General features: G+C 32.7%; 7 protein-coding genes, 1 long non-coding RNA gene and 2 pseudogenes across 9 annotated transcripts; 7 read left to right on the top strand and 3 right to left on the bottom strand.

Annotated features, from left to right (window-relative positions):
• The first annotated feature begins 16,197 nt into the window (after nucleotides 1-16,197).
• NF-YC10 (nuclear factor Y, subunit C10) lies at nucleotides 16,198-21,754 on the top strand. Its single transcript, XM_068626217.2, has 4 exons — nucleotides 16,198-16,665; nucleotides 16,748-16,832; nucleotides 21,241-21,282; nucleotides 21,368-21,754. The coding sequence occupies exons 1-4, from the start codon at nucleotides 16,363-16,365 to the stop codon at nucleotides 21,448-21,450; spliced, it is 513 nt and encodes a 170-aa protein (XP_068482318.1). The 5' UTR covers nucleotides 16,198-16,362; the 3' UTR covers nucleotides 21,451-21,754.
• Nucleotides 21,755-23,222: 1,468 nt separating this feature from the next.
• Nucleotides 23,223-24,787, top strand: LOC137821558 (fasciclin-like arabinogalactan protein 11). Its single transcript, XM_068626206.1, has one exon. It carries the CDS (start codon nucleotides 23,671-23,673, stop codon nucleotides 24,460-24,462), a length of 792 nt encoding a protein of 263 aa, XP_068482307.1. The 5' UTR covers nucleotides 23,223-23,670; the 3' UTR covers nucleotides 24,463-24,787.
• A 3,203-nt stretch (nucleotides 24,788-27,990) lies between these two features.
• LOC137833259 (fasciclin-like arabinogalactan protein 11) lies at nucleotides 27,991-29,118 on the top strand. Its single transcript, XM_068641620.2, has one exon. It carries the CDS (start codon nucleotides 28,125-28,127, stop codon nucleotides 28,920-28,922), a length of 798 nt encoding a protein of 265 aa, XP_068497721.1. The 5' UTR covers nucleotides 27,991-28,124; the 3' UTR covers nucleotides 28,923-29,118.
• A 1,908-nt stretch (nucleotides 29,119-31,026) lies between these two features.
• On the top strand, nucleotides 31,027-32,201 carry LOC137832458 (fasciclin-like arabinogalactan protein 11). The gene has a single exon (XM_068640631.2). It carries the CDS (start codon nucleotides 31,135-31,137, stop codon nucleotides 31,984-31,986), a length of 852 nt encoding a protein of 283 aa, XP_068496732.1. The 5' UTR covers nucleotides 31,027-31,134; the 3' UTR covers nucleotides 31,987-32,201.
• Nucleotides 32,202-34,196: 1,995 nt separating this feature from the next.
• Nucleotides 34,197-35,296, top strand: LOC137833168 (fasciclin-like arabinogalactan protein 11). Its single transcript, XM_068641531.2, has one exon. It carries the CDS (start codon nucleotides 34,293-34,295, stop codon nucleotides 35,136-35,138), a length of 846 nt encoding a protein of 281 aa, XP_068497632.1. The 5' UTR covers nucleotides 34,197-34,292; the 3' UTR covers nucleotides 35,139-35,296.
• A 3,181-nt stretch (nucleotides 35,297-38,477) lies between these two features.
• On the top strand, nucleotides 38,478-39,604 carry LOC137833274 (fasciclin-like arabinogalactan protein 11). Its single transcript, XM_068641634.2, has one exon. It carries the CDS (start codon nucleotides 38,558-38,560, stop codon nucleotides 39,431-39,433), a length of 876 nt encoding a protein of 291 aa, XP_068497735.2. The 5' UTR covers nucleotides 38,478-38,557; the 3' UTR covers nucleotides 39,434-39,604.
• A 4,292-nt stretch (nucleotides 39,605-43,896) lies between these two features.
• Nucleotides 43,897-46,809, bottom strand: LOC150023024 (uncharacterized). The gene is made up of 8 exons (XM_090297289.1): nucleotides 46,805-46,809; nucleotides 46,466-46,598; nucleotides 45,479-46,321; nucleotides 45,062-45,208; nucleotides 44,470-44,478; nucleotides 44,268-44,384; nucleotides 44,113-44,193; nucleotides 43,897-43,968 (listed from the first exon to the last, which is right to left on the bottom strand). Exons 1-8 carry the CDS (start codon nucleotides 46,807-46,809, stop codon nucleotides 43,897-43,899), a joined length of 1,407 nt encoding a protein of 468 aa, XP_090153415.1.
• Nucleotides 46,810-55,115: 8,306 nt separating this feature from the next.
• On the bottom strand, nucleotides 55,116-56,864 carry LOC137810238 (fasciclin-like arabinogalactan protein 11 pseudogene; annotated as a pseudogene).
• Nucleotides 56,865-59,660: 2,796 nt separating this feature from the next.
• LOC137810248 (uncharacterized) lies at nucleotides 59,661-61,366 on the top strand. Its single transcript, XR_011080859.2, has 3 exons — nucleotides 59,661-59,935; nucleotides 60,017-60,064; nucleotides 61,178-61,366. It is a non-coding gene; the product is annotated as an uncharacterized LOC137810248 (long non-coding RNA).
• Nucleotides 61,367-65,283: 3,917 nt separating this feature from the next.
• On the bottom strand, nucleotides 65,284-66,412 carry LOC150023023 (fasciclin-like arabinogalactan protein 11 pseudogene; annotated as a pseudogene). Its single transcript, XR_016517767.1, has one exon. The product of XR_016517767.1 is annotated as a fasciclin-like arabinogalactan protein 11 pseudogene (transcript).
• Between the last annotated feature and the right edge of the window lie 2,440 nt (nucleotides 66,413-68,852).

Below are 68,852 nucleotides of genomic sequence, written 5' to 3'. Positions count from 1 at the left end.
TTTTTCTTTCGTTGGATCAACAAATCAAAAAATAATAACTACTTATCATATTTTAACAAATATGAATGACTTATCATATTTTAACAAATAAATTCCAAATACTTACTTAAACCTTAAGAGACAAAGTATGTGTAAACTAAGCTTGCTAAGTGAAGGGATTGGACCAAAAGTCCCACCCAATTAAATATGATAATTCTATATAAACACATAGGTCATTTCTAGATCAAGGGTTCAACTTATTCAAGTTTATTCATTATATCATTATTTACCAAAATATAAAATTAAAAAAATACCTAAATATATTTCACTTTTAGTTTAAAAACCAACAAATTAACTTGTTCACCCAAGAAATAAGTATTTCAACTAGTTGATTAAAAAGAAAGTGGAGAAACATGATTGAATTATGATAGCATGGCAATGATAGTGGACACTCCTCCTTCCATGAAAATATTGATGATAGGAGTCAGCCATTATCAATGTGGTCACATTCATAGCCACAATTATTGAACCTAAACCGACAAGGAAACATAAAAATTAGGTTTTATTTTGAGCTTCCACTTGTTCCTACCTAATTAAGATTGTTCATACTCAGATAATGTATTTGCCTTGTTTCACTTATAGCTCCTCAATGTGCCTAGTGCATTTCTAGAACAATGAATGTTATAAAAGTAAGTTGGAGATATAACTAATAAATGCATTTGTGACACTAACACCAATAAATGCAAACCCAACAAATGTTAGGTAAAACCATTTCTCTATGTCATCAATTTCAATTTCCATATATTTTGACTATTGCATGTTTCAACATTTGGGTTATGAGTTACAACAATAGTAACCTAATCTACATTCTTTATGGACAAGATAAAATAAGTAGGAACAAGTGGAGTTATAAGTATTGTGATGTATATATTTTTTAGATTAAGGATAGAAACTAAAAAAGTAAATAAAAAATAGAAAATAAAGTTATATGAAAAAAAGTAACATTATTATTATTAAGAATTTGTTATTTACTAATTTATTATACTTTAACTATTTATTTTAAAAATTAAAATATGAATATTAATAAAATCCCGAAATATGTAGACTAAAAAAATCAGCCCTCTAACTATGAGTATCTCAATAGGAGAATATCTAAGTTCATTGACAAAAAATTTCATAATCCTTATTATGTTACCGTACCTTATCATGCACACTTATCATATAATATATTAAATTACATATAATTATAAGAAATATTTATTATGATATTCAAATATTGCATAACATGTTTATGTACAAATCTATAAGATTTAAATATAATATACAATAAATATTAACTATAATAATAGTAATATAGCATAATATATATAATATAATATACTCATGTATTAATTTATGTAATATTTTTTTTATTATATATTATTCTTATTAAAAAAAAGTGTTGGTCTTCTAAAGTGAAAGAACGTGGTTTGTCTTGTATATTGAGTTATGACTTTGAAATATTATCGTCAAGTTTGTCAAAGATGGTAAATGGAGATATAGATGTAAAATATTTCTCAACGTTCAAGTCATTAATAGTATAGAGAATTATAAGAATATAAGTGAGTATAAGAATTGAGTGATGTGAAATTAATGTGTATTCTTAAATATTTTTTGGGCTTGAGCTGAGGTATTCAGAAAATTAAATGAGATACATGAATGGTTATTGAATATTTGTTATTCACTACAAGAAAAATCCATTTTAGTTGTCAACAAGAGTGGAGGCTATAAAAAAAAAAGCCACTAGCATGAGTGAAGTATACTAAAGTTGGATACAGAAATAAATGTCAAATTTTGAATCCACAATGGAGATCTTTAACTCACACTAAAAATTATTAAAATAATAATAATAAGTTAACATTTAGAATGAGGACACATAGTAGATGCAATAATGAAAAAAATTAAGTGACAAAATAATATTGAGTTTAGAATGAGACACAAAGTGAATGCGAGTTAAAAATTATTAAAATAATAATAATAAGTTAGTGTCTATAATGGGGACACAAAGTAGATGTAATAAAAAAATAAGTTGCAAAAATGATATTGCGATGAGAATGATGACACAAAGTAGATGCAAGTTAATATTTATATTACATTTAGCGTAGATCTAGGTGGCATTAATGTGACGTGAACGTTTATTGTCACCTTAGCCCACACTAAGTTATTTAATGAGAAAATTAAAAATAAAACATTAAAACATTTTTGTTTCACATTTTCATTTTCTCACACTTTCAATTTCTCATTTATATCTCACTTTCAAACTCATTTTTGTCTTCTATGAACATGTCTTTCCATATCAAAAGGTTCAAGATACTAGCAATGAAACTAACAGTCCTAACATTCATGATCAAGCTATTCTTGCACCTTGTGGTAATGCTTAAAATAACAATAATAATAATTGTGAATCAGACATTAAGGTTCTAGAAGAAGTTTTTTCCCATATAGACCAAAACTTCAACAAAAATTGTGACACAAAATAAAATTCTGAATCAGATCAACCTATCCAAATGAGTACCAAAATAAAAAGACCATTTGAGCATCTAAAAGATTATATTGTAATCTTAATGTTTCCAATAGATCTTCAAGAGTTAAATATCCTTTGAATTTTGTTTTGTCTTATAAAATATTATCACATCTTTTGTTATGTCTCTTTCTTCACATGATGAGCCAAACACTTACTATGAAGTTGTGAAACATGACTATTGGAGAAAAACTATACAAAGTGAGATATACGCTTTGGAGTCAAATCAAACATGGGAAATTGCTCTTATGCCTAAGGACAAAACAACCATAGGTTGAAAATGAATATTCAAAATAAAATATATGGCTAATATAGTTAAAAGGTATAAAGAAAGGCTAGTAGCAAAGGGATACACACAAACAGAAGACATTGACTACTTTGATACTTTCTCTTCGGTAGCAAAGATGACCACTATAAGGTTGCTTCTTTCTCTAGCTTTTATCTATAATTGGAAATTGAAAAAATTAGGCATAAGAAATGCCTTTTTACACGGAGAGTTGAAAGAATGTATACATAATTCCTCCTCTTGGATTGACTTCTATTCAATCAGGACAAGTTTGTTAATTAAAAAAGGCTTTATATGGAATTACGCAAGCCAACAAGGAGTGGTTTGCCAAACTGTCATCCTTTTCGCTTTTTGTGGGATATATTTAATCTATGAATGATAATTCCTTGTTAATTAATTCTTCTGAAGGATCTTTTACAACATTGTTGATGTATGTGAATGATATAATATTGGTAGGAAATGATAAAAAGGAGATTGAGCAAATCAAACAAGCCTTAAATCAGACATTTAAGATTAAGGATCTTGGGGATTTAAGATATTTTCTTGGTCTTGAAATAGTAAGAAGTAAGAAAGGGATAGTGATGAATCCAATGAAATATGCATTGAAATTGTTAACAAATGTAGGTCCTTTAGCTTGCAAACTTGCACTTACTCCAATTGATAATCATGCAAATGTTCAAGCCTATAAAAGATTGATTAGAATACTTATGTATCTCACTTATACTCGACCTGACATAACCTTTTATGTGCAACAAATTTCTCAATTTCTTGCTAAACCTGCAATTGCTCACTATAATGCAACAATTAGAATTCTCAAATATATTAAAGGAGCTCCGGGTCTTGTTTATTTTTCTCTTCCAACATTTCTGCTCATTTAAAAGCCTTTTGTAATAGTGATTGGAGTACCTGTTGTTGAAGATGGTTGCTGCCCCTTCAAGACACGTGTTTGATGAAGACTTATATGTGCTTTTCATGTGCATTTTACTTTGCTTTAAGTGTGTCTTAGGTAGTGCTTAGAGGTTGTTTAAGAGTGGACTTTTTGCTGAGTAACTCACCTCATAACCACTGGCCATGTGATAAGAACAAGCATAAGGTTTCTTAAACCGTTTTTCACATGTTTTACAAAAAACACGTTTACTGCATAAAAATAAATCTGTTCTTTTCTAAATAAACAGATTCTTTTTTAATCTGATGCCTTGGCTAAGTCTTGTGAAAATTAGATTTTGTGCATCATGTATTTTGACTAAGTCTTCCACCTTTCAAAACGACTGAGTTTTAAATAGTTAAACTGTTTCTCTTTTCGTTTTGAAAAAATAAATCTATTCATCTGTAAATGAATTGATTCCTTTTGTCTCTGGTGCCATGTCTAGCTTAAACGTTTTTCAGTTTTATCTCAGCACCAGAATGGTTGACTAAGTCTCCTCTCTTAACAGATTCTCTAACTGCTTTTTGAAAATAAATCTGTTCATTGTATTTTCAATTTGTTCATTTTATAACAGCTTTAACTGTTTTTCAAAATTCTGTTATAAGTTGGTTTTCTATAAAATGAAAACTTGTTTCTGAGTTTAAACATCGTTCATACATTTGTAAAAACAAGTTTTACAGCAGAGAATTAAGAGTTTACAAAGTATTAGCATTTGTTCTTCAAAGATTTCGAAAATCACAAAGTGCTTGTTCTTGGTTTGGTTCCAAAAGCTTGGTGTGAGGTGCTGCTACTGTTCTAGCAATCTTGCCTACTGGTTTAAGGCAGATCTTTGTATCCTCAATCAGGTGTAGTCGTTTCACTTTTCATTTCTTGTAATAGTTTGGTTGAACACTCTTCTTGATAGGTTTTCTTGAAGAGTGTGTGAGCTGAAATATGTTTTTTCAGCAAGAGTACCTAAGTTCTTGTAGGTTTCAAGAACAGTGGGAATTGTGTTTGTTTGTATTGTGATTTAGTGAATTTCACCTTGGTTTAGGTGAAGACTGGATGTAGCTCAGTTGAGTGATGCCTTGTGTTCATTCTCTCTCAATCTCTGCAATTAAGTTTCTGCATAATTGATAAAACAGCAAAAAAATAAATATGTTCAATTAAAAATAAATATGTTCTTTCTGGGCACGGTTCATATTGTTCTTAATTTATGGAAAACTGGTTGATTTCAATAAGAACACTTATAATCTGTTAAAAGCCATTAGAACAGGTTGATTGTAATAAATCACTCAATAAACTGTCAAGCCATTAATTGAACCTTAATCACTTGTTTGAAATTGAAGGTTGTTGTTTTGGTGATTCACTGTTTTTCGTTCTTATATCAGTGTGTGTGCATCTGAAAAATCCATCTGCATAATCTTGTGATTAACCTTGCCGTATAAAAGTTTTTCAAACACACAAACAGTGTCAAAATAAATCTGTTCATTTCCATTTAAATCAATTTATTTTTTGGAAACTGTGTTAAACACTGTTTCTGCGAGAAGCTTTTGAAAGGTCAATTCACCCCCCCTCTTGAACTTTGATACTATTAAATCCAGCAATAGGTATCAAGAGCTAGGACTTGTATTTTAATCAAGTTTGTTTGTAATAATGTCTGAGTTTAATGTGCTTTTTGCTGAAGGATCTGCTGTTAATAGACCACCTATGTTCAATGGAATGAATTATGCATTTTGGAAAGTTAGAATGAGAATTTTCATGGAATCTATTGATGCATTAATTTGGGAAGCTGTGGTCCATGGACCTTATGTGCCAATGCAGGTTGTCAAGGATGAAGATGTGGTAAAGCCAAGATCTGAATGGAATGAGACTGAAAGGGGGAAGGCTCAACATGATCTTGTGGCCAAGAACATCATAACCTCTGCATTAACAATGGATGAGTTCTTCAGGATATCCCAATGTAAGTCAGCTAAGGAGATGTGGGAAGTCTTAGAAGTCACTCATGAGGGTACTGAAGATGTGAAGAGGTCATGAAAACATTCTCTCATCCAAGAATATGAACTGTTTAGAATGCAACCCGAGGAGAGCATTGCTGATGTACAGAAAAGGTTCACTCATATTGTGAATCACCTCACTGGTTTGGGAAAAGAATTTGACAGAGAGGAACTCAACATAAAGATATTGAAGTGCCTCGACAGAAGCTGGCAACCAAAGGTGACTGCCATATCTGAAAGCCGTGATCTGTCAAAGCTGGGAAATGCTGCACTATTTGGAAAGCTAATGGAGCATGAGCTAGAGCTCAAGAGACTCAAAGAGCAGGAAACAACAGAGAGAAAACCCAAAGGTCTTGCACTGAAAGCAACTGAACAGAGTGAGATCAAGGAGGAAAAAGAAGATGTTGAAGATGATGACACAATCAGTCTTCTTACAAAAAGATTAAGCAAATTCCTGAGGAAGAAAAGCAGAGATAGGAACCAGCAGAAAAAAAGGTATCCTAAACCCAATGATTCAAATTCCTCTAAATATACTTGCTTTGGCTGTGGCAAAATAGGGCACATCAAAACAGATTGTCCAGATAATCAAGCAAAGGACAAATCTGCCAGCAAGAGAATTGAAAGGAACAAGGGAAGAAGAGCTTACATCTCATGGGAAGAAAATGAAGTATCTTCAACTAGCAGCTCTTCAACTGAGAATGAAGAAAACAATCTGTGCTTGATGATGAAGGATGAGGAGTCAATCTCTGATTCAGTAAGTGATTTTTCTGTGGATTCTGATAACTATGATCGTTTGCTTGCTGCTTTCAAGGAAACACATGATGAAGCAAATAGGCTAGCTGTAATATGCAATAAGCTGCAAAAGGTAAATAATGTGTTTGCACCTAAAGTAAAAACACTTAAGGAAGAATTGCATAAAGCCAAAACAGATTTGGTAAACCTTGAACTAACATGCTTGCATGCCTTTATTAAAACCTGTGAAAACTGCAAAAAATTAGAAAAACAAGTGGAGTATTTGCTGAAAACCCTTTCCTATTTCACCAAGGGAAGAGAAAACCTTGAGTCTCTCCTTGGCTCACAGAATACTGTTTTCAATAAGAATGGTCTTGGTTATACCCCTGGAAATGTAACCAATGTCAAAAAGCTTTCAAGTTTTTTTGTTCCAGCAAAATCAAGTTTTTCAGCTTTTAACAGTGGCAAAAAGGCATCTCATGTAACCTGTTTTTACTGCATGAAATCTGGTCATACATCTAGGTCTTGCATTGCTAGAAAGCATCTTGTTCCTAAGAACTTAGCAAAATGGCTACCAAAGAGAAGGTTTTAATTTGTGTTGTACCCTATACTAAAAAGGGTACCATTTGTATCATTTTTACTCTGTTTTGCAGATGAACAATAAGAAGAATCAATGGTACTTGGATAGTGGTTGCTCCAGGCATATGACTGGAGATCTTACAAAATTTACTAGCTTGAAGCTCAAAGCAGAAGGACATGTAACCTATGGTGATAATAACCGAGGGAGGATTTTGGGCAGAGGCACTGTTGGAACAGGGAACTCAACAACCATTGAGAATGTGCTTTATGTAGAAGGACTCAAGCATAGTCTTCTCAGCATAAGACAACTTTGTGACAAAGGATACAAGGTGAACTTTGAGTCAAAAGGCTGCACAATCTTAAGTAATTCATCTAGTAAAGTACTATTTACTGGTAAGAGAGTGAATAACATATATCTGCTGAATATCATGGAAACTAACTCTTCAAATGAGTGTTTGCTGTCTAGAAGTGATGAGTCTTGGCTGTGGCACAGGAGGTTAGCTCACATACACACAAATCACTTGAATAAACTGAAATCTAAAGATTTAGTTTCTGGTTTACCTAACATTAAATTTCAGGACAACAGGCTTTGTGATGCTTGTGTGAAAGGTAAACAAATCAAATCCTCTTTCAAGTTAAAGGATATTGTCTCTACAAAAAATCCATTGAATGTGTTACATATGGACTTATTTGGACCATCTAGAGTTGCTAGCTTGACTGGAAATTTGTATGCTTTAGTTGTTGTGGATGACTATTCTAGATTTACATGGACTTTATTTCTTGCACATAAACATGATGCTTACATTGCCTTTAAGAAATTAGCAAAGATTCTGCAAAATGAAAATGGTTGCTGCATAAAATCAATTCGAAATGATCATGGGGGAGAGTTTCAGAATGCTAGATTTGAGAGGTTCTGTGAGAAGCATGGGATAACTCATACCTTTTCAGCCCCTAGGACACCCCAACAAAATGGTGTAGTTGAAAGGAAAAATAGGTCATTAGAGGAACTAGCTAGAACCATGTTAAATGAATCTAAGCTCCCTAAGTATTTTTGGGCAGATGCAGTCTACTGCAGCTTATGTGTTGAATAGAACCTTAATAAGACCTATTCTTATAAGGGCAGAAAACCTAGTGCGAGCCACCTTAGGGTATTTGGGTGTAAATGCTTTGTATTGAATAATGGCAAAGAAAATCTTGGTAAGTTTGATGCTAAATCTGATGAAGGTGTGCATATTGGTTATGCTCTGAATGGTCATGCATATAGAGTCTTCAATAAAAGGTTGCTCATAGTAGAAGAATCAATGCATGTTGTTTTTTATGGATCTGATCATAGCATATCTAAAACTGCTGTTGATGACCTTGACAGTAATGAATTTAAATCTGTTTTAAATCAAAATGAATCGATTCATTTTGATACTGCTGATACACATGCTATACAAGAATCTACTGCAGCTGCAGGTTTGCCAAAAGAGTGGAAAACTCCAAGAGACTTAACCCTTGATAATGTCATTGGGAACATTGAGAAAGGAGTGTCAACTAGAAAATCTTTGAACAATTTCTGTGAAGCAATGACCTTTGTATCTCAAGTTGAACCAAAGAATCTGAATGAAGCTCTCAAGGACAACAACTGGATTTTAGCCATGCAAGAGGAACTGAATCAATTTGCTCTTAATGAGGTATGGACTCTTGTTCCTAGAATACCTGAGATGAATATAATTGGGACAAAATGGGTATTCAGAAACAAAATGGATGAGCACGGGGTGATTACCAGAAATAAGGCTAGGCTAGTAGCTAAAGGGTACAATCAAGAAGAAGGGATAGACTATGACGAGACCTATGCACCAGTGGCTCAGTTAGAAGCTGTTAGATTGCTGCTTGCCTTCTCTTGCATCAAAGGGTTTAAGCTATTTCAAATGGATGTGAAGAGTGCCTTCTTGAATGGTTATATAAATGAAGAGGTATTTGTTTCACAACCACCAGGTTTTGAAGACCATCAGCATCCAAAATACGTGTTCAAACTCAAAAAGGCTCTTTATGGACTCAAGCAAGCTCCTAGGCAATGGTATGAGAAGCTAAGTGATTTTCTCATCTCTCAAGGCTATGACAGAGGCACATCAGATAAGACCTTGTTCATTAAGAAGAAAGGAGATGACACAATCCTAGTACACGTATATGTGGATGACATCATTTTTGGATCAAACAATGGAGAATTGTGTGAAGCTTTCGTGAAAGTCATGAAGAGTGAATTTGAAATGTCAATGATGGGTGAGTTGAACTATTTTCTAGGCTTGCAGGTCAAACAACTCAAGAATGGCATTTTCTTAAGTCAAGCTAAGTATTGTAAGGATCTGCTGAAGAAATTTGAAATGGACAAGTGTAAACCAATCAGCACACCCTTCTCAACAAGCTGTCATTTGGATCATGATGAAGCTGGAATTTCTGTTGATGAAACCAAATACAGAGGACTCATAGGATCACTACTGTATCTCACTGCCAGCAGGCCAGACATAATGTTTGCAGTGTGCATGTGTGCAAGATTTCAATCTGCTCCTAAAGAATCACACTACAATGCTACCAAAAGAATTTTGAAGTATTTACAAGAATCTAAAGAAGTTGGCTTGTGGTATCCAAGTAACATTTCATTAAGCTTAACTGGATATTCTGATTCAGATTTTGCAGGTTGCAAAATTGATAGGAAGAGCACAAGTGGAACCTGTCATTTGCTTGGATCAAGCTTGATCTCATGGCAATGAAAAAAGCAGGCTTATGTAGCTCTATCCACTGCTGAAGCAGAATACATTGCAACAGGGAGTTGATGTGCTCAAACCATATGGCTAAACAACAATTGAATGATTTTGGTATCGTACTTAACCATATACCTCTGCTGTGTGATAATACAAGTGCAATCAACTTAACCAAAAATTCTGTCATGCATTCAAGAACCAAACACATTGAAATTAGGCATCATTTTCTAAGGGAACACATATCTAATGGAACATGTGAGATTAAGTTCATTGGTATTGATTTACAACTTGCTGATCTGTTCACAAAACCATCGGCTAAAGATAGGTTTAATTTTCTGCTTAATGAATTGGGTATTACAAATGTCAATTGTACCTAGCAGTGAAAAATTAAATCTGTTTATTCGCAATTGAATGTGTTTATTTTCTGCACTGATATGCATTGATGACTAGGAAAGAGAAATTTTGATCTTTGACTGCTTGACTGACTTAGTGGGCATTAACCTCTGTACCTTTGACGGTTTTGGTCATGGTTATGTAACCGATTTGATGGTTTGGGTGCTCAATAAAGGTATGAGTGTGTGCATTGTGACCTTAAATATTTGCTGCATATTTTCAAAGATTCTCTGCATAAATTCAGAGCATAAAATCTTCATGCATATCCACTCATAACTTCCGTATCAACCCATTCATTTTACTATAAATCTGTGTGAATATCTACTACCCACATTGGCTACCTATTCTCTGATCTCACCATTTGAAATAAGAGAAAAATTATGGTTCAACCATGGCTTCTTCTTCAAGACAAAAACTGAAAAATAAGGGCAAGCAAACCGCCTTTCAAGGCGTGCTAGAAGGTTGGTTCGCTGGAAATGAAGAAGGCATCAATGCCTACATTCACTAGACAAGCAGAAAACAGATTAACATACCCAAAGTGCTGGATTTCAATTGGTTGAAATCTGAAAAACTGGCAGAAACAAGGGCTGTGTTGAAGCACCAGAAACTGAAAAAGCTGCTGGAATTAACGGGTAAGGTATATCCTAACTTGGTTAAGGTGTTTTACACTAACCTCACATTGGATGGAAAGAATGTCATCTCTTATGTGAAAGGGATCAAGATGAAGATCACAAGTGAGGTGTGGAATTCTATGGCTGGAATAAAGTATGCTGGACTAAAAGTAGGAAAGGGAAACACCAGTGGAATTCAAGAATTCAACAAGCTACAATATTATAAAAGTTGTATGAGGAATCCTACAGAGAGTATAAGCAGGTTCCATGCAGGGCATTTGAACCTCACTCCATGCCTTGTTGCCTACATCATAGCATGACAACTTATCCCAATAGGTACAAACCATGTTGTTTTACATGAAGAGGATTTAATCCTTCTATATTGCATCATGAACAAGATTAAGGTAAATTGGGTTTTCATTATCAATGAACACATGATGAAATCGAAAAGGTTGGCTGATTACCGCTTTCCCTATGCTATACTTATTTCCAAATTGATTGATTACTTTGGTGTTGATGTTACAAATGAGAGAAACGACCCTATCAAGGTTGTAAGTGAGATTGATAATTCAACTCTCACCAAAATGGGATTTCACAAAATTGAGGACAAGTGGGTGGTTCTCAAAGGGAAGGACCCTCAAGCAGAACATGAAGCATCAAACCTCAACAGTGAGGATGAGCATGAAGCTGTTCCCATGGAGGATGACTCACCTGCTACCCAATCTGTGCATGAGGAAGTTGCTACAAATGCCATAGTTGCCTATCAATCTCCAGAATACCGAGGAGAACCAATGTCTATGTTTGAAAGGCAAGTGTTGTATCGCCTTGATGTAATGACTACAGAACAAAGGGCATACTTTGAAACTACTTAAGCAAGGTTTCAACACCTTGATGATCAGATTGAAGGGGTTCAGGCACAACTTGTAGAGCTTTACTACAAGGATCAGTAGTCTTCTGTTTTTTATGCTTTCTTTATCAGTTTTCAAATCTCTGTAATGATGAACAAGTTGTCTTTATCTTTTGGACTATTATGGTTATGCTTTTGGTTTTTTTTCCCTATGATTACATGTTGTTTGATGAATCCAAAGGGGGAGAAAAATAGCTCACCATGCTAGGTGAAGCTAGTTGAAACAGGGAGTTAATTCTGCACCTTAAAACCATTTCTCATGCTATGCAATGTTTCTGTTTTTTCTGGTTTAGTATGTGGTGCAGTGCAGGTTCTTAAAGCAACAAGAGCTATGGGGATTTGTCTCCATCAAACAGGGGGAGATTGTTGAAGATGGTTGCTGCCCCTTCAAGACATGTGTTTGATGAAGACTTATATGTGCTTTTCATGTGTATTTTACTTTGCTTTAAGTGTGTCTTAGGTAGTGCTTAGAGGTTGTTTAAGAGTGAGCTTTTTGCTGAGTAACTCACCTCATAACCACTGGCCATGTGATAAGAACAAGCATAAGGTTTCTTAAACCGTTTTTCACATGTTTTACAAAAAACACGTTTACTGCATAAAAATAAATCTGTTCTTTTCTAAATAAACAGATTCTTTTTTAATCTGATGCCTTGGCTAAGTCTTGTGAAAATTAGATTTTGTGCATCATGTATTTTGACTAAGTCTTCCACCTTTCAAAACGACTGAGTTTTAAATAGTTAAACTGTTTCTCTTTTCGTTTTGAAAAAATAAATCTATTCATCTGTAAATGAATTGATTCCTTTTGTCTCTGGTGCCATGTCTAGCTTAAACGTTTTTCAGTTTTATCTCAGCACCAGAATGGTTGACTAAGTCTCCTCTCTTAACAGATTCTCTAACTGCTTTTTGAAAATAAATCTGTTCATTGTATTTTCAATCTGTTCATTTTATAACAGCTTTAACTGTTTTTCAAAATTCTGTTATAAGTTGGTTTTCTATAAAATGAAAACTTGTTTCTGAGTTTAAACATCGTTCATACATTTGTAAAAACAAGTTTTACAGCAGAGAATTAAGAGTTTACAAAGTATTAGCATTTGTTCTTCAAAGATTTCGAAAATCACAAAGTGCTTGTTCTTGGTTTGGTTCCAAAAGCTTGGTGTGAGGTGCTGCTACTGTTCTAGCAATCTTGCCTACTGGTTTAAGGCAGATCTTTGTATCCTCAATCAGGTGTAGTCGTTTCACTTTTCATTTCTTGTAATAGTTTGGTTGAACACTCTTCTTGATAGGTTTTCTTGAAGAGTGTGTGAGCTGAAATATGTTTTTTCAGCAAGAGTACCTAAGTTCTTGTAGGTTTCAAGAACAGTGGGAATTGTGTTTGTTTGTATTGTGATTTAGTGAATTTCACCTTGGTTTAGGTGAAGACTGGATGTAGCTCAGTTGAGTGATGCCTTGTGTTCATTCTCTCTCAATCTCTGCAATTAAGTTTCTGCATAATTGATAAAACAGCAAAAAAATAAATATGTTCAATTAAAAATAAATATGTTCTTTCTGGGCACGGTTCATATTGTTCTTAATTTATGGAAAACTGGTTGATTTCAATAAGAACACTTATAATCTGTTAAAAGCCATTAGAACAGGTTGATTGTAATAAATCACTCAATAAACTGTCAAGCCATTAATTGAACCTTAATCACTTGTTTGAAATTGAAGGTTGTTGTTTTGGTGATTCACTGTTTTTCGTTCTTATATCAGTGTGTGCATCTGAAAAATCCATCTGCATAATCTCGTGATTAACCTTGCTGTATAAAAGTTTTTCAAACACACAAACAGTGTCAAAATAAATCTTTTCATTTCCATTTAAATCAATTTATTTTTTGGAAACTGTGTTAAACACTGTTTCTGCGAGAAGCTTTTGAAAGGTCAATTCACCCCCCCTCTTGAACTTTGACACTATTAAACCCAACACATGTAGTGATTCAAGACAATCAATGATTGATTTTAGTGTGTATCTTGGGAATTCCCTCGTATCCTGGAAATCAAAGAAGCAAGGAACAATATCAAAGAGTTTTTGTGAAACTGAATCAAAGCAATGACTGTTGTTACATGTGAAATTCAATGTTTAACTTATCTTCTTCAAGATGACAAAGTTCCTTTTAAGCAACCATCTCTTTTATATTGTGACAATGACTTAGTAAGATACATTGCATCTGATTTGATTGGGTTGCTCTCGATTTGATTGAATTTTATATTATTGTGTATCTCCATATATCTTGGATAGGATAGGTACATAAGTCCCTTAAGATCGAAATCCACAAATGAGGTGTAGATGGAAAAATTTGATGGATTAACGAGTTTTAATGTTTTGCAAGAGTTCATCGGATTATTTTGATTTGATGATATTTTTTTTTTCTGATTTGAATTACTTTAAGATTGGTCGTTTATTTTCAAATGACCTGTCAAGTTATGATGGTAACAAAGGATATGGTTACTAGGCTTCTAAAAGGAAGCTAATATTAATTTTGTCTTTTTTAATTCTTTGTTGTTTCTCTTTGTACATATGTCTAGCCTTTATTATGTCTTTTCTTATTCTAGCCTTTATTGACTATTTGTTTTACATTCCGACTCTTTAGTTAGACCTAAAATGAATGTATTGCTTGTATATATCCAGATTACCTTCTTTGATTTAAGTAAGAAAAAGAAAATAAAAGAAATATTCCTTTTCATATCCTTGACTTCATTTTTCTCTTTTGTTCATCTCAGTAGTTTTTTATTTTTATTTTATTTTATAATAGATGGTTACTTATTTTCAAAGCTTTGTTACCATGATCGTTTGATATCGAATAATGATTATGTATAAATTTGATCTGATGATCATTTCATCTCAGATAACGATTATGCATAATTTGGATTCGATGATCGTTTGATCTCAAATAGAATTTTTGTTAGCTTTAATTCAATGATTATTTAATCTCATATAGTGATTATGTATAACTTTTTTCCAATGGCCATTTTGTTTTAGATAGTAATTATTATGATGATCATTTGATCTTGGATATACATTGTTGATCTGATGATCTTTTAGGGTGTGTTTGGATTGGGGAGAGGATGTGTGAGGATTTGAGGGAATGGATGTGTGAAGATGTGAGAGGAAAGTGAGAGCGTTTGGATTGAGGTATGTTAGGGTGAATATGTGAGAAAAAATGATGAGAATTTGTGAGTGATGTGATGGTTGTGAGAGAATTTTAGTTTTTTTTTTTTTAAATTTTTAAATGTTACGTTACAAATTTATCCTTGCTTATTAAAAAATTGTAATAATGAAATGAGTTATTTTTGTTTAAAAATAAACAACTTTCACATATTTCGTAGATTTAAAAATTAAAATTAGAAAATAAATATATATTAAATATAAATAGATATAATTTAAAAGTTATAATTAGAAAAACATTTATTCAACAAATTAAATAAAAACAAAACTTCAAGTAATTTCTAAATATTAAACATGCATTATAAAATTAGAAAATAAATTAGAAAATAAATCAAATCTTACATATAAAAAAATAATATTTTTTTATTATTAAAAACCCTATAGTAATGAAAAATAAAATAAAAATACTAGAAAAAAATACTTAATTAATAATAGAAAATAATTTCATAAAAACTATTATAAAAAAAATACTAACTCAAAAACATAATAATTATAAAAAAATATATTAATATAAACACAACAACAAATTAAATAAAAAGAAAACTTCAAATAATTTCTTAAAATATTAAATATATACTATAAAATTAGAAAATAAATCACATCGTATATAAATAAAAGAAATATTATTTTTTAATATTAAAAACAGAGGGTAAATTTAGAAATACCACATGCTGATGTGACCTCTACATCTTTTCATTTTGAGGGGACACTCTATTTACAAGTATATCCTTTCGTGCTCTTCCCTCTAAAATCTTAAATCCAAACAACTGATATTCTCTCACTTCTTTCCTTATAAACAGTACATCCATAGAAGCAAATAGAACCTTAATCTCATAGAGTGCTTTTTGATTGTTTAATATTATAATAATAATAATAATAATAATAATAATAATAATTGTTCTGATGATAGTTTGAAAGGTAATAATTATGTAAAAACTATTTGAATGGTAATAATTATTTAAAAATATTATGTATATTTTAATTTTTTTAAGGAAGATATATTTGTATGATATATTTTTGTATAATTTAAGTAAAATTACAATTTGTTCATAATATGGAAAAGGTGTGAAGTTAAAAAAATATATGCAGCTGGTAAATAGAGCATATATACTTCTAACAAATCAAGAGTATATCCTCATTTATTTTGTTATCTGATGAATATTAAATTATACATAAAATTATAACTATAATATCTTATATTCATGCAGTTGCCATGTTATATAATCTATATTAAATATTAAATAAAATTAAAATTGATCACGCAGATATTTTATATTGTATTGTGTTTTTATATGTTATGCATCTTGAAAAAGTTGTATTGTAAGAGAAAAGTTAGTCTCAAAAGGAATTTTTCTTCACTTCAACACCAATAATCGATTTTACTAAAAGGACTTCCAAAGAAATTCGAATTGCACCCTTCTTCTTGGAGACGCGCTTCTGAGTGAGGCTGAAACCCCTCTGTAATACAATGGCGTCCTCCAACACTCCCAAATCTCCCAAAGCCAAGAAAGGAGAAATCTCCACAACCCAATGTAAAACGAAGAAGAAGAATCGAGACATCGCGAAAGAGGAGAACCAAAAGAAGAAGAATAAGAGGCCCAAGCTCAGCAACGGCAATTCAAAGCAGCCACAGGAAAAGGGCGCAGAAGGAAGTGGTGAAGATGTGAAAACCAACGTGTTTCCAATGAATCGTATCAGGACCTTGATCAAGGGCGAAGGTCCTGACATGCGTGTTTCGCAGGAAGCCGTGTTAACCATCAACAAAGCTGTGGTAATTTTTTTATTCCTTGCGTTTTTTTGTTCTGTTTATGTTTTTATGTGTCTTTTTTTTATTGGTTTCGTTTTTCTTGCAGGAGAAGTTCCTTGAGCAATTTACGCAGGATTCATATGCTTGTTGTGTTCAGGACCGCAAGAAATGCCTGAGTTACAAGCACGTGGGTAAGGTTTTATGATTGAGATATGTGAGTTCAACGAAAATTTACTGTAGTATAGTGTTTGCTGTAATGAAGTATGTGTGTGTTTTGGTTTATGGATTCCTAGTTTCAACTGCACTTTGAATGGAAATCATACTGTCACACAGGTTCACCTTCTCCGGAAGTAATTGTGAAAGCTAACACACCCTATAACTGTTTAGAATAGGCGAATGCACTTGTTGGGGAGTCCTAAATCTAGACATGAGCTCAGTAAACCCAACTGAGCCTCCACTATCTATTCAACAAGTGTGTTCTTTGACCGTTACCTTCTTTTTTAGGGATGGCGTGCATGGTGCCTTCCTTGCTTGTGAAGAGGCCATGGAATCTATAATCTGGTTGTAATTGGCCTATGACCCACTGGCTGTTTGAGCCCTAAAGCGGCAATGTGATAGAATGAGACAGTTATAATGTTTGGTTGGTCTAAACTTGGTTGGTCTATGAGTGACTCGGTCCATATTAGGTGCTAGATGGTTGTTTTCTTATGGCTAGAGGTTGTCTGATTCTTGGTTGAATAGCCTATCAAGGGTGAGTCTGAGGTACTCTAGATAGATGGTCCAATAACATTTTCTAGCTGATTGCTTTTCCGACATTGATGCTAATATCCATGTTTTGGGAATTGAAGGATATATTTCTATATATTGATTGAAAATTTGCAGGCTTTTTTAGTTTTAGGCTTATACTTATAGTTTGACATTTTTTTAAAATATACTTAGAAGATGAACTGCTTGAGTAGAATTCCTGATCATTTTGTTGGTTACACTTTTGAGGTGAGGGTGGTAAGTTTTTGAAAGGGTTTAGTCTTAAGATAGGGAGTATCATACTGATTTCAATCTGATTCAGTGAAGTTCTCAGTCTAGACTCTAGTAGCTATCCCACATCAAATTCATTATAGTAAATATTGAATTCTTTCCATGTAGTGTGAATTAAGGAACATTTAGATCTGTGCTATCAATAGAAAATCACTTAACAAATGGAAAAATGGATGGTCTTGTGTACCGATTCACAATGTGTTTGGCATTAGTATGCAATCATTGATGTTTTGGGAGTTGAAGTTGCGTACCTTTGTTTGAAATGGATCAAGAGGAGTTTGAGTGCAGATAGACACGTGGTCAATGAAGATCAGTAAGAGATGATGGAAGATGGGAAGAGGAAAAGTCACTTTTGGAAGAAAACAATGTAAGGGGGACTCAATTAGGACAATGCAAGTTGGAAGAAGATGATGATCAAGGTGGAATAGAATTGTCAAACAGATGCTTTTGAATCAGGAAGAGGCCTCAAGAGGGGTTTATAAGGAAAGAAGTTAAAAATATATAATCAGAGAATTATTTTTTGGGAGGGGAAATAGACAAAAATATATTATGCAACTTTTTAAAATTTCTCTAAAGAATCATATCATTAGGTACTAAATGTTATTAGCAAACATATTATTTAAATAATATATAAACCAAATATACCCCCATGTACCATATATTTACCAAGTAGCATACCACGCGCCCATATCCACACTGAAGAGTTTTATTTGTGAACTAGGTAATTAATATGTAGCTTAGCACAACCTCTCTATTTGAATAATTTATTCTGTTCACTTCTATATAGCTATCAGCTCATTCAGTTATGAAGGTCATCATCAAACCTTGCAAGATTCTGCACACCTCCAACTTGTAACGGCAGTAAACTACATTTAATAACTGCAACAGGTTCTGCACAGTCACTTGGTTGTGGAAATCTATATTCTAATAATGTATAATAAAAAGTAAACTAATATGAGATTATGCCTTAATGGTGCAGAGATAAGGTAAAATTGTTCAACTTCCTCGATGCTGAGCAATTGCAAAAGGAATGGTACATGTTTTTCAAATGCATGCTATTGATCGTTTTTAAAATTACTGTCTCTCAAAGCTTTTGCAAAGACTACCTTCTCTTTCCCTGTGCAATATTGAAGGAAAAATGTACCCAGAAAGGAAAAAAGAGCAAGAGTCAAGAGGAATGTCTCTAATCTCACCCATTGATTAGGAAACAATATTAATCTGCTACAGACCTTTGGTTTCATTAACATTGATCTCTTTAGTAAGAGCAAAAACAAGGAGTGTGTGAATATTGTGAAACCATTGGTAATTGATTGGCATTCAAAATTTTAAAAAATGACCATCGTAAGTACTAGGAAAAACCCTAGAGATGGTGTCAAAATACAACATGTAAGTGGGGGTAATCCCAACTTATAAGTCAGTTTTGTACGGTTGAGTTAAGCCTAAACCATTGTGTAAGATGGTACCACTTGAGATAGAATAGAAGTAGGGAAAACATGCTTAAAAGAGTTCCTAATATATTGGGTTTCATAGATTGCCACAACATGGCACAAAGCTGAAAATCCATCTCTTCCTGTTCAACTTTGTTTGATGATATTGTACTACCACCTTCTTCCAAGTGGTCATTAAAACCTTAGCAAAGAAGCCATAGTTTAATCGATGCTGACCAAGATAGAGACTAGAAGGCAGTGAATGGACTACATGTTCCTAGGTTGACTATGCAAAGATGCCGGTTGTGGCGATCTGTGGAGGAATTTGCCTTAGTGATTAGTGAGGTTCTCTGTCACTTGAAGAGGCTCTCTAAATCTGGTGCACTTAGGAAAAATCTGTTGTGTCAGGCACAAATGGCGATGATGATGGTAGGGTCTTTCATTGCTTGATGAGATGAACACAACTAGGTGCTCATTGGAGAGAAAAGACAATGGTGCCCAACAATGTACTTACTAGACAGTGACAAATTGAGCAAGATAAACTCGATCTGATACCAACTTGAGATAGAAGTATGGAATATATGCTTCCAAGAATTCCCAATATATTGGATTACATAGATTGCCACAACAAGGCAACTGAAAATCCATCTTTTTCCACTATTTAACTTTTTCTGATGGTATTGCATTACCATCTTAGTGGTCAAGAAAACCTTGACCAATAAACCACAGTTAAACCAGGGCAAACCAAGACAAATAATTTTTTCCATTAAGCTTCTTTGAAGTAATTGTGGAATCTTCAACACACCTTTTCATGATGAGAACTGGATATCTCGAGCATATGACTCGATGTTTATAGGTGATCCGATAGTAGATGACATTAGGTCCAACAAACTTGCTAGTATAGATTCTAATGCCATTTTAGAAAGTGGGTATAAACCTAACTCAATGTTACAAAATTTACTTGCAAGGTGAGGCTTACACCCTCTTATATACTATAATTTAACCATATCTTTAGTTCATGCGGGATCTTCAACAGTATCAAAGTTGTACCATCTTCAGTGACCTGTTTTGTTACTGATCTCTTGTTAGGTCATGACTTTTTCCTTATATGTATTGGCCTTGACTTTGTCACCATGACTTTTTCTCCTAAGTAAACATTACTCACTCTGCTGCAACATTTTATGCTCTTTGCAGATGCACCTTCCAAACATTTTTGCTCTCTGGCTGTCACTGCACTTGTCGAGCACTTTTGCTTTATGAGAGGCGTCTCACTCTCCAAGCATTTTTTGCTCTTTAGTAGCTCTTAGGCCCTTCGAGCATTTTTTCTCTTTGGTAATTGTGGCACTCTCTGATAATTTTTTCTTCTTGACAATTGCCACGTCCTCTAAGCACTTTTGTTTTTTGAGCATACTTTCTCTCTAGTAGTTGCTTTCCCTTTGAGATTTTTTTCTCTTTCGCAGCGTCATACCTTTTATCCATTTTCGTTATGTGACATTCATTGCTCTCTCTGGGCATTTTTTGCTCTCTAAAAACCACTGCATCCTTCGAGCATTTTTTGCTCTTCGACAGCCATTGTGTTCTTTGAACTCTACCTTGCGAACCAAGACATGCTTCTTTGGCAACCACTATGTTATTCCACTCAGCCAAATGCCACCATGTGCCACTAGCTCCCCTACATGTCATCTTCATGCGTGAATCTTTGTCATTATTGACTTTGTTAGCTCTAGCAACCGATTGGCTAACATGTTCAATAAGTCTCTCAAGGAGTCTTATGTTGATGACATTTGTGACAAGCTTGACCCATGATACATATGCTCCACTTTGATAGGTAGTCTTAAAGATATGATTTGATTATATTAAATAAAGGAAATATAATATGATTTCATCACATCAAATAGGGAATACTGCAATTATCTTGCAAGTTGGTTTTGTAGTATTGAGTCAGGTCTAAACCACTTTGTAGAATAAGATTTAGTATGAAGGTGTAACCTAGGTGGATTATTGAACTACTATGTTTTATGGCCATTTGAATTGATCCTTCATCCTTGTGTTTGATTGTGTATCTGCTTACAGGCTCATTGAGTCTATTAAATATTTCTTTTCCAATCACTGATTAGTCACCCGCTTATCCTTTCAGCAAATGTTGTTAGTAAGAAGATGAGATACGACTTTCTTTCCGGTAATTCATATCCCTGTTGCAATGCTATCATATTCTTAAGTTTACCTTTCCCTGTTTTCACCTTACCTTGCTTTTACTTGTTCAGATTTTGTTCCTGAGAAAGTGAAAGCTGAGGATGCATTAAGAGAGAGAAATGCAGCAGGCAATGGAGTATTTCAGAAGATCTAAAGCGAGCCAGTGGGGAATCTAAACTAGTACATTATAGAATCATGTCACATTTTGTAACGGAAACATGCATCAGGAGAGTAATACTGTTTTTTAATTTTCCATATTGTATTTATTTTCACACTTCTCTTTCTTAATAGTTCGATTCCCGTAATTGTATAACTGTAAATGTTTTTCCAGTGACCAGACGTGCTTCATGCTTGAGTGTGTTTTGGTAGCATGCTGCAAGTGCCAAATTCCTTGTTATGTTGAAAATCATAAGTTAATTTGCCAATGGAAAGACGTGAAACACAAATAATTTTTACTACTGGATGGAATCGATGCCTAAGCTATGTTTGTATGATTTTGAGTGGAGGGGAGAATGCAAAGGAAGGTAGGTGATCGGATGGAGGGAGAGTATTTCCCCTTGTTCTGGGATGCTTGAGGAAAGAAAGAGAGGAAACCTTTTTCCCTTTCTTGAAATTTAAAGTTAAACTAGGGGGCAAAGAGATTTTTTACTTCCCCTTGTTTAATTTAAAAAACCTTTTACTTGCTCTTTCTCACCGGTTTGAGGGGGGAGGATTGAGGCTGAGAGAATTGGAATGGTGAGAACTGTTCTTTCCTAGCTTACCTTTTCTTTCACAAATTGCATCTTGGATGATTGCATGCACACTGCACAACAGCATTAGCAGGTTTTGCTGAATGTTTAGACTAGAAAGGCTGAAACACTTTTGCATCTTCCATATTTTGTTAATCCTCGCATTGTGCTTTATGCAACTTACGAAAGCCCCATTGCAACATGCTGCTTCTTTCAGGTGTTCATTTTTCGAGTTCCAACCAAGTTCTATTTATAGTTCTTAAACACCATTTCGTAATGGCTACGAACTCATTGGAGTTTAAGTATCCTCTGTCATAATTTTTCTTGTTTCGAATCCTCAATTTTCAAGGATGGGAAGCTCATTTTACCTTTCCATATTACAAGACAAAAATACATTTATTTTTTCTCTTCTTTTTTGACTTGGCAATAAGTCATTTCGGCTTGATAAATCAGAAATACGGTGTAGCATAATTTGTATGTCTTTAAATTTTTTGTATTATCACATAATATATTCTTCAGAACAACAGAAAGCTAGCAAAATGTTGGACTCCCAGTGAATTTCTCTTCACATGTTATTCTAGAATATTGGCTCAGATGTAGCCTAGCAATCAAAGCTACGTTGATGTTCGACCAAAACCCGAAAGAGAGACATACTATGTTGTAGATCACGAAATTGTTAAAAATGTCAACGATGATGCCCATCTCTTTTCAGTTTCTAGAATGCCCAAAAATATTAACTTGAAATGGACCTCCCAACATACAAGCCGTGAGATACCCAAATAATTGTCTGTGAATGAATTACACAATAATAGTGGGATTCTGCGAAACATACGGTTAGAGAAAGTATTTCCCAATCTAATAGCTGCATGCAGGTAATTCAAAACTATATCTTCATAAACATAACAGGAAATTGTTACATATTACAACTTTTAAAATTAAAAGGAAAAATAATTTTTTACTAAAAATATCAGTAAAATTTACAATCTTTTAAAACTTTTCTATCTTCTCATAATCTATATTTCTCTATCTTATTTTTCCTTCTAATTAAAGATAATATGTAGAAATTTACTGTTAGTTTGTGAAGATATGATGACTCTGTGTTAACACCCTTCTTTGGCTTGGTCTGATATACGATGATATATGTTAAACCGTCGTTCTTCCCAATCAAAGATATTAAAAAAGACAACTGGTATAATCCCGCCGGCATTCAACACCGACCAAGTTGCACAAACCATGCATCGTAAGGTCAGATACTAACATCATCAAAAATTGTCTTGCAAAAGTTAATTAGAAACTCTTTCCTTAACTTAGCCGCTAGCACTTGATTGTTTTGCTACTTCACAAGAATTACAAGTGAATGCTACGTTATCATGTTCATCTTTTTTCTTTTCTTACTCAGATCTCACTATTCTTTTCCTGCCTTCCCAAGCAAAATCCAACTGCATTTCCATGACAAACCACCTTTCATTGATGTGTAAGCATGCAGATCTGCTACAACAACTGAACTTTCTAAAGAAACATTCCACCTAACTCACAAAGACAAACCCCTTTCACTCTTTTCAGGTTTCCATATATTACCCTCCCTCCATCATCCCCACATCAAATCTCACTTCAAGGACCACTCTTTCCTTTCTCACCTCCAAAAGATGGTCATCATGAACCCTCCACTCTTCTCTCTTACCCTTCCACTTCTTATAATACTACTCTTTTCCCATTCCACCATCTCTTTAGCCCAGTCACCCGCCGCCGCACCAACCGCCCCCGCCACTCCCACCACGGCCATCACTCCGGCCCCGGTACCCTCCTCACCCCCCACAGACATCATCAGAATCCTCAAAAAGGCTGGAGGGTTCACCACCCTAATCCGTCTCCTTCAAGCCACACAAGTTTCCAACCAAATCAACTCCCAACTCCTTACCACAAACGGTGGCTTAACCTTATTTGCACCCAACGACAATGCCTTTTCAAGCCTCAAACCTGGCTTCCTCAACTCCCTCAACGACCAACAAAAGAACGAGCTCATCCAATTCCACTTGCTACCCACATTCGTTTCCGTTTCAAACTTTGACACTCTCAGCAACCCCGTGAGAACACAGGCCGGTGAAAACCCTGATAGGTTGGCACTCAACATAACAAGCTCAGGAGGGAACCAAGTTAACATGACAACGGGGATTGTTAACGTTACATTAGGTGGCACTGTTTACACTGATCACCAGCTCGCGGTTTACCAAGTGGACAAGGTGCTTCTTCCTCGGGATTTCTTTGTTGCTAAGCCTCCTGCTCCAGCTCCAGCGCCAGAAAAGTCTAAAGGGTCTAAGAAGAAATCTGCAGACAGCACAGAAACTCCTGCAGATGATGCTGAATCTGCTGCTATCAGTGTGAAACAGCAGCATGTGACATGGGCTGCTGCACTTTTAGTTGCAGCATTTTCGTGGTGACAATGAGAGGTTGAAGGTTAAGAATATAAGCATTGAAGTGAAACTATGCCATCTAGGGTGGATTGAAAGGTGAACGATCAACATTTTGCAGATACAGTGGTTTTAAATAATTGGCCTTTTTTTCTGTTCTTTTTCCTTCTCTGATGATTCAAGTTTCAGGCTGTGGTGGAAATTATATTTGATTTATGAAGGCTTTCTTCCTTCTTTCCCCTACAAGAAAAACTTCATATATCTTATGTATTACTACTTATGAGAAATTTAAAAATTGTGTAAAAGTTGCATACAATGATCTTTTAATAGAGAATTCATACAGAAGTTTTGTTAACTATTGTTAAACATGACATTATGGAATATTAATTTGACAATGTTAACTTTCTTTACCTATATTCATTTTACAATATTAATTTTTATATTTTGAGTGTAAAAGAATCTTCATCCATTACTGATTATAATTTAAATAAATTATAGTTTGCCACATAAAATACTCTCATTCTATAATATTCTAACAATATAATAATATATATTAAAAATATAAAAAAATGATTAAAATAATTATATATTATATTTAATGTAAAAAAATTATTTTTATTTATTTCTATGACTGATTGTCTATTGAGTCTTACATTATCGTTATGTTTTCATATTTAAAAGTAGATTTTAGAAGATACAAGTTTTCCATTTTTTAGCTGAATATTAGAAATGCTCTAAAATTAATAAAAAAAATGTGATTTTTCAACAAAGTTGTCAAAAGCATATCATAAAAGTAAGCATATATTTTCTTTCACTAAAAAGAAACTATTTTCATAATATTATAGTCAATATATATCCTAGTAATAGTTTTCTTTAACTAAGTGTTTAAGATTTTTAAGGTATTAAAAAGTACTTTTTAATATAATATCATATATTTAAAATAATTTGCAAGGTGTGTCAAAGAGGATATTTGATGGGAAGGTCAAGGTGGCTGAATTATAATTTTTTTTATACAGTTTTGTTTTACTTATAATAGAACTATAGTACAAACACATACTGTTCACCTTCTTTTGGCAAAAGAAATTATTATTATAATAATTATTGAAATAAAAATATATGATTAAATTATAAAAATAAATATAATTTTTTTATTGTGTAGGTGATTTTTTTTTATTGTGAGTAGTTATTTAAATTTAAAAAGCAGTTACTCAGAAGGTGAATTATGTAAAAAAAGTAGTTAAAAGAAAAAATCCTTTCCTATAATGTTATACATGATGCCTTTTCCCTTTGTGATTTTCCAAAATTGCGAATAATTAAGTGAAACAATGATTTGCATATAGTTAATTTTCTGAATTTTGATTGCAAGTGAAATTCAATTAAAAAATATTTTAAATATAAATTTTAAATAGCTATTACAAAATTTAATAATTTTAGTTAGGTTTAATGATTTTACTTCCTGCAAAAATGTCTCTTAATTTTAAATCTCTGACATTTTAAAATAATTCTTTGTAGTTCTAATCATAAATCATGGTAACCCTAAAAATAATAAATGTAAATTAATATAATTAAAGTAAATACATTCAACGAAGATAATTATATTTTTTAAGTTTTTAAAATTTAGTTAAGTATTATATTTTTATTTAATATAAATAAAATTTTTATATATGTTATTTTGTATTCACTAATATAGATTTTTAACATTGTATTTTATTAAAATAATTATAATTTATTTAGAAGCTTGTAATTTAATTTTTATATATTAATTTAGATATTATAATTTTGAATGAGGCTATAATTAACTATTTATATTCTAATAGCATGGCAAGTATTTTATCTTGAAAGACAAAATAAAAAAATGTGTTAATTATATTTTCATAAATACTAATTACAGTATATTTAAATTAATATATATATATATAAATTATCTCTTATACAATTTAAAACTAATATCAATATTTTTATTCATAATATAATATATTTCGTCACAATCATTGTTTACATATATAATGATAAATATATAGATACAAAATGAATATTATATGTAATATTTTTTTTTATAAATAATTTTAATATATAAAAAATTCACTATTATTCTGAAAATAATACAAAAATTATTGTTCATAATATATTAGAAGTTAAAAAAAGTGATTATCTCATTTATAAAAAAAAATTAAATATATTACTTAATTGAAATAGCACACTTAAAAGTAATGTAATTATTTTAATTGATATTTCATATTTTTTGCTTATAAATTAAATATAACTAATATTAAGTACTAAAAAATACTATCACAAAAGTAAAAATTTTAAAAGTCATATACAGAGACTAAAATAAGAAAATAACATTATTTATATAAACTTAAATTAATATACCCAAATCAATTATTTTATATTAGTTTTAAATTGAGTAAGATTAAGAAAAAGAAAAGAATACTGGTTATTTTTTATATTATAAATAATTTTAAGTATTATATTATTAGAGGGTTGGTGTTAGAGGGTATTTAACATGTGAATTCAATAGAAACTTAACATGCAATTCATCTATCAATAGGACACACTTTTCTTTTTTAGCTTGCAACAAATTATCAATACCTTTTTATGGAAACAAACACAAGAGAAAGAGGTAACCCTTCATAAAAGCAATATCCATAGATTCATATGAAAGACATATAACACTAAAAATAATAAACATATGAAACCTGAAAGGAGGTGGGAATCAGCCTCCAAAGCTCAAAGCTCAAAGCAACACCCTCATATGAGATTCATTAATGGTGCTTGGTTTAATGAGATTCATATCCTCAAAGTTCTATTTATATTGGATTCAATGAACAAAAAGAAGTGATAAATGTTTTATTCATAAAATGATATAAAAGTAGGGAGAAATATACTTTTCCTTTCAGAACTGTCAAAAGGTGGCAAAATATTAACCTTTTGTTGCATCTAATGTAGTGATAACAACTTACCAATATCAGATTTTTAAATCTCCCAAGTTCTGGGCCCTCAGCAATTTAATTAGGTAACATGTATGAAAGCACTCACAAGTTTTTAATTAAGTAGTTCTACAATCAATCTTCTAGTATCATTAGTCATTACGATGTCTTTTTCTCTTGCAAAAAAGTACCTCCATAGTTGTGCAGCATTTGAGACAACTATCTTGCCTTGGAGATTTGGGAACTTGAGACATTCTTAATTATATTTTGTACCAATAAGATAATATTATCTGAAATGCTTAAGATTAACATTTTTAAGGTGTTTGTAATGTAATTATAAGTATATAGTTTATAGCAATTATGAAAAGTTCAGAATCTAAATGGCATTACTGCATCAGTGGAAAGAAGCATCACAATTTCATTAATGTGCATTTGGCACCCAATTGAGCTCTAACTTTAACTCCTCTTTTTCCTGCATTGCCAAGCAAAAGGCAAAAAACATTGTTCTCAATCACCTTTATCTCATCCACCTTGATGCATCACCTTAATCTCCAACAGGACCACCACAGACAGACCTCACACATAACAAACTTATACATAGGGAAATTCATTACCAAAGCTTCATCCATTTATTCCACCTATCACATTCCTAGTCCCTATAAAAACCACCCCATTCCACATCTTCCACACATCAAACACCATTCAAATAACAAAAACTTTACTCTAGAGCCTTCACTAGCAACTTGTAATTGCTCATAGAAAATGAAGCTTTTAGTTTTATTCTCCCTTCTACTCTTCATACCTTTTTCCTCCTTATATTCAACCACATTAGCCCAAGCTCCTGATGCAGCTCCATCAAAACCAATTGTCCCAGCACTATCCCAGTCACCCTCTTCTGACACCTCTGATTCTTCCCCCGATGACATCATCAGAATATTGAGGAAGGCCAAATCATTTAACGTCCTAATTCGCCTAATGAAAACCACCCAATTGATCAACCAAATCAATGCTCAGCTCATAACCATAAAATCAGGTGGCTTAACCATCTTTGCCCCAGATGACAGTAGCTTTTCACATCTCAAAGTGGGGTTCCTGAACTCTCTGGCTGACAATCAAAAGATCGAACTTTTGCAGTTCCATATTCTTCCCACTTACGTTTCAAGCTTAAACTTTGATTCTCTGAGCAACCCTGTGAGAACACTAGCTGGGGATAACCCTGCCAGGTTGCAACTAAACGTGACAGCATATGGCAACAATGTGAATATCTCAACAGGAGTGGTCAATGCCACGGTCACAGGAGTTATATACTCAGATAAGGTGCTTGCTATATATCATGTGGACAAGGTGCTTCTTCCTTTGGACTTCTTCAAGCCTAAGCCACCAGCTCCTGCACCCTCTCCTACAATATCGACAAAAACTGATAATGATAACTCATCTGCTGATGATAGCCTTGGAACATCCAAGGACAGTGCTGGCGCATGCAGTTTGATGAGTACTCTAGGAACAACGTTGGCGTCCCTTGGAGTTGCTTTAGTTGCATTCGTGGTTCTTTCATGTTGAAGGCTGGTAGACCATACCAGACCAGACAATCTATTTGATGATTTTGAATTTATGTTCTTTCTCTGAGCTGCGTAGTGTTTGAGGAACATGTGAATTCTGAAGGGTTGAGTTATTTAGATGTGTTTCTTTTGATACAATTAAGATTATTTTGTGTGAATTTTGATGCAATTAAGACAACCAAAATTTTCATCTCAAACTACATGGAGTTAAGTTGATACATATTATGATGTGTAAACATATCTGCCAATACTTTCCTCAGTTTCCAAGGTAAAAACTATGCATTGGCAATGTACAAAAGTTTGATAAAGAACTTGAAAAACAGACCAAGAACATAATTGCGTCACATAAGTAGTTTCATTATGAACTAAAAGGAAGGACTCGAGGTTCTTGGAAAATTGAAGGACCTTATGGTGGCTACCTTAAAACCTTATATGGAAGCCTTTTCTGTTTCTATGGGGTGTACTACTAAGCCACAAATCTCCACCTTGGAGAAAAAGGAGCTGAAGGAATTGAGAGATTCAAAGGCTGGTTGTAGGAACTGAATAGAAATTATAGGAAAATCAATTCCATGAATTGTTACTTGGTCTAGAACTAACATGTTTCCCAATTTTGGCGGATGTTAGCCCACCTTTTGGATTGTACTCAGTCGAAGCTGGTCTGCTGGAGGAACCAAAGAGAATGAATGTCCAAGAATGAGTACGGCTGCTGAGTACATTAGTGTTAAATTAAGGACATGAGAACTTTCTAAATCACCTTTTTGATTGCTGTAATTATGTTTTGTTTGTGACAAGGGTAATGGTTAAGTAAGAAGATAGGAGTTTAGTCTGATTTTGGACATATTTGTTCTCTTAATGACAGTGCGTACATGATCTTTTAGTGACATGTATAGGTATGATGATGGAAGCCATTTCTCTTGTATTTTTAATTAAATATGAATCAATGTATGGAGACTAGTATGGTTTAACAGCAAATCGAAAATGGTTCTGCTTCTTTTTTCTTTTCATGTTATTATGGTTCTGTTTTATGGTTTAAGGTATAATCTTCTTTCAACAATTAGACATTATTTCTGGAGTACCCATGTATAATGTGCTTCATTAGCCATGACTTATAGATATTAATCTTTAGCTAGAGGCTAATGTTATTCAGTGTCAGATGATTGTTCACTTAACATAGTTGATCAAATAATCAATGCAAAGAGTGTTGAAGTGGAAAAAAGGTGTAGTAGGAATTTTGTCAACCTATCTAGCATTTTTCTGTGTTATTAATCAACAGGAAGGCGAGGGAGGTAATATTTGGTTAAAAGAAAATTCAACCTTCTCCTAACTAAAACCATTGGAAGAGGAAGAGCAAAATCCAATAATTATATCAAAATTAATTTGTCTTTATATTTTAGCAATAACATCAATTACTTAGCACGAAATGTGGATCTATATCCAAAAGTGAGATTCGTATGGGTTAAAATGTCTTGTCCTAGTTTGTTTGTACTAAAATCAAAAGGTTGTGATGTCTTTATTTATATATTATACATGGACAAGATAAAATAATCACAATTTTAAGAGTGTAAAAAGTTTTACTCTATCAATAAATTAAAAACAGTAATTAGTATGATTTTAAAGAAGGTATTTTATGAGTTAATAAACTCATCATACCTTGTCCCAATTGACACCATTTGAATTGGAAGTTCAGAATGCCAGTAGGAGTTCCAACCTTTGTCAATGGCTCTTCATGATCCATGGTATTAAATTACATCTAATAAACATACATAACAATTGCAGATGCAATTCCCTATTTTTTAGGGTTCCTCTCTAGCCTCTCCACAGTCATTCCCCTTCAACAATATATTACAAACATTTTTTAACAATGTATTTAACCTATTTATTTATAAATATACATGTGCTATGCTCAGCTCACCATAACCAAACTTACCCAATATAGTTAACCTATAGCATCTGTTTTGCAAACATGCCAACAATAATTAGATAAAGGATCCTTGTTCTCTATGAAAGATGGGATATATCCTCACACTTCACAACTAACAGATTTCATAGCCATAACATTTCACCAAACTATCATTTTCTTGGCCTATATATAACCCTCCCCTTCACACATCCCAAACATCAGACACAAATTGCAAGAATCATTAATTCAAATCATTCACATACTTCCACAATCATCAAAGCCATATCTACAGGCTTCAATTGGCAACTGGAAGATGAAACAAGCAACCCTTTTCTCCCTCTCACTCTTGCTACTATTTTCCTCTACCACCTTGGCCATTTCACCTGCACCTGCAGCAGCCCCAAAAGCCCCTGCAGCAAAAACTCCCCATACCCCAAAGGCTGCAGCACCATCACCAAAACCATTAGTCCCCACATTACCTCAGTCTCCAGACTCCCCTGACTCTGTCCCTGATGACATCACCAGAATCCTAAAAAAGGCCAAAATGTTCTCAACCCTGGTCCGCCTCCTCAAAACCACAGAAATCATGAACAACATCAACTCACAGCTCATAACAGCCAAGAGTGGGGGCATAACCATCCTTGCACCAGATGATTCTGCCTTTTCCAACCTCAAAGCTGGCTTCCTCAACTCCCTAAACGCAGGCCAGAAAATTGAACTTGTGCAGTTCCACATATTGCCAGAGTTTGTGTCCAGCTCAAACTTTGATTCTCTGAGCAACCCTGTGCAGACAGTGGCTGGTAAAGACCCTGCAAGGCTTCCACTGAATGTGAATGCATTAGGTAACAGTGTCAACATTTCAACCGGGGTAGTCAATGCCACCATTCTTGGAGTAGTATACGCGGATAACAAACTTGGAATTTATCACGTGGACAAGGTACTTCTTCCTCTAGATTTCTTTGTAACCAATAAGGCTCCAGCTTTGGCTCCTTCATCTCTTGCAAAGGCTCCCAAAGCTGCTAAGGAAAACTCTTCTGATGACGATCAAGAAGAAGCAAACCAGGATCACAATAAATCTGGGGCACTCAGTTTGAGCAGCGTTAGTGGAACAAAGTTGATGTCACTTGGGATAGCCTTGGTCGCTATGGCAACCATGTGGAGTTGATCATTTAGCAGCTGAACTTTCAGTTTTCTTTGTGGTTAATTTCTTTGTTTGCGCTTCTTTTTTTGTTTAAATTTTTCTCTCTTTGTGGTTTCTTGTGTATGGATGTTATGGAAAGGGAAAGAATGCTTGAATGATTAACGATTCTTATCTGAAACCATGTTGTTGCTATCATCATGCTTTATATGCATGACCAGGAATGAATTCATGTTTTATAACTCCTATCCTCTTTTTCTTTCAAACATTTTCCTCCAAGGCACTATTTATATAAAAACTGTCCAAAGTTTCCAAATATAGTTAATTCATAATGAATGTTATCGAGTTGAAAAGGATGGAGAGAAATATATACGAACTATTTTGTGTTTGTTGTTTACAATAACATCTATTATTATTAAGAAAAGTGGACTTTTATCCAGAAGCAGAAACAATAACTTCATCTGTACAACCTGAGCTTTTTATAGCATGACATAATTAAGGTTTAAGTTAATTTTTGTTAAAAAATATATTTTACTGAATATTTCAAATTTTTATATTTTTCAATTAAAATTCTACAGTTTGATTTTACTCTCGAAGCAGAGTGACGTAGTTTAGCTTTTACTTTGGATCTTAATTAAGTACATGTCATGAAAATAATAATTCAATTAAGCTATAAGTTTTTGTAAATTTGAATATTTTGAATTAAATGTTTATTAAAGATTTGTTTTATTAAAGTTTTATCAGTAAATGGTTCCCAATCCAACTGCGATTTTGACCAGAACGTTAAAGTTTTCGAAGTTTCCTCAATATAAAATGCAATTAAATTAAGTGTACTTGTATGTGATTTTTGACAGTATCAACAATCATGAGCACAATCACAGTTTAAAAACTCTGCATCATCTTATAGAAATACAAAACAATTTGCAACAACTCCTTAGTATGTGTGAGGTGGGTCACTCCTCTTCAACTACATTATTTTTCTTACAAAAGATGTTAAAAAGCAAGTGTCCATGAATATGTCAGCATTATCATATGTCCATTATCAGCTCATCATTATCAGCAAAGATGCAAATAATAATTAGATAACAAATCCTCATCTCTATGACAGATGGGATATACCCTCCACAGCTACAAATTTTGCAACCTGTTAACCACAACATTTCACCAGCACATCATTTATTTGGCCTCTGCATAACCCTACTTTTTCACCAATATTATTATTGTAAAAATCACAACTAATTGTCCCTCTTTGTATAAATACACAAAATGGGTATTTGTAGAATTAATAAAAGTCATCTATAGGATGGACTTAGAAATTGAAGATGAAAGAAGGGAAATTTTTATTTTCCAAATTAGTTTTTGTTTATGTCTCATGGAGGCTTTAAGAAAACCATATACTTGTTGCTAAAGACTTCGTATATGAGGTGTAAAATGTCTCTTCTCCATTTGTGATAAAAAAAGTTGCGAAGTCTTTATTGTTTATATAATATTCACGAACAGGATGAAATATCAAGATTTTAGAAGTGAAAATGTAATTCATGATATTATGTTCAAAGTCCAAATTTTTAAGAGTTTGAATATGAGAGCAAAAATTAAAGCTAAAAACTTGAATTATTTGCACTAAAAGGTATCCAGAACATGGTTTTGGATTCCAATGTTCTGTTTCAGGGCTAAACTATACATAGAAATTTTTGTTAATGGAGTGAGATGTTTAGGAGCTAATACAGCATAAAGAAAAACCAACCTTCTCCCAAATAAAACCATTGGAAGTGGAAGTGCAAAACACCAGGAGGAGAATTTCAATCCAGTTACTCACTCAACTCACAAAGTTCTTGAACTTCATTAATTGGTTTGTATCAAGTGGATGGCTCCAGCTCTGTTTTCTGATCCAAGTTATTAAATTACATCTTATAGATATACATAAACTCAACATTTGTAGCTGCTCCCTGATATTTTTAAGGGGGTCCTCTGTAGCCTCTCTGCATTGTCACTCCCCTTCTTCAACTACATACTACAGAAGTGTTAAAAGCAGGTATTTAATGTGTCCATTCTCAGTTCACCATATCCGAACTCAATACTTACACTAATTTATGCCAATAATATTTAGATAAAGGATCCTTATTCTCCATGACAGACGTGATACACCCTCAGACTCCCCAGCTAACAAATTTCACAGCCATAACATTTCACCAACCTATCATTTCCTTGCCCTCCAATCTCTATATAACCCCTCTCCTTCACAGCTCCCACACATCAAAAATAAATTGCTACAATCATTTTAACATTCTTTCAAAATCATCAAGGCCATCTAGGCTTGAGTTGGCATCTGGAAGATGAAACAAGCAACCCTTTTCTCCCTCTCGCTCTTTCTACTCTTTTCCTCTACCACCTTGGCTATTTCACCTGCACCTGCAGCAGCCCCAAAAGCCCCTGCAGCAAAAACTCCCCATACCCCAAAGGCTGCAGCACCATCACCAAAACCATTAGTCCCCACATTACCTCAGTCTCCAGACTCTCCTGACTCTGTCCCTGATGACATCACCAGAATCCTCAAAAAGGCCAAAATGTTCTCAACCCTGGTCCGCCTCCTCAAAACCACAGAAATCATGAACAACATCAACTCACAGCTCATAACAGCCAAGAGTGGGGGCATAACCATCCTTGCACCAGATGATTCTGCCTTTTCCAACCTCAAAGCAGGCTTCCTCAACTCCCTAAACGCAGGCCAGAAAATTGAACTTGTGCAGTTTCACATATTGCCAGAGTTTGTGTCCAGCTCAAACTTTGATTCTCTGAGCAACCCTGTGCAGACAGTGGCTGGCAAAGACCCTGCAAGGCTTCCACTGAATGTGAATGCATTAGGTAACAGTGTCAACATCTCAACTGGGGTAGTCAATGCCACCATTCTTGGAGTAGTATACGCGGATAATAAACTTGGGATTTATCACGTGGACAAGGTGCTTCTTCCTCTAGATTTCTTTGTAACCAATAAGGCTCCAGCTTTGGCTCCTTCATCTCTTGCAAAGGCCCCCAAAGCTGCTAAGGAGAACTCTTCCGAGAATGATCAAGGCGAAACAAAGCAGGATCAGAATAAATCTGGGGCAGCGAGTTTGGTTAGCATTCATGCACTGATGTCGGTTGGGATAGCTTTGATGGTAGTGGCAAACATATGGAGTTGATCTATCTGGCAGCAGTACAGTTTTCTATGTCATTAATTTCTTGCTTTGTGCATTTCTTGTTTAAATTTTGCTGTCTCTTTTTGTGGTTTCTTGTGCATTCGTGTTATATCAAGAATCCGTTAATGATTACCAAGTTAAACCATAACTGTTTCTAAAAATTATGGTTTTCATGAAAGACCAACAATGAATTCACATGTTTCACAACTCCTAACCTAGTACAGAACCTAACCTTACATGGGGGCAACTCTCAGTGTTGAATCTCTGTTGCAGTATTAGAGATCATGGATATGAATAATTTGGTTGTAGGGTGACTTTGGATGAATTTCTCCTTCAAAATAAGAAAAAAAATTAAAATTATTTTTTCCATAATTTAAAATTAATTTATAGAAGCTTTCTTAGGTAACTTTTCTAATTTTTAATTTATACACGAGCTAATTTTAAGTATAAAAAAAGTCAGATTTTACTGTTTTTCTTATTTTTTTCAAGTTTTGAATGTGGATGATGTTCCATTTATATTTGAGAAAGATATTGGTAAGAATGAAAGTGGAGGTAAAATGTTGTTATGTTAAGGATGATATTAGAATCAATGAGAGATGAGTATTAAGAAAGTTGTCACTAATCACCTAGACTTCATATTTCATCACTAATCACCTGGACTTCAACACGAACAAACATCGACCATGCACCACAATACATTTCACCATACTAAACTGAAAAGTTAGAGATTAACAATGCATATAATTCAACAATACACTGCAATTTTTGGCTCCAATGCATCTCATATAGACAAGGTCATTCATAGCTACAGTTTTTTTTTTTTTTTTTAAATTCTAAGTTCAATACAAACTATCTGTTTTCTGTATTTAGACATTAATAAATGTAATTTATTCAACTGAGCCAGAGATTTGCTAATTGTAACTTAAAAAATACTATTCTTTTGACTGGTTTTGGAATTATGTAAGAATCATAACTTAACTTGTATAAATTATAATAAAGTTGGAGCATATTCCTCACATGTTTTATATTTATTTATTCTTTTTATCCTTATAAAATCATATAAGTACAATTTTATTACAAGCTTGGAGTCTGATTTTCAGCCTAGTAAATCGAAAGCAAATCCAACCTTGTCTGTAACATTATCTTCCATTATGTTGATATAATAGTAATAACTTTGAAGGCGTTAGTGAATGAGTTGCCAACTATAAAATTCAAACACTGATATATTCGTATCGTTTAAGTGTCCGTATTATATAAAATGTGACGTTAAAATTGAGATTTAGAAAATGTGGGAGTATTCTTTAATTGTTTCTAATTCTTCAACCTGTTTTCTCTCTTGTAAATTTTGATTTGAACAATAGTTAGATTATTTAATAGGAATGAAACTTGTTCACATTTACCAAGATGGACTTCTAGTCTATAACATCCAGAAGAGATCATGTTTTCCTTTAAGAATGGAAAGTTCAATCGGAATAAATGAACCTTTTGGATTCATTATGATGAGATTAAGTGTTTGTTTAGGATCATGGGTAGACTCACTGCTGAAAAAAAAAGGTAGACTCACTGAATTTCTCAAATTCATAGGTTAGAAAACTATGATACCAATTATTGATTTTTTATATAAAATATATTTACAAAATAAAAGATATATTATTTGGGAAGAACAAAGTTAAAAAAAAAACTTTAAAATAGTAGCATTATATTTAAATCAAATTAATAATTTCTTAAATTTAAAAGATAAAATGATCATATGCTTTTCTTTTTTCCAAACACTATCTTAAAATTTAAAACATATAAAAAAAATCTTAGTAAAATTAAATCACAAATATTCTTATATTTTCATTGAGCAATAATCATGATAGTTTTTTTTTAAAAAAAAATACATCAAAGTGAATTTGGTAGCCTTAACTATGGTTGAAATCAGGAGAAATTGTTGTGAAATATGGTATAACATACACAGTTCTTTTAAATTTAGATAAACAACATATGATTATAGTTTATACTGATATTTCAAACAATTGACAGAATCATTTTGTGTATAACGCAGTATAAAAAGTGAAATAGCATCAGCCAATTAAGCGGTTTTTTGACCATGATGGGGTTATTGTTTTTGTTTTTACCAAAATGGGGTCCGTTTAAAAAAAATTACAAATTTAGGCAAGTCGTGCCAATTCGGTACGACTTCATATGCAGAAGTCGTCCCAATTAGGCACGACTTCTGCTGTGTCATGTCATACTAAAGTCGTGTCAACTTGGCACGACTTCTGCCCTGTCATACTGAAGTCGTGCCAACTTGGCACGACTTCTGCCCCGTCATACAGAAGTCGTGCCAACTTGGCACGACTTCTGCCACGTCATAATTGTCCGCACAGACAAGCTTAATAATAAAATTCAATTCAAGTTTGATTATTAATTTCCTCATTTTTTTTATCTATGTATTTATTCATTCATAACACTCTTAGAACATTCATTTTCTTTATCTATGTATTTATTCATTCAATTCAAACATGATCCATACACAATTATCCAATTTTTTGTTCCTTAAAACTAACACTCTTAGAAAATTATGTATCAAATTAATTTTTAACATTACATAACTTACTACCCAATATATAAACAATAAAATTAAAAAAAAATTATGACGTAGCAGAAGTCATGTCAAGTTGGCACGACTTCAGTATGACAGGGCAGAAATCGTGCCAAGTTGACACAACTTCAGTATGAGAGGGCAGAAGTCGTGCCAAGTTGGCACGACTTTAGTATGACATGGCAGAAGTCATGCCTAATTGGGACGACTTCTGCATATGAAGTCGTGCCGAATTGGCACAACTTGCCTAAATTTGTAATTTTTTTTAAACGGACTCATTTTGGTAAAAACCAAAAAAAATAACCCATGATGGTAAAAAAAAACCCAATTAAGCAACTAAAAAAGTAGAAAAAATTTGTACATTATTTTATAAAAAAAAATGAATTAACTAATGTTTGATAATTACATTGAGGATACTAATCATTCTTCTCTAGATCCAAATCCACTAGAAAACGAGTTCTGATGAGCTAAAACGTTTCAATCTTCATTGATGCGCCAACGTAATTTCCTTGTCCAATAATGAGACTATGTCTCACACCAGTGTCTCACTCAATCTTTTGTGTACCTTTCAAGCAAGAACTCACTGTTATCTTACATACCATATATGTATATATTTTGATTAATGCAACACCTAAATATCAAACAAGATAGTTCATAAATCACAATTAAAGGTTGTACAACATGGCCCTTCACCTACCTTTCCTTTCTCAGCTTCAATATATAAAAACCCTACACTCATGCATTTCATCATTGCATGAACTGCACACTGTTATTACAATAGTTATCACTTGCAATCATTTCTAATATCATCCAAACCTTTATTTAACAAACCAGGATGATGAGAAAGCAATGTGTCTTGTCCTTCTCACTGGCACTGCTACTTTCATTTTTGAATTCCACCACCACTTTGGCCCAATTATCACCAGCTTCTGCCCCTCTTAAACCAGTTCAACCTACCCCTACCCCACCAGCTGAGGCTCCTAAACAGCCATTGGTTCCCTCATTGCCACAGTCACCAAGTGATTCCACTCCTGACACTGCAGCTGTTGACATTGTTGGAATCCTGAGGCAGGCTAAGTCATTCAACATCCTAATCCGCCTCATGAAAACCACCCAATTGATCAACCAACTCAATGCACAGCTCCTCACTACTAAATCAGGTGGCATCACCATTCTTGCACCTGATGACAGTTCCTTCTCTGAACTCAAAGCAGGCTTCCTCAACTCTCTTTCTGATGGCCAAAAGCTCGAGCTCTTACAGTTCCATGTTCTTTCAGACTATGTTTCTAGCTCTAACTTTGATACTCTAACCAACCCAGTGAGAACCCTTGCAGGGGCTAAACCTGGAAAAGTGGAACTGAATGTGATAAGTTACGGAGGGAGTGTGAACATCTCAACGGGTGAGGTTAACACCACCATCACAGGCATTGTATATACGGATAAGCATCTCGCTATTTACAAGGTGGGTAAGGTGCTTCTTCCTTTGGACTTTTTTACTGTTGCTAAAGCACCTGCAAAGGCTCCCTCATTGGCTCCACAACCTTCTACTGACGCAACAAAGGCGCCTAAAGCTGATAAGGACGACTCATCTTCTTCAGATTCCTCACACGTTAATCCCACCGAACAGAACTCCGGCACCGACAAGATCAATATGTACGGAAAGTTAGTGTCACTTGGACTAGGGCTTGCACTTGTGGCAACAACTATGTAAAGTTGATGGGGGCAGGTGGATTTCGCAGTTATGAATTTCGTTCTTTAAAACACGCATGCATGTTCCTTTTATATACGTTGTTATTTTGTTTCGGACTCAGTACGATGTGTTAGCCTAGGAAGCGTTATGTAAAAGGTTTGCATGATTATGGAGTTTCCTTTTTTCATAAAATATTTAGAAATACGTAGAACGTAAAACACACTACAAATAGTCTTCTCAGATTCTGTCAGAACATGCTGCTACTTTTAGAACGTTGCAAATTGTTGCTTTTAATTAGAACGGGATTACTCCACAGCAAAGAAACAGTTCCTCATTTGGCTAAAACACAATTCATAAAGCAGAAGAAGAAACAAACGACGGAAGGGAGAAAGAAAATCCAGGTTTTTTACCACCATGGTGATGTTTCTTTTTTCTTTTACCAAAATGATGTGACTCCTTTTATAAAAAAAAACTATCACTTAATATGAAAGAAGTCATAATAATTTGGTACGATATGACTTTGTTCGCTCAATTTGGAGTCGTGTAAACTTAACACGATTCCTCTAATGTTAACGTAAAAAAGTTGACACGATTCATGTAATTATTTAATTAAAATTAAAATTGAGTAGTAAGTTATGTAATATTTGAAATTAATTTAACAAATAATTTTTTATGGAGGAATATTTATTCTTGGTTAATTTAGGTTGTTAGTTGAATAAAATAAATAAGGCATAAATACATAGGTAAAGAAAATGAGAAAATTAATAATCAAAGTTGAGATTGAATTTTATTATCAAGTTTGTCTGTGCAAACAATTGTTTATGACCTTTGGTCCTACCGTATAACAATTTAGGGTTTATACGTTTTCTTGATTGATGTCAACACATCATGGGGTCAGGTAAAAAATTTTGGTCCGTGTAAATAGACGAATAATCTTGATTTCGAACAGGATTAAATTGGACCTCATAACCTTTAAAATATTTGCAGAGACTGTACCACAAATGTCATTAGCTGTAAATGACAAAATGAACAAACAACAATTGTGTGTGGATAAGGGAGACGTATAGCAATTGCGTCTTCCATAAATAATTTACTTCCAATAGTTCAACTTTTTATTTTTATTTTATATCTTGTAATGAATCTTACTAATTTGTCTAGTTATAATTAATCTCCTCATTATTACGTGTTCTGCAAATACAATAATAATTCTCATTTCTCTATTTATTTCCAAATGCAATAACAATTTTCATCATATTTTTTATTAATAAAAAAATTAAATTAATATATTACATTACCGTCAAACATGATTCATGCATGATTATCCAATTTTTTGCTTAAAGCTAACACTCTTAAAAAGTTATTTATCAAATTAATTTTAAATATTACATACCAATTTTAATTAATTTCAACTCTAATTAAATAATTAGTAATATTTATTTATTTAAAAACAATAATGTTTTTACTAAAGTCAACAAAATAAAAAATTTATGACGTGAACAAAGTCATATCAAGTTAGAACGACGTGACAAAATTCGTGTCAACTTAACACGAGTTCAAGTTGAGGTGGTAAAGTCTGTCAAGTTGATACAACTTCTTCACATTAACTCATGTCAATTTGACATGACTTATTTAAATTTGTATTTTTTTAAAAGAATTTCCATTTTGTTAAAAAAAAATCCCTTAATGGTAAAAAAATGAAAACCTAAGCAGAGAGTAACAGAATAAGTATAGTTTTACAAACATGTATCCGTAACCCGTTTGAAGATATCATTTATTTCAGATAAAGTAAAGTTTTGTGGCAAAATCCATGTCGACTATCATATATCTAAAATGAATACATGATAGTTAGAGAAAATTATTTTTAGGAATGTACAACTTGCCGCCACACGTGCATCTCCAGACTTGAGGGTAGTAGTCCGGGGATCGAAGGGAGGCAGAGTCCGTTTGGTGGCGGGGAGAGGGGGGTGGCGTAGCTACCAGAATTGGCTTGCAGGGTGTGCATTTCTCACACCCGTTAATGCAGTTCGGTGGCTCTGACATTGCTCCACCCGTTGATGACTCCAAACTTTCTCCACTTTCACCACCTACTTCATCATATCATCATATCAAATACAATTACTAAGGTTAATGAGAGTTTATTCAATAAGAAAGAGTATATGGGTGTGAAATAACTTCATACCCTTGCTAGAAGCACCACTACTGCTGAACATCGGCGTGCAAAGCAAGAACAAGAACAAGACATTGCGACAAAGATGAGTTTGGGTGAGCGTGGTAAACATCTTTCCCTTCTTCTCTTTCAACAACAACAAATTCCTCAAATAATTCAAAGCTTGTGTTCTACTCACTCTCACTGCATCAATTTATACAAACTAAATCTCAACGTAAAACTGTCAGTAATTTCTTAATGAAGGCAACTCTAAACACCTTCTAATTATTTTAAAATTTAAATATTTTTAATTTATAATAAATATTTTAATATTTAATTCTTTATTATATTTATTTTAGAATTATTTCTTTAATGTTATAATAAATTATTTAATTTATCAATTTTGAATATAAATTAATTAAATTAGATTTATTAAATTAAATAAGTGTTTGATTTAAAATTAATTGAGTAAAATAAAATATATATTTAAATTATTTAAATGTTATATAAAATATTTGTTTATTTTAAATATTATTTATTTTATTTATATATTGTCATAACTATTTTATTTTTGAAATTATGATATAAATTAGTTAAATTAAATTTATTAAATTGATGATAATAATATTAAATTTATTAAATATTAATATTAATACTAATAATATTAATAATATCTATAATAATATTAATAATATTTATAATAATATTAATTATAATATTAATTATAGTGTTAATTATAATATTAATTATAGTGTTAATTATAATATTAATTATAGTGTTAATTATAATATTAATTATAGTGTTAATTATAATATTAATTATAATGTTAATAATAATTTAATAATAATTTAATAATATGAGTATAATATATTTTATTATTATTAATAATAATTATATTAATATGTATAAATTATATTAATAATAAGTATAATAAAAATAATAATATGACCAAAAAATTTGTCTGATCTAGTGGTTAATGCTTCCCTCTTCACTAGAAGAACTTGAGTTTGAATCTTGACTGGTGTAGTTTTCTTAGAATATTAATTGGGAAGAAACAATCTACATCACTTCCTCCATATACAACACAACTTTGCAAGAATAATCCCAATGCTTCTTCCATGTGAAAATATTATTACTTGTCCAAAATACTTAGATAGAGTGGTCGAAGAACTGTATCAGATGTATACTGGCAGGCAGTAAGAGTCTTAATAACAAGGTTGTTTCAAAATAAGAACATTTGTGCTTTCGGTCAAGTTGATTTACAAATGCATTATTTCGAAGGAGAAAAAGATTCAAAGATTGACATTCTTGTAGTTAGGTATGAATGATAAAGAGGTTATGCATTATCTATATTGTAAGTGATGTAGGATTCTTCAAATCTCTTGATGTATCTTTATCATTCTTTATCATGATATATATGTTTGAAGATATATTATTCAAGGAGAGGAGTGTCTCTAGCAAATGTTTTGTACCCTCGTTATAATCTTCATGTTGAATCTGTTAACCATATATGTTTCTTGAATATGGTTGTTCTTTATATGCTTGGAATTAATGTTTTATATGGGTTAATAATTAATGTTTTATATGGGTTAATACATAGGTTGTTTAACACAATAATTTTTATAAACATTATGAACAATTTATCTTACCTCATTTAAACCATAAGCAAAATCAACTCTGGAAGGCTATGTTGATTGCACTTATATGAAATATTTGGAATCATAGCAACAACGTTGTTTTTAGACCAGAAGTTGTAGATGTCAAGAAAATTATTCATATGTCTCAACTTAAATTTTTTTTTTTATCGGCAAGAAAAAAATAAATTAATATGAACCACTTAAGGGGTGGCTCAACCCTTATACATAATCTAAACCCCTTCTAACCTACCTAATCCTTATATCCTTAAAATAAATAACATCCTAGTCAAAGAGACAAACTTTGCATAATCTCACTTAATTGACAACATACAAGCCATAGGATAAGTATATTTGCATAATCTCACTTAATAAATCTCACTTAAATCTTGATTATGGTTGAAGAATATATAAAGGGTAAGTAATTTCGTGTTCTTTCTCTAATTTGTTTTTTAAACCTATTCTTTGCTTAAAATCTCTATGATTGTTATATCTTTTACTTTTTGTTTTGGGGGTGGGTGGATAGGTTGGACTTTTTGGTGGGGAGAAAATCTGACCTGGTTTTTCTTTTCTCTCATTAAATGCTTTACTTTTGAAAAAGTACTTGAGCACATTAAATTATAGTCGTCTTTGGAGTTTGTTATTATCCTTTTTTTTTATCAGCAAAGAATAAATAAAATAAAAAGAGACACTTCAGGGGTGTCTCAACCCTTATACAAAACCCCAAAACCAAGTTTTCTAGTACCCTGCCAACCAGGAATCCGACAGACACTACACTACAGATCAAAGATAGAATTCCAGACAAGATACAGAAATACACCCAACAACTAAATACATCTGACAACTACAACATAGTCTTTGGCAACAGGTTGGAGTACCATACCCAAGTGATAAGCACAACAAACCAATACAAGGCATACCATCACAACAGCTAAACCATATCTTTGTAGCAAGCTGAGTTGTACCAAACTAAACCAAATACGAACAGCAACAACCCAATCCTATGAGGAATATGCATAAGCCAGAAAACCCCAAAAAACACTTAATAGCTTCCCAATCTGGCCACACCAGTAACCAAAAAGAACCACGTATCCTTTTGCTTCAGCTCAAACTTCATAAATATTCCAACACCAAACCGATAATCATGCATAAAGTCACTTCCTTTATCGCAGTTCAGAACAACATTCCTACCCTGCCAAAAAGAAAAGACCAAGACAACCTGCACAAACATACAATACTTTCCATACCTCAATTCAACCTTGCCAGATAGGATTTACCGATGAGACCTGCACAAAACCACACCACAACTACCAGGACAGGAAACAAAACATTAGTTAAATAAGACAAGGAATCAGTCTTTCAAATACCTCATACAACAGAGAGGTTCCAAACACCAGTCAGAGTAAGAGAAAACAACCAATTTTTCTTTTACTGTGACCCAAGACCAAATCTTTCTTTGTGCCACGGTAAAAACCTCCACTAGATCCACCTGCCCGTTCTCAAACACAACCTTATTCCTATGGTTCCAAATTTCACTCACAATACCTACCCAAATACCCCCCAACACCTGGTAACTACATGTTTCAAGCCTATAGGTTTGAACATCCTAAAATTCATTTGTGGGTCACGATGTAGCACCGAGGTGAACCCCAACCACTCTAGACACATACCCCAAATTCTTCAAGAGATTCTGCATTCAAAAAATAAATGTCTTACCGACTCTTCTTCCACACCACACAAAGGGCACCGATCACTCATCAAAGTTCTGCCGCGTCTCGAGAGATTGTCCTTCGTGGGAATGACATTACATAACACCCTCCAAGCCATAAATTGTGCTGAAGGTAAGGTGTTTAGAGACCAAAAATTCACGAATAAATCCTCATCCACTACAGACATCTCCCCCATGAGACACTTATAAGCTGCTTTCACAGATAAATCCAAGTTATCCACATCCCCCCATATCCATTTATCAGGTTTAACTCCACCCTCTCTTGTTAACCTCTTGTTATCCAACAACTGCATCAAAAGAGCAACCAAACTGGATTCCCACTAAAAAAGATTTCTTCTACACCGCAGCTTCCACGACCAAGTATTATTATTCCAAACCCCAACTTGTGAAAGAGTACAATCGGTATCTAAGGAGATTGAAAAGAGCCTAGGGAATTTATGTAATAGAGGAAAATTTTCCAACCATTTATCCTCCCAAAACCTGATTTCTTTCCCGTCTCCTACTTCCCACCGACCTCTGCCTTCAAAATCATTACCCCACCCCTCTAAGTACCATACCTTCCTAAGGTCCCTCCACCACAACGATTCCTTACAAATCTTACCTTGAGATTTTAATCCCCTCCACCCACCATACTTAGACACTAGAATATCCTTCCAAAAGCTTCTCTCTTCAGACTTAAGTCTCCAAATCCATTTCCCTAGAAGAGCCAAGTTAAACTTTTCTATATCAATGACCCCTAAACCGCCTTTATCTTTTGATTGACAAATCTTATCCCACACCACCCAAGCAATTTTCCTGTTATCTGACCCCCAATCCCACAAAAAGTTTTTTTGTATCCTTTTCACTTCCCTCATCACAGTCATCAGCATACAAAATAGGGAGACATAGAAGAGCGGTAAGGACGTAAGTACCGATTTGATAAGGCATAATCTGTCAGCCAAAGAGAGAGATTTCCCTTTCCACGCGCTCAACCTCATCCGTAACTTATTGAGCATACCTTCCCAAAAAACACACCTCTTATGGTTCCCACCTACCATCATCCCCAAGTAACTGAAAGGTGCCTTCATAATGTCGCAATTAAGGATAGAGGCAAAAATCATCGTCTGATTCATATTCACTCCCACTCCACCAACCTTACTCTTGGAATAGTTAACCTTAAGGCCAGATGCAAGTTCAAAACACTTCAGAATAGCCTTTAAAATCATAACACTTTGGATTGAGGCTTTACAGAAAAAAAACGTGTCGTCTGCATATTGCAGCATGCTCACCTTTACTTGTTTTTCCCCAACCTCAATACTTTCTAGTAGCTTCTTTTCTTCCGCCTGTCTGACTACCCAAGCAAGACCTTCAGCCGCAATTAGGAAAAGGAAAGGTGCTAAAGGATCCCATTGTCTTAGGCCCTTCAAAGGTTTAAACTCAGTTGTTGGGCTTCCATTTACCAACACAGATATTGAGGATTATTCTAAGCAGTTTTTTATCCAATCAATCCATTTATCACAGAATCCCAATCTTCCCAACATGTAGTAGATGAACTCCCAACTTACTGAGTCATATGCCTTTTCATAATCCACCTTAAACACCACACATTCTTTCTTTTTCCTTTTTACCTCCTCAAGTGTCTCGTTAGCCACTAGTACACTATCCAACAAACCCCTTCCTTCCAAGAAAGCAGACTGCCTGGGATCAATAACTTTGTTTAAAACCCTTTTTAATCTTAAAGAGAGGATTTTAGAGATAATTTTATACACGCAACCCACCAAAGAAATCGGTCTGAACTCATTCAATTGTTGTGGATTTGCAACCTTTGAGACAAGAGTAATAAAAGAAGCATTAGTGCCTTTCGGCCAACTTCCACCCTCTCCAAACCTTTGTACCGCACTCACCACATCTCCTTTTAAAATGTCCCAACAAAATTTTATAAATCCAAAATTAAAACCATCTGGTCCAGGACTTTTTATGGAGGTTTTAAAACCATGGTATTTAACGAAGTTTTAAAACCCATGGTATTTAATGAAGGTTTTTAAACACGTGGTATTTTACGGATGTTTTAAACCCATTATATTTAATGAATGTTTTTAAACTCATGGTATTTACAAAATTTTTGAAACTAATGGTATTTTACAAAGGTTCTTAAACCCATAGTATTTAACATGAGCACTAAAAGACTTTTCATGAGGTTTAAAAAAATCTCGGAGAACACATTTCCCAGGGATGGTTTAGCGAGAGAAACTATAATCCTAAATAAATGACTTAATAAAGGTTTTAACCCTGAATAATATAAAAATAAACCCCCCTTTAAAACTATTTTTTCTCGTAATACTTTCTCGGCTTTCTTTTTTGGTTTTGTATGATTTTATGAGGATGGAAAATGTATGTGAAAGAATGTTTTGCAGGAAATGGCGATGAAAGAAAACTCCATAGGCTAACACATCGTACTGAGTCCCAAAACAAAATAACAATGTATATAAAGTAACTTGCGTGTTTTAAATAACGAAATTCATAGTGAAATCCACCTGCCCCCTTACACTTTACATGAAGATGAATCGTCTTTATCAATTTTAGGCACCTTTGGGAGAGACTTAGGATTGATGAATTATGTTCTTGGCCTTGAGATTAGACAAAAATATTTTGGAATTTTTGTGATAAGAAACATATCCCAAGGATATTAAAGAAAAAGCAAGATGGAAGATTGTAATATGATAACCTTATCAATGGAGCTCAATATGAAACTCTCTAAATTTGACGGAGGAGATCAAGTGAATAACCTTATCAATGGAGCTCAATATGAAACTCTCTAAATTTGATGGAGGAGATCAAGTGAATGCAAGTCAATACCGCAGTCTAGTAGTAGGGAGTCTACGGTGTCTTGACATAGTGTTGGTATAATAAGTTGATTCATAGAGGATCTAAGAGACTTGTGCACCTAAAAAAACTATTACAAGAATTCTTCGATGCATCCTAGGAACATATCACTTTGGCTATTGTTTCTAAATTAGTTTCTTTTGGGGTTTTGTATAAGGTTGGGACACTCCTGAAGTGTCTCATTTTATTTTATTTATTCTTTGCTGAAAAATAAAAAACTAATTTATTTTGGTCTCTAAAATTGATTTCTATTTAATGATTTTCTTGTATTGAGAGAATTAGAATTTGATAAGTCTATTGTAAGACTATTTAAAGATATTGCATTCTTATTTAAAAAATACAGATGAAATAAAAAAAATTATTATTTGTTTAAAGTGATCACTCCATGACAAAGATATAGTGTTTCTTATTTTAAAATTTGAAGAACCAATAATTATTACCTTTAATTCTAGTTTTGAATGTCATTTATATTATGACTTTAAATGTAGTTTATAGTATAATATTTATGAGAGAGTATGTAAAATTTGAAAAGTCTATTTTACCACTCTTTGAAGATATTGTATTCTTATTTAAAAAATAAAAGTAAAAAAAAATATTCTCTATTTAAAGTGATCATTCCACTACAATATCATGTTTCTTATTTTAAAATTTGAATAATTAATAATTATTACCTACAATTCTAATTTTAAATGTCATTTATACGATTTTAAATTTAATTTATAATATATTATTTATGAGAGAATGTAAAATTTGGAAGTTTATTATAACTTTTGAAGATATTATATTCTTATTTAGAAAATAGCAGTAAAATAAAAATATATATATTATTTATTCAAAGTGATCACTTCCTGACAAAGAAATAGTTCATCATTAGGCTAAAACACAATTCATAAAAGAGAAGAACAAACAATTCATTGAGAAAAAAAAAAAAAAATCAAAGCCCAGATTAACATAATATTATCCTTATACAAACACTTATCCGTAACCTGTTTTAAGATATCATTTATTTCAGATGAAGTCAAGTTTTGTGTCAAATTCAGTGTCCAACACCATCCATCTAAAATGAACACGTGATAGTTAGAGAAAATCAATTTAAGGGTTGTACAACTTGCCGCCACACGTGCATCTCCAGGCTTGAGGGTAGTAGTCGTTGGGTCCGCCGGAGCCAGAGGAGGCTTGCTGGCGGCCGGCGGGTGGCGTCGTTACCAGAATTGCTTTGCAGGGCCTGCATTTCTCACACCGGTAAATGCAGATTGGTGGCCTTGACATAGGTTCAACCGTTGATGACACCAAACCTTCTCCACTCTCACTATCTACTTTATCATATCATGACATCAAATACAGTTACAAAGGTTAATGAGAGTTGAATCAATAAGAAAGAGTATATGGGTGTGAAAGAACTTCATACCCTTGCTAGAAGCACCACTACTGCTGAACCTCGGCGTGCAAAGCAAGAACAAGAACAAGACAATGCGACAAAGATGAGTTTGGCTCAGCGTGGTAAACATCTTTTCCTTCTTCTCTTTCAACAACAACAAATTCTTCCAAATAATTCAAAGCTTGTGTTGTATTCACTCTCAGCGCAGGAATTTATACAAACAAAATCTCAACGTAAAACTGTCAGTAATTTCTTATTATAAAAACGGTAAAAAAAATTCATTATTGGTTTTTTATTTAATGATTTTTTTTAATTTTTTTTTAATGGTTGTAATGATACTATGGTAGTACTTAAATTTTTTGTTAACAGTAATATTTTACTTTTGCTTTTAAATTTTTTTAAAATAAATAATTTAGTAAAGAAAACTCCGTAATCATGCAAACCTTTTACATTATTCAGAGAACGCTTCCTTAACTAACACATCGTTTTTATATCAGCAAGAAAAAAAAAGTGAAAAACAAAGGCTACTGAGTCCGAAACATATATAAAAGGAACATGCGTGTTTTAAGTTTAAGGTTTAGCTTTTATATCAGCAAGAAAAAAAATGAAAAACAATGGTTACTGAGTCCGAAACATATATAAAAGGAACATGCGTCTTTTTTAAGTTTAAGGTTTAGCGTTTAGTTTTCGTTTCGAATGACTACTCTACATTCGGACTTAGACAGAAAAGTAAAGACATTTTTTTTTAAAATACAAAGAAAAAAAGACAAAAATTTGCAGGAAAGAAATAATATAAGCCTTTAAGAAAAGCTAAAAAAAATTACAAAAATTTACATTGTTAAAAGGTGAAAATTATCCTATTTTTCTATACACATATAAAGGACACTTTATATATATTATAATAAATATTATATATATTTATATTATAATAAACATAAAATAATTACTTATAATTTTTATATCATAATAGATTATATATTAAACTTAATCGACTATATTATATATTTATATAATAACATAAATGTCTTTATATAATAATAATATCAATGTATCTATATAATAATAGTAAAAGAAAGTAAATTAGTAATATAAAAATAAAATTATGTCTTTCATATCAAAATTTATTTGAAGTTGAAATAAAAGTTTTTAATTAACTCAAATTTATAAAAAATCTCATATTTTATTATTTAAATATTTTTAAAAATAAGAATAGATTTGTAAATTTACCTCTTATATATTTTTAAGAAAATAAAAATCCCTTTATAACAATCACATTACTCACAAACTTCAATCAATTTTCTTCACATATCTATTCTAAAATACTTTAATCCAAACAATTTCACCTTTTTTACACTTTTCTCTCGATTGATTATAAATTCATTTCTTCAAATTTTCTCTCTGATCCAAAAAGAAACTTAAAAAACGAAATCCTTTGGTGCCAAATCCACCTGCCCCGTCAACTTGGCATAGTTGTTGCCACAAGTACAAGCCCTAGTCCAAGTGATACTAACTTTCCGTACATATTGATTCCCTTGGTGCCGGAGTTCTGTTTGGTGGGATTAACGTGTGAGGAATCTGAAGAAGATGAATCGTCCTTATCAGCTTTAATGGGTGTATTTAAAAATAAATAAAAAATTATTGTCACAAAATGTGAAAGTAAACTTAAGAAAGAAAAAAGTGAGGATAAAATATTGATTGATAACTTAAATAAATTTTAATCTCATAATATCACTTTAATAGATAAAGGAACAATTTATTTTGAACTAGACCCCTTTCATGTCCATTGTAATTTAAAAGAGGTTACTTTTGATTGATGTTGTTCTTAGTGTATATAGTAAGTATTGTGTCAAAATATGAGTTGACTCTATTCCTTGTGAATGTTCATCTATTTATAAATTTTTATGGGTTTGGATCTTCACTTTTCCAGGTTTTTAATGTAGCATATCGTAGTCTTATGTCAAAATTTGAATATCATGTATGTATAATCAGAGTATTTTGTACTATAATAAAGGTTTAGGTAATATAATCAGAAATATTGTACGATTAAATCAATGCATTAATGGAGCTAGCATATTATGTATATGATAGAGATATTATATGATAAAATCAATATAATTAAAGAAATCGAGATATTGTGTCCAAAAATCAAATTACGGGAAAACATATTAATTGTGTGTTAACAAAATTGATTCTCATAATATTCCCGTAAACCTTGGTTAATTCACTATAAGAAAATCATTAAATAGAAACTAATTTTAGAAATCAATATAGTTACTTACTATTTGATTAAATTAGATACAATTTTATAAACTAAAAAAGCTATTGGTATCAAAGTAGTTTCTATTATTAATAAAAATTTATAAAATGGTTTCTAAATTGATATCTAACTATTAGCTACCAAGATTTTAGCTACTTAGTATTTTACATTCTAAATTAGTCTATATTAGTCTTTTAGTTTTAGAGTCTAATTTAAAATTTAAAATATTAGTCGCTAAAACTTAGGTAGTTAATTTAGGTACAAATTTAGAAACCATTTTATAAATTTTTATTAATAATATAGAGAGACCACTTTAGATATGAATAATTTTTTAGTCTCTAAATTAGTATCTAATTTAGTTAATATAGTGACTAATTATTTTTTGTCCCTAAATTTGGTTACTATTAATGATTTTTTTAGTAGTGATTTTACTTAGTCATGGGCCACCTTGATCATTATATGGAAGGTTCATCAGATTTTGGATTATAAGTTCATAACCCTAGCCTATTACCATTTTGGGTGGCGCATATGTACTAATTTTTTTTTATTGCAGTTAGTAAGGTAAAAGTTGAACTAAGAAACAAACGGTAAAGATTAAAAAAGAGTATAGTAGATGCTAGCACGGATACAATTATACTTACTTCAATGAAATTATTTGATAGGAAATGGAACCTTTTTTTTCAATATCGCACCTAAGAGATATTTTTTTTGTTTCTCCCGGACATTAATAAATTGATTATTTTTAGATAATAGTAGATATAAACAACACTAAACGATAAATGGTTTTCCAAACCAAAGTTTAATTGAATTATTTATTTATTTTTGTTGTATAAATTAAATTAATCTTTTGTTGTATAAATTAACTTATTTTTTTGTTGTATTCTAAATTAATTTTCTTAAAGTTTAATTTAAGTTTATTAAATATTTAAAATATATATTAAGGAAATGATTAATTAAATATCTAGTAAATTTAGTGATTTATGTATTTTTGAAAGAATTTATAAAAATATAAATTTATATGTAATATTTTTTAATTATATCTTGACTTAAATTAATTTTTATATATATGTAGGGGTTTGCGTCGGCCAACTGACGCAAAATTTGTTTCCACCTATGCGTTTTTTTACCCTCTTCGCATTTTGCCAGTGCCCATTCTTCGCATTTCGTTGCCCCCACCCTGTAATGCCTCTGTCTTGCTGCCACTAATCCAGTATTGTTCACCGCCAGTGTGTTCCTACTTCTCCGGTTCTTCTTTTCTCTTCTCTTATTTTGTTCTTCTTCTCCATTTCAGCTTTCACTTCGTCGCAACCCTTACTGCCTCCGTTGCCGCCTTCCAATGCCCTTTGTTGCCCAGTCCCGCCTCCATCACCTGCCAGTTGTCTTCTTTCTCCCTATCTTATCTTCTTTGTATGTTGATAGTCGTCGTTTTGCTATCAAATTAATATGATTCCAGTGTAGACTTGTCCAATGCTAGAAAGATGATAGTATAAAAGTGGTCAGATGATTCCAAGTCGTCTCCCAAAGAATCTAATAATGAGTCCAGTTAACAAAATTCAAAACTTATCTGCAAGCAATAAGGATTAGCAATAACAATAATAATAAAATGGAATTGTGATTAATAAACAGGAAAAAATAGATAATGATTTAAACCAGTTTTCCAGGAGATTAGACTATTAAAACAATTGCTATAGAGAATTTAGTTTCTAAATTGGTATCTAATTTAGATAACAATAATTTTTTTTAGTTTCTAATATGGTATATAATTTTGTCAATATAACAACTAATTAATTTTGGTTTCTAAAATAGATTTCTATTTAATTATTTTCTTGTAGTGAGAGAATGTAGAATTGAGAAGTCTATTGTAAGACTATTTAAAGATACTGCATTCTTATTTAAAAAATACCAGTGAAATAAATAAAAAAATCTCAGTTTAAAGTGATCACTCCACGACAAAAATACAGTGTTTTTTATTTTTAAATTTGAATAACCAATAATTATTACCTTTAATTCTAGTTTTGAATGTCATTTTTCTTATGATTTTAAATGTAATTTATATAGTATAATACTTATCAAAGAGAATATAAAATTTGAAAAAGTAAAAAAAACTCTTTGAAGATATTGTATTATTTATTTAAAAAAATAGCAGTAAAATAAATAAAAAATATTCTTTATTTAAAGTGATCAATCCACAATCGAAATTTTTTATTTTAAAATTTGAATAATCAATAATTATTACATTTAGTTTTAGTTTTAAATGTTTTTTTATATAATTTATAACACATTTACGAGAGATTATTATAATTCTATTTAAAGATATTGTATTTGGAAACAACAATAAAATATATATATATATATATATATATATATATATATATTCTTTGTTCAAAGTAATCACTCTAGGACAAAGAAACAGTTCATCATTAGGCTAAAACACAATTCATAAAACAGAAGAGAAAACAATTCATTGCTGAGAAAAAGGAAAATCGAAGCCCAGATTAACATAATATTATACTTTTACAAACACTTATCCGTAACCTGTTCTAAGATATCATTTATTTCAGATGAAGTCAAGTTTTGTGTCAAATTCAGTGTCCAACACCATATATCTAAAATGAATACGTGATAGTTAGAGAAAATCAATTTAAGGGTCGTACAACTTGCCGTCACACGTGCATCTCCAGGCTTGAGGGTAGTAGTCGTTGGGTCCGCCGGAACCAGAGGCGGTTTGCTGGTGGGCGGCGGGTGGCGTCGTTACTAGAACTGCTTTGCAGGGCCTGCATTTCTCACACCGGTAAAAACAGATTGGTGGCCTTGACATAGGTCCAACCGTTGATGACACCAAACCTTCTCCACTTTCACTATCTGCTTTATCATATCATCACATCAAATACAGTTACAAAGGTTAATGAGAGTTGAATCAATAAGAAAGAGTATATGGGTGTGAAAGAACTTCATACCCTTGCAAGAAGCACCACTACTGCTGAACATCGGCGTAAAAAGCAAGAACAATAACAAGACACTGCGACAAAGATGAGTTTGGGTGAGCGTGGTAAACATCTTTCCCTTCTTCTCTTTCAACAACAACAAATTCCTCCAAATAATTCAAAGCTTGTGTTATTCACTCTCAGCGCAGAAATTTATACAAACAAAATCTCAACGTAAAACTGTTAGTGATTTCTTAATGAAGGTCACTCTAAAAACCTTCTAATTTTTTTAGTAATATTCCTATTTTTAAAGAAAAATATTATAAAAACGGTAAAAAAAAATTGCTTTTATTTAAATTATTTTTTTAATTTTTATTTAATGATTGTAATGATACTAATTGATGATGATATGGTGTACTTAATTTTTTTTGTTAAAAGTAATATTTTACTTCTGTTTTTAAATTTTTTTAAAATAAATAATTTAGTAACATTTAGTAAAGAAAACTCCATAAGCATGCAAACCTTTTACATTAGAAAAATATAGTTTGACAATGCTTAGATATGAGTGATTGTATAAAAAATATGAGTTGGGAATATTTACTATGCATTATTCAGATAACGCTTCCTAGGCTAACACATCGATTTTTACGAGAAAGAAAAAAAATGAAAAACAATGGCTGTCTGAAACAAAATAGCAACGTATATATAAAAGCAACATGCGTGTTTTAAAGAACGACATTCATAGCTGCGAAATCCACCTGCCCCCGTCAACTTCACATAGTTGTTGCCACAAGTGCAAGCCCTAGTCCAAGTGATACTAACTTTCCGTACACACTGTTTTTGTCGGTGCCGGAGTTCTGTTGGGTGGGATTAACGTGTGAGGAATCTGAAGAAGATGAGTCGTCCTTATCAGCTTTAGGCACCTTTGTTGCGTCAGTAGAAGGTTATGGGGGAGCCTTTGCAGGTGCTTTAGCAACAGTAAAAAAGTCCAAAGGAAGAAGCACCTTACCCACCTTGTAAATAGCGAGCCACTTATCCGTATATATATACAATGCCAGTGATGGTGGTGTTAACCTCACCGGTTGAGATGTTCACACTCCCTCCGTAACTTATCACATTCAGTTCCACTTTTCCAGGTTTAGCCCCTGCAAGGGTTCTCACTGGGTTGGTTAGAGTATCAAAGTTGGATCTAGAAACATAGTCTGAAAGAACATGGAACTGTAAGAGCTCTAGCTTTTGGCCATCAGAAAGAGAGTTGAGGAAGCCTGCTTTGAGTTCAGAGAAGGAACTGTCATCAGGTGCAAGAATGGTGATGCCACCTGATTTAGTAGTGAGGAGCTGTGCATTGAGTTGGTTGATCAATTGGGTGGTTTTCATGAGGCGGATTAGGATGTTGAATGACTTGCCCTGCCTCAGGATTCCAACAATGTCAAGAGCTGCAGTGTCAGGAGTGGCATCACTTGGGGACTGTGGCAATGAGGAACCAATGACTGTTTAGGAGCTCACTAATAAGTGTCTAATTCCACTAATATTTTAGTGAGTGATAAGTCACTAATTTCAATAATATTTCATATTAAAATATAGATACTTATAAAGATTTATTGTTAATTTACGTATAAAATCATCTTTAATTTATTAATTTATATCTTTTTAAATTTTGTATGAGTTTTATTTGAATAAGAATATTTTATTCGCAAATTTGGTGTTAATTGTAAATTTATAGAGAGGATTGAGAGAATGGAAGGTACTAGAAGTATGCGTGGCTAATTCTACACTTTGGGATTGGGAGTAATCTGCTCAAACTCTTATGTATTGAGGTGATATCTTATATATTAATATTCAATTCTTGATTGATTATTGGTATTGTTGTTTTACTTTTAATTTTTCGTGACAAATTGAGAATCTTAAATCTGTCTGGAAGGTATTTTTAGGATTCGGACCTAAACAACATATTTGAGTGTGTTAGGAATAGACTTGAAATGTTAATTGTTATTAAACGTCTGAGCTTCGTTATAAGTTGTTTTTATAATTATGGGAGAGATCGATAGTTAGGGGACATTCTTAAGGATTCTATATGCGAGGAATCGATATAAATGATTTTTATATGGACATCAATTTCAATCAAAGAACTTAATATTGACATGCTAATCAAAATACATGAGAGTGCGAGAGATGAAACCTAATCCCTATTTTTCCAATTGAAACAACTAATTATTTGTTTGTTTTCTTATTAATCATCGCAAACACAACCACTCTCAATACACTTTTAATTGTTTTGTTCTATATTTAGCGATTATTGTACTTGATAATTCATTGTTTCTTGTGGGATCGATATTCGTCCTTAGGATAATTTTTACTTCTGACAAAGTGGTGCACTTGCCATAAAAAGTCATCAGTGGGGTAGGGGTAGGTTGAACTGGTTTTAGAGGGGCAGAAGCTAGTGATAATTGGGCTAAAGTGGTGGTGGAATACAAAAATGAAACTAAGAGTGGCAGTGTGGAGAAACCAAATTGTTTAATCATTTTTGTCTTGTTTGATGAAGGTTTAAATTATACTTGGAAGGAATGAAAATTATATTGGGAATGATTACTTGATATATTAACGATATGGTGATGACTTTTATAGAGGAAATCCGGCTGTGGTAGACAATGGTAGGTTGGTGAAAGGCTTTATTATACAACCTTAGTTTGTGTTTGGATTGGGGAGAAGATTTGATGGAGTGGATTTGAAGTGATTTGAGAGAAAAATGTAAAGAAAGTGAGGTTGTTTGGATTAAAATATGTTAGAGTGGATTTGTAAGGAAAGTTTATTGAAATTTGTTAGTGATATGATTGTTGTAAGGAGATTTTTAATTTTTTTTAAATGTGTAAAATATATTTTTACAAATTTACCTTTATCTTTAAAAATATTTGAATAATAAAATATAATATTTTTTTTATATAGATTTAAGTTAATTAAAATATTTGATGTAAAAAATATTTATTTTTATTGAATAATTTTTTTATTATAAATACATTAAAAAAAATATTTTTCTCAAATCAAATTAATTTTTTTTTATTATTGATATTATTATTTAATAAATTTATTTTAATTATTATTAAACATGTAACTTATTTTTATATTTTTATTATTGTTTATAATTTATTATTATTGTTGTAATATATATATAATGTTATTTTATATATATAAAATTTAAATTTTTTATATAAGTTAATTAAATTAAATTTATTTATTTTATTAAGTGTTCAATATTAAAATTATTTAAAAAAATTATCATACAAATTTTTGAAAGAATTGAAAAATGTAGAAAAATAATAATTGAGTAAATAAAATAATACGTACTTAAATTTATAAATGTTATATAAAATTTAAAATATGCATAAATTTAGGGATATAAAAATGTAAAATTTAATGGATATATTTAAAAATAAAATAAAAATCAATTATTGTCACAAAATATAAAAGTAAACTTAAGAAAAGAAAAAAGTGAGGATAAAATCATTGATTGGTAACTTAAATAAAGTTTAATCTCATAATATCTCTGCAATGGATAAAGAAATAATTTATTTTGAACTAGACCCCTTTGATGTCCATTGTAATTTAAAAGAGGTTACTTCTAAGGGTTGATGTTGTTCTCAATGTATATAGTAAGTATTATGCTAAATATGAGTAGAGTTTATTCCTTGTGAGTGGTCATCTATTTATAAATCTTTATGCACTTGATCTTTGACACTGGCTTTTCCAGGTTTTTAATGTGGCATATCACAGTCTTATGTCAAAATTTGAATATCATTAATCAGGGTATTTTGTACTATAATCAGAGTTTAGGTAATATAATTAGAAGATATTGTATGATTAAATCAATGCATTAATGGAGCTAGGGTATTATGTATATGACAGAGATATTATATGATAAAATCAGTATAATTAAAGAAATCAAGAAATTGTGTCCAAAAATCAAATTACGTGAAAACATATTAATTGTGTTAACAAAATTGATTCTCATAATATATTTATCCATTAATAATATTACACTTCAGGGGTGGTCCAACCCTTTTAAAAACACACATACAATTATTAATAATATTTTTGTAAACCTTGGTTAATTCACTACAAGAAAATCATTAAATAGAAACTAATTTTGGAAACCAATATAATTAGTTACTATTTGATTAAATTAGATACAATTTTATAAACTAAAAAAACTATTGGTATCTAAAGTAATTTTTATTATTCATAATAAAATGGTTTCTAAATTAGTATTTAACTATTAGATACCAAGATTTTGGCTACTTAGTACTTTATATTTTAAATTAGTCTCTATTAGTCTTTTAGAGTCTAATTTAAAATTTAACATATTAGTCGCTAAAACTTAGGTAACTAACTTAGGTACAAATTTAGAAACCATTTTATAAATTTTTATTAATATAATAGAGAGACCACTTTAGATATGAATAATTTTTTAATCCCTAAATTAATACATAATTTAGTTAATATAGTGACTAATTATTTTTTGTCTCTAAATTTGGTTACTATTTAATGACTTTTTTTGTACTGATTTTACTTAGTCATGGGTCACATTGATCATTATATGGAAAGTTCATCAGATGTTGGATTATAAGTTCATAACCCTAGCCTATTGCCATTTTGGGTGAAGCATATGTACTAATTTTTTTTTATTACAGTTAGTAAGGTAAGAGTTGAACTAAGAAATAGATTGTAAAAGTTAAAAAAGGGTATAGTAAATGCTAACATAGATACAATTATACTTACTTCAATGAAATTATTTGATAGGAAATGGAACCTTATTTTCAATATCACACCTAAGAGTTATTTTTTTTGTTTCTCCCGGACATTAATAAATTGATTATTTTTAGATAATAGTAGATATAAACAACACTAACGATAAATGGTTTTTCAAACCAAAGTTTAATTGAATTATTTATTTATTTTTGTTGTATAAATTAAATTAATATTTTGTTGTATAAATTAAATTATTTTTTTTTCTATAAACTAAATTATTTTTTTTAAAGTTTTATTTAAGTTTATTAAATATTTAAAATATTACAAAAATGGTGAATTAAATATCTATTAAATTTAGAGATTTATGTAATTTTGAAAGAATTTATAAAAATATAAATTTATATGTAATATTTGTTAATTATATCTTGAGTTAAATTAACTTTTATATATATGTAGGGGTTTGTGTCGGCCAATCGATGCAAAATTTGTTTCCACCTATTCCACGCATACATTGTGCTATATAAATAGCACATTTCGTTGCCTGCGAGCCCTCATTTTCTCCTATTTTCCAAATTAAGAAACCTAATTTTTTAACTCTTTTGCATTTCGCTGACCCCTTTGCAGTGTCTACTCTTCGCATTTCGTTGCCCCCACCTTGTAGTGCCTCTGTGTCGCTGCCACTAATCCAGCATTGTTCACCGTCGGTGTGCTCTTTCTTCTCCGGTTGTCTTCTCTTCTCTTATTTTGTTCTTCTTCTTCATTTCAACTCTCACTTTGTCGTGTCCCTCACTGCCTCCGCTGCCGCCTTCCAATGCCCTTCGCTGCCCAGTCCCACCTTCATCACCCGTCGGTTGTCTTCTTTCTCCCTTTATCTTCTCTTCTTTGTATGTTATATTTTTTCTTAACTTGTTTTTGTTGTTCTTCATTTCAGTTCCAAAGTGTCTTCATCGTCGTTGTTCCACCATGTCCAATTTCTAAAGTACAATTTTATTTTATGGTTTATTTTAATTTTAAGTTTTATTTTATGTATTAATATTCACTTTAAATGATTGGATGACTAAAATTATCTAAATGACTTTGTTTACCTATTTGAATGATTTTTGTAAATGTGGGGATTTGTTATTCTGTCACTACAAGAAAATCATCAAATAGAAATCAATTTTTTAGAAACCAAAATAATTAGTTGCAATAGTAACTAAATTAGAGACCATTTTAGAAACTAAAACAAAAATTGGTTTCCAAATTAGTTTCTATTATTTTCTATTATTGTTAAATAGTTTCTAAATTGGTATCTAATTAGCAACCAATGTTTTATCTACCAATTATTTAGTTTCTAAATTTAGTCTCTAAAACCTTGGTTGCTAATTAGAGACCAATTTAGAAACTATTTAACAATAATAGAAAATAATAGAAACTAATTTAGAAACCAATTTTTGTTTTAGTTTCTAAAATGGTCTCTAATTCAGTTACTATTACAACTAATTATTTTGGTCTCTAAAAATTGGTTTCTATTTCATGATTTTCTTGTAGTGTGTACTGTGCACTTGGTTGGGGATATATTATTCTGATTGTTACAAGTAAAAATGGCTAGAACAAAAAATATATTTTTTTTAAAATCATTAATGTGTCTGGCCAAGCTCACGCAAAAAATAAATAAAAAATTTTGCTTTCATTTATGCATTGCCCAAGCCTGCGTAAGTTTTTTTTTTCCTTTTTTTTAAAGTTTTGCGTCGGTTTGACCCACGCATGGGCCCGATTACGTCGGCTTTTACGTTGGAGTAGCCAATGATATTCATGTCCGCTTTGCGTTGGCTTAGCCCATGCGTCGCTTGTGCTGGCCTACAAAAAAATGACTTGGCTTCCACGAATTTTTCATCCAATGCTTGGCCGACATCTAACGTTTAGTCGTCGATTTTGATTGTCTTGCGTTCGTTCTTGACCTTCAAAGTGCAATGTTTTTCTTGTTATTGCACTTTATATGCCTAACAATTGTGACATAGTTGTAAACATTCATTTTTTTTTCTTTGGATATTGAAGTGTTAATTAAAATAGGACTCTTACTCGGTGATTGACTTAAAAATTATGTTTTTAGCATATCATCCGCGGAAGACTCCAGTATTAGACAATGTCATTGCCTGATGAAAGGGAGTTGAAGACCATTTAGTAGTGATGTAAACTATCTATTGCAGATATTTATTAGGCTTAATTGTCTTGGTGATTTTTTTGTTATTTTCATAGTTACATAGATACAATTATGTATATAGACAATACACTATTTTGTTTGAGATTCTTAGTATATAAAATCTTTTGGTATTAATAAAAGTGTTTTCTTTCAATCATGTTCTTATATTTTTATTGTTTGTTATTGTTGCAAACTCAATAATTGACGTTGTTTGTGGAAAAAAAAAGTCAAGAAGTTGAAGACATGATTACCAGATATTGAGAAATTTTTAGGGATAACGACTTTGGATTGTGGAGAATCAAGATAAAGGTCATCTTGATAACAAGGTTGTACCCATGCTCTGAAGGGTAAGACCAGCATGCTAATGTATACGTTAGGAGAAGGCTAACATAATCAACAAAGCCAAAAGTGACGTAATTTTATATCTTGATGATAAGACATTGAAGGAAGTCTCTAAAGAGAAATTTGTGGCATCGATGAGGGATGAAACTTGAGTCATCAGTGATGATTTTATCTACTACCTAGACATAACACATTTACATAAGGGGTGAACACTTTGTAAGGAGGTTAGAATCGAAAAGATAAACTTGAAGGAGAATTTCACATATGTATTTACAAAGTCTTTACCAAGATGAAAGTTCAAACGATGCTTGTAGCGGATTAATTTTCATTTCAGGACAAAGAAAAATGATGATAAGAGTTCTTCTATAATTTGAAGTCAAGGTGAAGAAGTGTGATAATTTATAAATCATGTTCAACGGACTATTTGCTGGAGAGCTTAGTCAAACAATGTCATGGTCTAATGGTAAGTAGCAAAAGGTCATCTAGAGCCTCTCTAGCATCTATAGTAAATATTTATTAAGCTTAATTGTTTTAATTATTTTGTGTTATTTTCTTAGTTTATGTTGTACATATAAAAACCATTATGTGTATGGATTGTACACTATTTTGTGTGAAACTCTTTGTTTATAAAACCTTTTATTGTTAATAAAAGTTATTTTTCATTCTTGTTTTTGTGTTTTTCTTACTTATTTATTGTGCAAACCCAAAAGTTATATATTTTTTTTCAGGTATTGTATATAAGTTATTTGAATATGAATGTGCAAAGGAAAAGATTGGTGAATGTTTTTATTTTAAATTAATATTTATAAAATAAATTATTAGGATATTAAATTTATATACATGAAGTTAAACTTTATGTAAAATGATTTATCTATCTAATTCAAGTAATTATGAAACATGTGAATTTGATAAAAGAAAGATGTGTGGGAGACATTGTGACTTTTCATACCGAGGTGTGAAAGAATGACATGTAGCAGTTGTGTTATATTGATTAAAGCTTTGCTCCAAAAACAATTTTCACTTACCTATCAGGGAAAATTGCTGCATCAATCATGATTGGTGGTGAGAGATATATGCAGTTGAGTTGGCAGTGATATGAGGGCAGAACGAAAGTATTGTTGTTAAGAGATGTGAACATATGCACCTATATTGCTACCATGTTTCATAGGAATATCATCTTACATCAATTGGATGTGTGGAATTCATCTATGGAAATCTGGCTTGAAAGGTGCATGACCACTCTTTATACTGTCTGTATATTTACATCAAGAAAATTGTTGTCACTGAGTCTTAGTGAGAGGTGTTTGATTGTCTTGGGAAATTTATATTATTAAAAATTTAGATACTAATTGTACTGGGCTAAGAGATTGGACCGAAAGCAAGGTGTACTAAGCCGACCGAAAGCAAGGTGTACTAAGCCGACCGAAAGCAAGGTGTACTAAGCCGACCGAAAGTAAACTAAATAACGAAAGAAATAAAATAGAATGGAAATTATTATTAAGCAAAAGCCCATGAAACGGGGCCCAAATATGTAGGTATGTATAGTAAATGTTTAATACAAAAAGAAAAGGCCCAAATAACTTCTGGGCCCAATAAAAGAGTAGTATAAATAGAGGGTCATCCTGAGAGGTGAGGGAGGTTGAATTCATTTTAATATCCTGTAAAACTGAATCTAACTTTGGCATCGGAGCACCTTTCAGGTACGCACACCCATCTGTGAGAGGATGCCGAGACCAAAAACCGAAAGATCGAATGGAGTAAATTAAAGTTGACCGGGAAGTGTCAGTCAAGCAATTCAATAAAACGTGAAAGATTTTCAAACCAAATACAAACCAAGAACGAGTAAGCCGAAAGATCACACCGAGAAGGGAGTCCGGAAGCGAAGGCCGAGAGGTCAACAGGGGGAAGACGAAGACAATTTGTTTCTAGGTCCTTGTAAGAACACTAATTATTTAAATTTTAAAATTGGTATTAAAATCTCGATACCTAATTAGATATTAGTTTATAAACTATTTATTAATAATATAAATTAATTTATACATTAATAAATTTTTTAAAAATAATATTATTTTTTATTTTTAAAATTAGTTTTTATTTAATAATTTTTTTTAGTAGTGAAAATTATTATTGTATTTTGGTGCATAATAGTTATTCTTATGTTCGGAAGATGTACAATAGAAGCCTCTTCATTCCTCATTTAAAAAAATGTTTACCAAAAACTATCTTAAATAAATATTCAATATTTTTTTCAAAATTGGGTACCTTACAAATTTTGATTTTAGTATCTAATGTTAACCTTTCTACTCTTCACGTGGTACATGTTTAGGAAAATTTGAAAATGACGGAAGTCATATTGATGATTGTACTGGGCCAAGAGATTGGACCGAAAGCAAGGTGTACTAAGCCGACCGAAAGCAAGGTGTACTAAGCCGACCGAAAGTAAACTAAATAACGAAAGAAATAAAATAGAATGGAAATTATTATTAAGCAAAAGCCCATGAAACGGGGCCCAAATATGTAGGTATGTATAGTAAATGTTTAATACAAAAAGAAAAGGCCCAAATAACTTCTGGGCCCAATAAAAGAGTAGTATAAATAGAGGGTCATCCTGAGAGGTGAGGGAGGTTGAATTCATTTTAATATCCTGTAAAACTGAATCTAACTTTGGCATCGGAGCACCTTTCAGGTACGCACACCCATCTGTGAGAGGATGCCGAGACCAAAAACCGAAAGATCGAGTGGAGTAAATTAAAGTTGACCGGGAAGTGTCAGTCAAGCAATTCAATAAAACGTGAAAGATTTTCAAACCAAATACAAACCAAGAACGAGTAAGCCGAAAGATCACACCGAGAAGGGAGTCCGGAAGCGAAGGCCGAGAGGTCAACAGGGGGAAGACGAAGACAATTTTTTTCTAGGTCCTTGTAAGAACAATGATGATAATAAATAATTTAAAGATCAAAAGATATATTTAAAATTATTTGAAGAATAAGTTATAAGAGCTACATAATATCATATATAAGAAATGCAAATTGTTCTAGGTTGAGGATGTCTAGGTGTTTTATCTGTATAGTCTCATTTCTACTGATTCTCGTTGATAATGTCGTAAAATCTTCAATCTTCAGTGGTTGATGAGGATGAGATATTTATAAAAGATAATTTGATGATTAAGATCGGTACAAGGTACTGAGAGTTAATAAATATTGTTCAATATGTACTTTTGTTTTGATTGGTGTGGATCATGTGAGCTTAGGTCTCGAGATTATTACAAGTTATCGAGTTAAGTAACATTTAATGTTGTGATACATTAATCATATTATGTTAAAGGACATTGCCTCTGTATAAATTATATCAATCACAGGTATGTATTCGGTCATTGATCTTGACCGATACCCCTATGTAACATATGCTCGACAAGGTCTTAAATCTACTCAGAAGAGAAAAATTCAATCTTTTTCGGAAGAGTGGAATATTTTGCACTCCAATGCAACCATTATTTGTTTATATTAGGCGAATCTTCTTTTTCAACTTTCTTTGATTACCAAACCTTACAACTAGTAATTGCTTAACCTTTTCAAATGTGCTCAATGAATTGGAGACATAGACAAGACATAATTTCTATTAATTTCTTCTTCAGAAGACATAATTTAGCTTGGAAAAAACCACTGAAGAAATCATAAATCAAAAGAAAAACACTTAAATTTAGAGGGACACAACAATCAGTCAAATTACAAATACTCTATCGGATGATTCGCCACTACAGTGTTCACTCCTTTCTCACAATCATAGCACTCTTGAATATTAACTGAATGGTATGTAATGCCATGGATTTTAGTAAATTCCTCAAATCCAATTCTTGTTTAAGAAGACAATGCAGTCACTACAACTAGTCCAAGAACAAGGGACACCCACTTTCCATTCATATGGATTTTCTCAGTGCCAGAGTTATCGTTTGTGGGATTAGTCTGAGATGATTCTGAGGAATCTGGGGATAATGGCTCCTTATCCGCTTTAGGAGACCTTGCAGATGGTTCTGGTGCCAAAGAGGGTGCCTTTGCAGGTGCTTTGGCAACAGCAAAGAAGTCCATAGGAAGAAGAACCTTTCCCACCTTATAAATAGCAAGATGCTTATCCGTATATACAATGCCTGTGATGGTGGTGTTAACCTCACCTGTTGAGATGTTCACACTTCCTCCGTAACTTATCACATTCAGTTCCACTTTTCCAGGTTTAGCCCCTGCAAGGGTTCTCACTGGGTTGGTTAGAGTATCGAAGTTGGAGCTAGACACATAGTCAGAAAGAACATGGAACTGTAAGAGCTCGAGCTTTTGGCCATCAGAAAGAGAGTTTAGGAAGCCTGCTTTGAGTTCAGAGAAGGAACTGTCATCAGGTGCAAGAATGGTGATGCCACCTGATTTAGTAGTGAGGAGCTGTGCATTGAGTTGGTTGATCAATTGGGTGGTTTTCATGAGGCGGATTAGGATGTTGAATGACTTGCCCTGCCTCAGGATTCCAACAATGTCAACAGCTGCAGTGTCAGGGGTAGAATCACTTGGTGACTGTGGCAATGAGGGAACCAATGGTTTAGGGGCTGCAGCTGGTGGTGTAGGGATAGGTTGGGGTGGCTTTAGAGGGGAAGCAGCTGGTGCTAACTGGGCTAAAGTGATGGTGAAAAACAAAGATGAAAGTAGCACTGCTAGTGAGAAGGACAAGACACGTTGCTTCTTCATCATTTTGGTTAAATGAAGGTTTGGATGATATTGGAAATGATAGGAATTGTAATTGCAGTGTGCAGTTGATGAGTTGATGACATGAAGGAGTAGGCTTTTATATAGAAAGTTTGGAAGTGGGAGGATTTGATAGGTAGGTGAAAGGCTTTGTTTTAAAACCTCAAATTGTGATTTATGAACATGCACACAAAGTTTCTAGCTGGCAAAGATATTGAGGTGTTGCATCAACATGATATATGGATGTAAGGATTGACAGAGCAATGTGTTTTTATGATTGAAGGCCACACCAATCTGCCATCACAGTCAATTGATTTTGTAAATTTCATTGGTTTTTTTCTAACACCACTTTTATTTCTAACATGTAATTTAGTAACATGGGTCAGTAGAATTGTACATATAAACTCATGCAACTCATTTGGAAGTTTGGACTTCTGTAATTGGTTTGGTACTCCACATACTACTGCCATTTTGTTCTGCCTTTTTCACTCATATCAGTTGGGAGATGTTTTTTTTTTCTTTTTACCTTATTATCTTCCTAACATCTTTCTTGATTAATAACAAATTAAAGGAATAACCCTTAAGAGGACTTGGTTATCCAAAACAATGTTTCTGATGCATGTTAATGGAAACTACTCGTGAAGACTTGAGTTAATTTTTTCTTCCAGTTAATTTCAATCAAAGATAAAGTCAAGCATGGAATCTTCAATTTTAAAAGTTCAACCTTTTTTTCACGTTTACCAATAATACAAATGTATTACAATTTTGTTTAACACACATCCACTCTTCTTGTTAAACATAATAAATGGTTATTACTGTTAGAAAATAAAAACAGATAATTTTGATATAATTATTGCTTTTCACATATGGCGAGTCCTTACACAAGAAAGTTTGTTTTTTTCTTTCAATTATGATTAACTTGGGAACGTTTACAATAGGGTATAATTAAATTTTTCAATAGTGATTTTGGTACACCAGACTCAAACTCAAAAATCGTAAGTGACCCAAAACATTGGCCGGGGTGTTGGCTCCTTGATTTGATTCTCTAGAATATGATTCCAAGATATTAAAGATTCCACATGACAGGAGGAACTTCTGTTATTCTATTTTTGTTGAGAAAATCTTGAAAACCTGTTGGAGGAAAAATTGCTAGAATTACAATTGAACCGAGTATTAGAATTGTTGAACTTGTTATCCTGTAATGCAGGGCTGTAAATTATGGGAACCATCTATGATCAACCGAATGGCAGCCAGAGAATCAGGTTCAACAGTAACCTTCCTAAAGGAATACCTCCCATTGAACAAAATAATATTGAGTTAGATAACCCCTTGAAAAGAACGGTTCAATAGTATCTATGGCGAAAGAGTTTAATGCCAGATATTTTTAACACAAAAACAAAAGTAAATATCTTCGCTTTTGAACAAAATGTTTTTTAGCACTAAATATATGTTACGTAAAGTCTCCAGAAGAAATATAAATTCTTAACAAAAAGAACTTAGAACATAAAATATTTTGGAACAATTATGGTTTAACAGCTGAATCGTGAATCATTGAAGGATTTTCGCCCTTTCTATATGATCCGATCGGTCATCGGTCATCGATGACGTCAGCAGAGGGGAACCACGTGGCCCGCTCATAGGTTGACACGTGGACCGGGTGACAGATAAATCAGGGGAAGGTGATCGGTGGTCAGTAACCAAGTGCCCCCGGCAGATCAGGTGGCATAGAGACCACGAAAGGTGATCGGTGGTCAGTAACCAAGTGCCCCCGGCAGATCAGGTGGCATAGAGACCACGAAAGGTGATCGGTGGTCAGTAACCAAAGTGGCCACCAGCAGATCGGGTGGAAGAGAGATCATGGGAGGTCATCGGTGGTCAGCGGTCAGTGACCAAATGGCCACCGACAAATAGAGTTACCAGATGAACACCTGGGGGCAGAGCGCGAGAAGCGCTAGAGCACCGATCAGTCATCAGGTATATACTCATCGGGGTTTCGTGTTACACGTAGTTAAACTGGGACCAAGGTTTCCAGCGAGAGCGTTACGCATGAACCCCGCATGAGCATCGTGCACGAGGGTAGCCTGAGGGAGCCAGTAAGCCGATCAGTGATTGGTTACTCCCTCAACCCATTACGTGCGCGACTCCATGAAGGGTAAGCCGCTTACGCAGAGAGCAGTATTAGGTGAGTGTGCCTGGACCAGCCACACCTGGCACTCTCCTGCGGGCGCGCGATGTACCCAGATAGAAGAAGAGTCCAAGTCATTCCGCAAGGGAATAACTTGGACTCACAAAGAGGAGCGCCAGAGCCCTTCAAGTGGTGACACGTGCATGGTTAGATGTGAGTCGCATGCCTCCACGTGTCATCACCTGAGAAGGGCGCGGCCCAGATGAAGGTGCATTCCGCACGCTACGGGAACAGTCTTGCGCAGCCTAGCACGGCACGCACAGGCTCCCACAGACTCTCAAGTCTCACTGACTCTGAAAGCAGGTAGTGACAGGAAAGCACAACAGGGTTCTGA

This window comes from Phaseolus vulgaris, chromosome 11, assembly GCF_051622355.1.
Source record: "Phaseolus vulgaris cultivar YP4 chromosome 11, ASM5162235v1, whole genome shotgun sequence".
NCBI classification, from domain to species: Eukaryota; Viridiplantae; Streptophyta; class Magnoliopsida; order Fabales; family Fabaceae; genus Phaseolus; species Phaseolus vulgaris.
Note: the sequence above shows the minus strand (reverse complement) of the source record. Positions and strands in the feature narration are given on the sequence as shown.

What these genes read in the sequence shown, in the direction of transcription:
- NF-YC10 (XM_068626217.2), top strand. Translation starts at nt 16,363, where the DNA reads ATGGCGTCCTCCAACACTCCCAAATCTCCCAAAGCCAAGAAAGGAGAA. An exon ending in TAACCATCAACAAAGCTGTG is followed by an intron (nt 16,666 to 16,747) that starts GTAATTTTTTTA and finishes TTTTTCTTGCAG; the next exon opens with GAGAAGTTCCTTGAGCAATT. An exon ending in GAGATACGACTTTCTTTCCG is followed by an intron (nt 21,283 to 21,367) that starts GTAATTCATATC and finishes TTACTTGTTCAG; the next exon opens with ATTTTGTTCCTGAGAAAGTG.
- LOC137832458 (XM_068640631.2), top strand. Translation starts at nt 31,135, where the DNA reads ATGAAACAAGCAACCCTTTTCTCCCTCTCACTCTTGCTACTATTTTCC.
- LOC137833168 (XM_068641531.2), top strand. Translation starts at nt 34,293, where the DNA reads ATGAAACAAGCAACCCTTTTCTCCCTCTCGCTCTTTCTACTCTTTTCC.
- LOC137821558 (XM_068626206.1), top strand. Translation starts at nt 23,671, where the DNA reads ATGGTCATCATGAACCCTCCACTCTTCTCTCTTACCCTTCCACTTCTT.
- LOC137833274 (XM_068641634.2), top strand. Translation starts at nt 38,558, where the DNA reads ATGATGAGAAAGCAATGTGTCTTGTCCTTCTCACTGGCACTGCTACTT.
- LOC137833259 (XM_068641620.2), top strand. Translation starts at nt 28,125, where the DNA reads ATGAAGCTTTTAGTTTTATTCTCCCTTCTACTCTTCATACCTTTTTCC.
- LOC150023024 (XM_090297289.1), bottom strand. An exon ending in ATGAAAAGGCATATGACTCA is followed by an intron (nt 46,322 to 46,465) that starts GTAAGTTGGGAG and finishes AAACCTTTGAAG; the next exon opens with GGCCTAAGACAATGGGATCC. An exon ending in AGGATACGTGGTTCTTTTTG is followed by an intron (nt 44,194 to 44,267) that starts GTTACTGGTGTG and finishes TATTCCTCATAG; the next exon opens with GATTGGGTTGTTGCTGTTCG.